Raw genomic sequence first — 71,658 nt, 5'->3', positions numbered from 1 at the left:
CTCCGTTCCCTGCGTCAGCCCTAGCGAGTCCTCCTCCGTCGCATCCAAGAAGGTGAAGACCAGGATGACCGGTGAGTCGACAAGTGGGGGTGAGGAGGTGGGTTGGAAGGATAAGCCCTCGGATGTCGAGCCTGTGGGAATGTGCAATTGTAAGATCTCTTAAACATTAATTAAGGGATTTAATTAAAAATAAAATCAATAGAGGTCACACGAACAACTACGAAATATATTAGCAAATTTTCTATGAATTATACAAAATTTTTAGGATTTGATCAGAATGAATATGACACCTTTTAAGGGCGTAGAATAATTAAATAGATGAACACATCAGATGGGAGTTTAATTGACCTCAATTAGCCTAAACTGATATTGAAGTAACCTAGGTATAGGTATAAGTTACACGGGGCATCGCGCCGCCACCTCACAGCCCCGAAATAGCCGAAACCATCGCTCCTCTCATGAAATCGCCGACCTCGCGCCTCGCGTCTTCTCCGCCACACAGACGGAGCATCTCACCGCAGCTCAAGCGTGGGCTGAGCTTGGTAACCCGTAGCCAACTTCCGTGGAGGACACTGATCGGGCAAGCTCACCGTCTGCACGGTAGCACAGAGCGAGGATTGCGGCCGCAGGCACAAGAAGCGAAAGGCAAGTACATCCTATATATTGATATGAATTCCATGAAGTAGAGGATAGATGCTCGGATTTATAGTGATGGTCTGGTATGATGGTTTCCTGGTTGAATGAGCTGTGAATCGAAGTTCCGTGTTGTTCTTGCTCCGCCCTAGGTTTCTTCTCGAGTTTTGGCAATGGATTTTGGGTACTGTGAGGTAGAGGATAGGAGCTAGGGAGGATTTGATAGGCATTCCAAAGATGTTCTTGATGTTCATGTTTGTTCTTGTCGTATCGTGCGGCTCCTTGCATATTTCCTTAACTTCTCGTTTCCTCTTGCGATCCTTTTTGTTTCCAGCCATGATTTGGGGGCTTTTGAACGAATTTGATGTGTCGCGTTGTTCTCATTGGTTGGGTTTCGGTTAATTCCTGTTGTGGAAGTTTTAAGCCTCGATCGATGAGGTACTTGTTGACCCATTGCTTCGGAAATGTTGAACAGATTTTGGGACCTTGATCAATGATGTTCTTGTGATCTATTGCTTCGGTAACTTTGAACGATTTGGGAATGCGTGGTTTCAATTTGATGAAGTGTTGTTTCTCTGGTTAACTGTGGTTTTTGTGTGGATTTAATTGAAAGTGTACTGCTTTATTTCATAACTTGGGATGATGAGGATTTCATTGCTAGGTTGTACAGTTTTGCAGATTGCTGTGGTTTTGGTGGGGATGCAATTTGATGCTATTTTGTTCCTGAGAATGGCCTCAGTTTCGTTGTGTTGTTTTTTGATTAGTTGTGTATGTTGAGAACTGAATTAGAAGACGCTATCATGATCTTTGGTTTTGTGGATAGTTTTAGTGGGTTATGAATTGATTTCAATGTAGTTCTTTCTCCTTGTGAAGGCTTTGGATTGTTCTCGTAGGGCTGGTTTTGGATTTCATTGCAAATATTTATTTAGGTGCATAATTCGGTTGTTTCCTTTCAAATATTGATACATGTTAGGTGCTGAATTTCCATTTCTTATCACTCTCTTTCATGGATGAATGTTTCTATGGTTTGCACCTTGTGATGGGAATTCGAAGGGGATTCTTCTAGTTTGATAATTGCTATAGGTGCTGAATTATTTTCCTTTAGCTCTCATTTATGTATTGCAAGCTTTTAGTTGTTATCATCTTTGTTATTGAGGATTTGATTATAGCATTGCTTTGCACTTACTTCTGTTATGTATGCATGGCTAGCTTGAATGTTGGGCCAGTTTGTTGATGTAGCTTTGTTAAGTAAATTTGAAAGATGATGACTGATATTGGAAGCTAAGTTAGTTCATGCTACTGGCAAGGGAATGTTTGAACAGAACTTGGTAGAATGGAATTGAAAGATGCTGAGTAATTGGAAGCTAAGTTAGGTGCTTCCTCTGTTCTTGTAGGTTGGAAATTGAAGGCATAGACCCGCATGCATTGATTGGGTTGGAATGCAAGGCAAGTAATTCCCATGACTGTCTGAGTATCCGACTAAATGATTTCTGTGGATATCAGCTTTTAACTGAGCCTTTTCAGGTTCTCTGGCCAATAGATGATGATTGGTACAAGGGTTCCATCACGGAGTACAATTCAGACACCAAGCAGCATAGAGTATGTATTGAATTTTGTCTGGTCAATCGTTCATTAATCTCCTAACACCTCCCAAAAACCATCAGTCTGGAAGCTTCACCTTTTGCTTGCTGTACATCATTTCTCTTGTTTAGTTCTTCTTTGGTATTCCGTTAAATGAAATAAGGAGCCTGTGATATGTTCGAGTTCGCTTATGAAAGTTTGAAAGCTCATTTGCTTATGTTCTTTCGTTCTTCTGATTTTCTTTTTATCATGATTAATTGCTGATATGTTAACAGTTAATATGTATTTTCCTACGTATCCCTAAATCGTTACTCAATACACATTATGCTTTATCTTTTAACTCAAACGAACTCAACTTAGTGCAGGTTAAATATGTGGATGATGATGTCGAGCATTTGATTCTCTCAAATGAAAAGATAAAATTTCATTTCATGTAAGCAAGTTCACTGTATGAAAGTGCATATATACATCTGGCTAATAGCATGTAGTACACATATATAATCTTTGCTCTTTATTACTTGTTTGAAGTTGAAAATGACAAGATGCCATAAACAAAATATCTTTTAATGTCATCAGAGCTGCAACTGCTCTATTTGGTTATTGTTTCAAATCCACGAAGGTATGACCATCACAAATAACTACATAGTGGTATCTGGAAGTACTTTGCTAAAGATGTGCAACAATTGTTCCATGTACAGGCTAACATATGGTGCAATGCATTATTTTCTGATGCATTTTCGATAGCCAGGACCTTTGTTTAGTGTTTTCTTTGTCTATACAATGAAGAAAAATGTAAGGTGTTTTTTTATAAAGCATCAACTTGCAATGGGGGGACTAAACTGATGTGCCATTAATGCATTATCAAACAAGATTATCGCATCTGTGGAAGTTGTGGGCTGGTGTTGCAGGTGGGGAGGAGCACCGTTTTAATTCAACCTTTTTAATTTGATACAAGCTTTTTTTAAATATTTTTTTCATTATATATTGAAATATGTTGATAGAATATAATTTGGTGGTTCTATTGAAGGTTGCTATTGAAGGTTGGAGCAAATGTCTTTTGTCGCTTGAAGCAAATGTCTTTTGTCGTTTGGAGCACATGTCTTTTGTCGTTTGGAGCACATGCCTTGTGATGTTTTTTTGTTGGAGAAAATTTGTATTGAAGGTTGTATATATTTTGGAGATCGAAGAAAATATTATGTTTGTGTTATAGTGTGGAGTTAAATGTTATATGTTATGAATATTTTGAAATGAAATACAAATTGTATGTGTTGATTTGGTAATCCAATTTATATTAATGTGTTATGAAAATAAATTAGGTTTGTGAATTGAAATATGAATATTGTCAATTGATTTAATTTGATCATTTGATTTGGAATTCTACATGTACAGTAGAAAATAAGATTTTTTTTTTATAAAATGGGTAATTCAATAATAGTAGTTGTTTTAACCGTTTCTATAACTAGATCTCTAGAATCGGTTATAACTGCTTCTAAAGGGCAATTTTCTAGATTGGAAAATTTTATAAAGGCGGTCATTAACCACTTCTATAGGTATGCATCAGGATCGGTCATTAACCGCTTCTATAGGTATTTATCAGGATCGGTCATTAACCATTTATATAGGTATGCATCAGGATCGGTCATTAACCGCTTCTATAGGTATCCATCAGGATTGGTCATTAACCGCTTCTATAGGTACCCATCAGAACTGGTTCTTAGTCATGAACCACCAGTCAGTTTTATCGCATCTGTTGGCTTTAGCGTCGCCAACATTTGCAACGGTTTTGAACCAGTGCAATAGATTTAGCAGCGGGTGAAAATCGTTGCTATAGGTGTCTTAAAACCGCTTCTAAAGGTTTATTTTTTTGTAGTGCATGCACGCTTCCCAAGGTATTTTTTGAAAAGGCGTGTCAGTAAAGTGTCCCTGACACAATACCTTAACGAGCCGAGCATATCTCTGAAGTGACAGTAGAAGCTTCCGTCGTACGATTTTCTATCTGACCCAGCCGTCGACCATGCCGCCTGTCAGCGGCACTTGCTCCCAAAAGGATATCTCTAGCTAGCATTGTGTCTTTTACTGGGCCGGGCGAGTTAGTCGCATGGATCGAGTTTTCACTATTTGCTTGGATGAGTGTACTATCTGGCCGGGCGGGAAGGTCGTTCGGCTGTTACTCCCACTGTCCTGGCTGATGAGTTCATTGTCTGGCTGAGCAGACTAACCGCTCGGCTGCCCTTCTGTTTTCGAGCGGTATGCTTGGTCATAGATCCGCTCCGCTGTTCTTGTAAATAGATATAAGGCCAAGAGGGTTAGCCGCTCGACATGCTTCTGCATATACTTGGTGTTTATTCCTTTATTGAGCGTCGGGTGCTCGGTGTATGGCCGAGCCATGAGTGACACTGGGTCGGGCCTTCTTTATCTCAGTAGGGTGGCCCACTCGCCCGACCGGCCGCTAGCATAAGAACATTGACCGCCTTGACTTTGACCTCCACCGTGGCGACGACCCCCCGCAAGGTGGGTCCCTCCTTATCACCACATCATCACCAATTTCTTGAAACAAAATAGAAAAACATAAAAAAAAATCCCAAGGGTCGATGAGGCAGCCTATGAGAGGGTGAATAGTTCTAAAAATAAATTAGAAAAATCTCTTACTTTCTAACTTAGCAAGGATATTATATTAATTTAGCATAAATAATTAATATAAAAGTAATAACTGAAAGTAAGTTAAGGAATTTAGTTTGTTATAATTTAGGTAGTTGTTAATCTAAAATAGTTAAAAGCTTACTAACGATCGCCTTCGTGAAGGCAGAGTGACCTCTTATCGTCTTTGAAAATAGCTAAGAAATTGAATATAATAATTGTTAATTAATTTCTAGTTTCATGAGACTTTTTATAGCCTTTTGGAAAAAGTTACAATTTTTTGAAGGCACCTCTAAGTGGATAAAAGATTATCCTCTTCTCAATGGTAGTCGACTACTTTTCATTAGAGGCGCCTCTATGGAAGCTCTAAGGTACCTCCAAGAGGCGCAAGGGAGCCTCCAAGCCCCATGAAGGCACCTCTATTAAGAGGTGTGAGGGTGCCTCCAAGCTTCTTTAGGGCGCCTCCAAGCTTTTTTAGGGTATCCAGTTAACCTCCAATCGGGTAACTCTTCCTCGCGCATATTTGGATGATTCTCCAGTCATCTGAAGTTGAGCTCACCTAAATTCAACTATGACCTTCTCCGCGATCAGGCCCCCTCCCCTGTTTCTCGTCCCTTGAATGCTTTGTGCGTCCTTCTCGTCCACCGATATACTCTTTCACATCTTTTCAAATCTTGAATGCACCGAACCTGTCAACTCATTTCCCATGCCATCTTTCTCACTCGTTGTGCCTTCCACTCGACTTCTTGTGTTCCTAAGTCTCTGCACACTTAGACACAAGGTATCAAAACAACACATGATCAAACTTAACTCGGTTGATCATATCAAAATTAACATGGGGTACTTACTGTTAGTCTCGTGCAGCCAGAAAAGGAGGGTGAATTGCCTGAAATTACAAATATATCTTTCTCGTAACTTTTGACTTTGACTAAGAAACACTTGTTAGAAAAATAGTAATGAATTGCATAAAATTAAACGACGCTACCAGATTTACGTGGTCTGTAATCGGGAAGACTGCTAATCCAAGACGAATGTAGTGCACTATCAAAACTCCTTATTCAAGCAATTTCTCAGAGGCGGAGAAGCCTCGTACAATGATTGACAACTCAGAAAATGGAAACAGAAAGTAGATATTCAAATACAAGTGTAGTTCACAATTAAGAAGGTTGGGGCTCTATTTATAGCCCACTAGTCGAAAATAGATGTTTGATGACGTGGCAACTTTAGGCGCCTGGACCTGGTCCGGCCGCCCCTAGCGTTGCATCTCATCTGCTCACAATGGCTACCAACGGTCTAAAGATAAGACTTTATCCTTGTCTGGGCGCCTAGAGTGTTGTTGACGTGGTCCCAACCGTCATCCACAACGACGAGGCGTCTGTTGCAAATTAAGGTGGTTAAGGTGCTCGGAGTCCTGGCGCCTGTACAAGGTCAACGCAGAGTTGACTTTTTCCCACTACGGCTTTGATCGCTTGGGTGATTCACCGGTCATTCAGAGTTAATCTCACCCGAACCCAACTCCGGCCTTCTCGAGTAGACTTCCGCTTCGGCTCCTCATCCCTTAGAACATCGCACGTCCTTCTCATCTGTCGATGTACTCTTTTGTAGCTTCGCGTCCCTCAAATGCACCGAGTCCGTCGACTCACTTCTCGTGTCATCATTCTCTTCCGTTACGTCTTCTGCTCAATTTCTTGTGTTCATAAGTTTCTGTACACTTAGATACAATAATCAAATACCACACAACCTAACTTAACTCGGTTAATCACTTTAAAACTTATCTAAGGTATTTATAATCTCCCTCTTTTTGATATGCATCAACCACGTTAAAGTTAGAATAAAATAAAATTTATTTGAAAAATAAATTGACGAGAATAATGCAATTAAGTACAACTAACCTATTGTAAATAAGTCTTAAATTTAAACTTCCAATTTCTCTCCTTTGACCACAATAAAAAATAAGGGTTAATTTTAAAAGAATTTTGCAAAAATTTACTGATGGTGATTTGAAAAATGCCCAAATATGAGAAAATTTCTATATCTGAATTTATAAGAATTAAAGATGTTAAAAAAATAATTTAAAAAATATTTTAAATTTTTAAAAATACTAAAAAAAATTTGGTGGTAAAAAAAAAATAAAGATCAAAAAAATAATTTGACGAAAAATACATATTTATTTTGAGCCGTATAAATTTTCTAATTAGAAATAATGATTTTTAAAGTTAAACTTATATTTTCTAGTTAGAAATAATAATTTTCAAAGTTAAATTTTTAAAAATGTAATCTGATATATATCGTGATAAGTTTTTTTTGAATATATAAAATTTAATGTTTATCTAAAAATTTAAAATTTTGAAAATAATGTTTTAATAACTTTTAATTATAGAAATATTGGTTTCGGTAAATAATTTAGAATAAATCAGATAAAGGTATAAAAAATTGAAAAAAAAATATTTTAACCAAAAATATAATATTTTATCTTAAAAATAAATATTTACAAAAATAACTCGCGAACCTTTTTTAAATATTAAATTATAATTTTTTTAAAAGATTTATGAAAAAATATTTATTGGTTAAAAAATTCTCAACGAAAAATTAAAATCTAAGTAATTTTGAATCGATAAGATATGAAATAATTTATTTGAAATATTAGATAGTTTTAAAGATGTAATGAAACAAATTAAAATTAAAATATGCATAAAGATTTATGCTAAACATTATTTAAGAACCTAATATAGATTCTTACTTACTAAATTAATTAGAAATGTTCAGCAGATGGAATTCTACTTTGTCATTTACCACTAAGTCGGCTTGCTCCTTCTAGCTCCAAAGGTGTACTTTTTCGTCGTCGTACTGATCTTTAGGTGCAGCAAATCCATATTTGATAGTTAACAAATTTTTAAAATTAGTCTTAAAAATACTTCCATCCTTTTCTTCCACGTGACGAAATTTCTCTCGAACTTTGGTAGGTGAATACTCGCTCCAACCATCTCTGAGTTGCTTCAGTCGACGGTTAGTCCTTCTGAGGCGGTTGAGCTTTGTATCAATTATTGGTCTCGTACGACCGGTAAGAGGAGGATGAATTGCCTGAAATTATAAATATACCTTTCTCGCAACTTTCGGCTTTTACTAAAAAACATTGGTTAGAAAAATAGAAATGAATTGCATAAAATTAAATGACGCTACTGGATTTACATGGTCTGCAATCGAGGAGGTTGCTAATTCAAGATGAATATAGTGCACTCTCAAAACTCCTTCTTTGAGGAAATTCTCAGAGGCGAAGAAGCCTCATACAATGATTGACAGCTCTGAAGATGATAACAAAAAGTAGAGATTCGAATACAAGTGTTGTTCATAATGAAAAAGATCGGGGCTATATTTATAGGCCATTGGTCAAAAATAGTCATTTACTGACGTGTGATTCCGGGAGCCTGGACTCGATCCGGGGTGCCCCGAGCGTCGCATCTCATCTGCTCGCAACGGGTACGCAATGATTTGAGGATAAGACTTTATCCTCGCCCGAGTGCCTAGAGTGATGTTGTCGTGGTCCCAAACGTCATTCGTAGAATTAAGGCACTTGTTGCGAATCAAGGAGGTTCGAGCGTCCAGACCCTCTCCAGGCACCCAGAGTCCAAGCGCACGAACCCTCTCCAGGCACCCAGAGTTTGTTTGCCTAGACTTGGTCTAGGTGCCTAGATCTAGGCTCCTAGACAAGATCAACTCAGAGTTGATGTTGTCCGACTTCAGCTCCAATCGCTTGGGTGATTTACTGACCATCCAGAGTTGAGCTCACCTGAACCCAACTCCGGCCTTCTCCTCGTGTAGACTTCCACTCTGGTTTCTCGTCCCTCTAACATCGTGCGTCCTTCTCGTTCATCAATGCACTCTTCTACAGCGTCTCGTCTCTCAGATGCACTGAGTCCGTCAACACGCTTCTCGTGCCATTCTTCTCATCCACTACATCTTCTGCTTGACTTCTTGTGTTCCTAAGTTCCTACACGTTTAGACAAAAAAAATCAAAACACAATATGACCTAACTTAATCCGATTAATCATATTAAAACTTACTTGTGGTATTTACAATTACTATCTTTCCTTTTATATATATATATATACATCAACCCAAATTAAAATTAGAGTTAACCAAACTAATAAAATGCAATTAAGATTTAAATATAATATTTAAACTGATTAAATTAAATTACATAAGAAAATAAATATAACAATAAAAAATAAAACCTCTCTCTAAACTTAATATCTTCTCCCTTCATTAAAAAAAAAAAGGAAAAAATAAGCAGAATTAAAAAAAAAAAAAACTATATATAGGGGTTGTACATAAACATTCCAAAGCTATGGATTTTTACCAAAATTAGTTCGTAAAGAAATTAATCTTTAAGAATTAAGTCTTATATTTTTTAAAAATAATTTTAAAATAATTTAAAATTTTATGAAAAACATTAAAAAAATTTATCAAAGTCAAAGATAATTTTTCGGATCAATAAAGAAATTTTCATTAGCGAACTATTTTCTTCTATTAACAAAATAAATATTTTAAGACGGAAATATATTTTTTAAAAGTTTTAATATTAAAAATATTTTAGACTTCAAAAAATTATGCCAATTTTTAAGAGCATTTGAAATATAATGTTTGTCAAAAAAAACAAAATTTTGAAAATATTTAATTATAAAAACTATTTTAGGTTAAACATTCATAAAAATTAATTTACGATAAAAAAAAATTAAAATAATTTCTGTCAACTGACAATAAAACGTTTTATCATAAAAATGTAATTTTTTCAAGAATCAATTTTTTAAATAATTTTAATTTTTAAAATCTGATTTCCTTAAAAAAAAATCAACTATATAATATAATGGTCAAAAAAATTATAAGTACATAATATTTTTATTTTTCACAAAAAATAGATAAAAATAAAAAAGACAATCTACTAAACGATTAATTTTGCTAAAAATGTTAATAAATCAACATTATTCAAATTTATAACAATTTTTTAAAAAAAAATCCAACATTTCAAGAGGGATTTTGGAACTCAAAATAAGTTTCTACCTACTAGATTAACAAGATAATTTTTTAAAATATTTTTTTTATATTATTTTTCTAATTTATCCCTTATAAAATCTAAAATACCAATTAAGCCCTTAAAAATTTCTAAAATTCTGAATATGTATATTCTTTTCTAAGGTTTTTATTTGATCATTTAATTTATCATTTTTAATTTTCAATCTATCATAATCTTCTAATAAATATGTTTTTACTAACGTAACCTTTAATTCGATATTTTCTCTTTTTTAATAGTGCAATCTTTGTTTTAAATTTGTATGAACTTTTAAAAAGTATTTTTATAAACTCGTACAATTTTTCGAGAGGTAAGGAACGCACCTCACTTATCATATTATTCTCATAGTCTTGCGCTTTCCTTTTATTACTGCTTTCTTTTGACCAATCTTTTCCTTTATCGATACTCATTTCGAACGAGCTTTCGTTGTCTTCTTAGTGATCCGCCATCAGTGCTAACCCAGCGTATTCTTCTTGCTCGGACTCAAATGAGGATTCGTCTCACGTTGTTTTTAAGTTTTTTGCTTAGATCTGCTTGGCCCTTTGTGCTTTTTTTTACTTTTTAACTTCGGACAGTTATTTTTGACATGCTCTTCTTCTTGGTAGTTGTAGCATAGAACCTTTCTTTTTCTCTTTTTCTCTGAAAAAATTTTATTGCTTGTCTCTTGTCAAAATTATTATATTTTAAAATTTTTGAAAACTTTCTTACTAGAAAGGTTCTTCATTTTTGTGGAGAGAAGCTTCAGAGTCGAGTCTGGTACATCAATTTTTTTTCTTTTAGGGTGATGTTGTAAAATATCAAATATATATATAATTTCAATATATATGTATATTTAATATTCAGGGAGGAAAAGGATTTAAAACCATTAAAAATTGGAACTAATTAAATTTATATAGGAAAATAATTGAACAATAATTGATAATTAATAAGGAAATAAATTTATGAGATTTTCCAAAAATTTTAAGAATTTTTCTGTATTTTAATCAACATTTTTAGATTTTATGGGAATAAAAGGGGTAATAAAAAAGAGTTGGAGTATGCTATTTAAGTTGGGAGTCAGTGAATATATTAACATAAGTTTTGATTTCTAATCCTAAGTTTTTATCTCTTCCACTGTTCGACATCTTTACACGTGGCGTTGTCATAGGGTCTGACTTGTCGTCGTCGTTCATGAGTAATCGGCGCTGCATCACTGTGCAGCAGCCACCACCGACGCCGTCGATGCGAGCGACTGATTTCGACATCACGTCTCTTCATCACCCACGGGCATGCGACGTTTCCGCTAGGGGTGGGCATCGGCCGGTTTGGTCCGGTTTTACCCTACTACGGTTTTATTTTTTCGGTTTCGGTTTTAAAGATTTTTGATCCAAAACCAAACCATTTTATTACGGTTCGGTTCGGTTTTTATGTAATACGGTCCGGTTTATACGGTCGGTTATATACCGTTTATACAATGAATTAAATTGATTTTGTGCTACTACAAATATTAGTTTAGAGACAAAGAAAAAGTATCAATTTATTAAAATAATTATGAATTTAAAGTAATATTAAAATTTTGTTATCTAGTAACAATAAGTAAATATAAATATATAATTTGATTATGTTATTATATTATAAATAATTAGAAATTAATCCACTTGTATGATCAAATATCTATAAAAATAATGTTTTAAGTATAATACGGCCGGTTCGATTTTTTCGGTTTTTTGGGAGTCAAAACCGGAAACCGAACCGAATAACCGAATTTTAAAAAACTTAAACCGAAACCGGCCGAAACACCGAAAAAACCGAACAAAAAAACCGAAATTTTTCAGTTCGGTCGATTTTTCCGGTTTGAACCGAATTATGTCCACCCCTAGTTTCCGCTGCATTTAGGACCAGTGCCAACCAACCACCGGCGTTGCTCCTCCGTCAACCTGAGCAAGCCAACGCCAGCACTGCACTCCTTCCCTCGTTGATCGCTGGTTGTTCCTCTCCACCCGTGCCATGAAAGACTATTGCCATTGCCTTTTATTCCTGCGCACTACAAGTAGTCAGGCGTCGCCTCCTTCGCCCTCTGCTCCACATTAGCCGACTGCTACAGGAACCCACAATCGAAGCTGGCTGACGCTGCCATCGCTCGAAAACCACGGACTTGAGCTCGAGGTAGACTTTGGACTTAAAGAGAGTCAGACCACTTTATATTAGAGATGAGTAATTTCTGCTTGTCTTTTTTAAATCCTTGATTTTAGTTTAATATGATAAATTTAAAAGAAATTATACTTAATTTTTAGACTTTAATGTCTAAAAAAAATACAGAAATAATTTGATAAATTAGTATATATTATGTTTAACTAGGAAGTATATATATATATATATAACAATAGATACTGTATACAAAGTTTAAATTTTAATTGAAAAGTACATGCAAATTCCCTTTAACAATTAGAATCTATCAAGCTGGATAGCACTAGCGTCATGGCTAGCGTCATGGCAACACAATATACAATTTTCAGACAAGCAGGAACTGAATCAGAAATTTTATATCAGGGGAGTGTGGAAGGCAAAAAATGTGTTGTTTTGTTGAGGTGGGACGTTCTCCAACACGTTATGACATCATCGAAGGAGCTAGGTTCGATTAGTCCATTCCTATGAGATTCAAACCCACGTTTTACCAAGTCAAAATTATTCTTGAAATAAAGATAGGTTGGATAAATTTTCATTAGTTAAAGTGATTGAATTTATAGAGGCGATCCCTTATTATAAAAAAATAAAAACTTCTAAAAAATTAAAATTTTATAAATAATAAATAAATAACACTTATCATTTAAGACCAATTAAAGATAAAAAATGCAAAATAAAAACTAATTAATAGATTTTAAGACCAATTATCACCTATATATATATATATATAATTTTGCATTAATATATTTATGACATGAAAAAATATTAATTAAATTTTATTAATTTTCAAAAACTACTTTGAAAAATTATATATAAATTTTACTAAGATTTATGAATTTAATTTATTAAAAATTATGTTAAGTCATTTATTTTTATAATTATTTTTAAAAATTAATGTTATCCTTTTAATTGGTAAGAATTAATTTTTTTCTTAGTAATATTTAATTGAAAATGATAATTGATAAAAATTAAATAAAAAGAAATGAAATAGTCAGCTACAACAAAATATTTATTTAATAATATTTCTATGATTTCTTTTTCTTGAACAAACTGTTTACAAAAACTATTTTAAAAAAGTTACAAATTCCGTTCCTTATTAATTAAATTAAATTTATTTAAGAAAATACTAATAATATAATTAATAAAAAAATAAATTTATATGATTATATAAAATTTATTAGATTTAAAAAATAATAAATTTATATTATATTTTAATATAATAAGTCAATCTGGTTTTGAGAAGGCGTGTCTAACTATCTATTTAAATCTACTTTTCTTTATCAAAACCTAAGTTTTGTTTAAACCATTCAACCTTAAACCGCCGCCTGCCGCGTCCCGCCAGCCGCCCGCCGCCCGCTGCGTCTTATCCCCTCTGTTCGTGCTCGCGCCCGTGAGCATCTCGATCAAAGCCACGCCGGGGAGCGCCCTACAGCAATCAGTATTTCGATCCGATTCGTCAACCATTCAGGTCATGAAGCGTTCCCGTGCCCGACGAACCATGACCATGAAGGCCGAGTTAATTCCAGGGCTGCCGGACTGCCTCGCTCTCGAGTGCCTCCTCCGCCTTCCCTTCCATGCCATCCTCGACGCTCGAGCCGTCTGCAAGCGGTGGAAGCACGAGCTCGACTCGCCGTCCTTCTACCGCATCCGCAGGACCGCCGGCCTCGCCCACCGCATCGTCTCGTTGCTCCTCCAGGGCAAGCTCCCGCACACCGTCGGCAACTTGCACCTAGCCCTATACGAGCCTGACACGGGCGTCTGTACGATGCGGCAGCTGGCCCCCAACCGTCCCAACAGCCATGCTGCGCTCGCGGGACGAGGGTTGGCGATGGGTAGGGATGCCGCGGTCGTTGGGCGAGAGCTGGTGGTGTTCGGCGGATGGGACGTGTTGGAAAACCGCCGTAGTGGCGAGGTCCATATCTATGACCTACACACCGGGGCCTGGCGCCCAGGCACGCCAAACCCGGCCCCAGAGCGGCTTTTCTGCTGGTTCGTATTGAACAGACAGAAGGTGTTGGTGATCGGCGGGAGGGACGCCGAAGGCAAAAAGCTGCAATCGGCGCTCGTCTACAACGTGGCTGCTGACACGTGGATTGAGATGCTTGATTTCGAGGAGCAAAAGTGTCAGGACGATGATAGCTTCTGCGATGAGTTTTGGCAAAGCAAGGAGGAATATAACAGTGCAATTCTTTGCTGCAGGAAATGGTTGTTAGTAGAAGACGAGGACGATGTGAGAATCTGCCCGACTGGTAAAGAGATATATATGTCCGTTCCCGAAGAGAAGAAATCAGATTCTGAAGACAAATCAAAGGAGAAAGTGATGGTTACGAAGTCCATATTAAATCGTAACGTTTTAAGAAACCTGAGGCAGCGGTTAGGATTACGGCCAAATGAGGTCGCCCTGTATCTTGAATCCTATTACAGCGGCCGGTTGTAAAGATAAGATTAAATTAAGGGAGTTTGATAAGGTATTAGATTAGATATTAGAATCACATTATAATGGGAGAGTTCTTTATGGTATACATTTTCTTTTTCCTTTTTTTTTTACCTGTACTAGTTTTTTTATTCAAAATGATTTTAGATTATCAAATTCGACTATATATATATATATATATATATGATTTATTGTTCTTATGTTTGTATGTGAAGAAATGCATATCAGGGTTTTTTATGTTATATCATTGACTAACTATGCATTTTGAAGGTAACTTCATCAATAAACAGAACAGGAAATCATATTCGAAGATTTCTTCTACTTAAAAATTAAGATGAAATATTCAATTGTATTATAAATTGCGGCAAATGCTGAAAGAATATATCATCTAGCTGCCTGTTATTTTCTTTTTTTTACTACTGAAATAAATAAACATGGTACTCGTGACTTTCATGTAGTTTCATAAGTATTAGTGTTTATCGTATCTTTCAGTGGTGGGAAAAAAACAGTGGATGGTGCAAATACCGGTAGCACAAGGGCAGCTTCAGTTTCATCCGGTAAACATAAAAAAGTTTGTTCTTTAAACTGTTTTATCTTGTTATGGTGTCAATGAGTGGCAAGCTTCTCTCATTCTCCAATTCACTGATAAGGAAATACGGAAGTAGTTCAATGATATAAAAAATGATCTCACCATCGCTGCATTGTTTTGGTGTCGGATCAAGATCCAGATGTATTAGTATCATAATTTATTTTTTTAAATTCAAAACCTTGGCTCTATATTTTTTTCTGAAATAGTGTAGACTATCTTATAGAAAGAAGATAAAGAGGTGTTCATTATCTTTTTTTTTATTTGTATTTTGTATGTCATCCTTTGTTTTATGAAACGTTTCCAACAATTTATACAACACAATGTTTAAATTAAACTAGTTTTAGAAAATTTAGCTTCTTTTTTCCTTCTCACTGTGCCTCCCTCCCTCCAAAATTCTCCTGCTCAAAGCAAATCTTAGCAGCATACATTTATATTCATCTCCAATTGATCTTTTTGTTTATCCAAAAAAGAAGTATCTTTTTTCCTGTTTTCATGATGGGTAATTATTTTTCATAGGTAGCTTGATGTCAATTATTAATTTAGGTTGCAGTCCATCTTCCGGTTTTGAAAATCATGCATTACCTCATCCTTTAACACAAGCAGCGATATGAGGAGGGACCTGACGCTGAATTTCTTGAGAAGCAGAAGGCCTACTTCATGGAGGTCGATGCTTTTGAACTCCCTGTAGAGTTCGTTAAAGAAAAATATCTTGAATAAGAAAAACAAAATCAGCATACCAGTTTAATTAACCTTGAAACTTTGTATAGTTACCGTACCCATCTCTTTTTTTGGCATGCTAATATTTTCACCTCCCATGCAGCTAGCGAATGTAAGTTTGACAAAGCTAATGTTACAATGATACTCCTTTAAACCATGAGCATCTTCCCTAATAAAATGATTAAGCTTTTTCTGAATTAGGAAAACATATAGGCAAGATCTGGATGGATGTAATTGCAATTGCTCTACATGCCACTCCAAATGGGAAACATTCAAGTCTGATGCATGTTTATTTCTCGAAGAATACTGTTGAGGGAGTTCAGAACCATGTTTGTTTCTCTGATAGCCGTTAGGTATAACACAATTGTAGACCTTTTTCGTCAAACATAGGATTGACAGTTGCAATAATAACAGTGGAGATAACACAAATTGTTCACAGCTTGGAACTGAAAGATCTTGTCTAAGGAAATGTACATCAGTAGAGTTTTGGAACCTAATTGTTGTTGTTGATATGGTCCCTATCCTTTGGGGGCGGTTGTAGGGAGCACTTGGCTCATATCTGGTGGATATTCCGAATAGCTACATTTATGGTTTTACAGTCGAAATCCATGATCTTCGTCCAGTTCTCATAGTCACCAATTTCCTGAAAAAAAAAAAAAAAAAAAAAACACAAGAATATCTAAAGGTCCGATGAGGTTGCCTATAAGTGAGGGTGAATAGCCTAAAAAATAAATTAGATTTTAACTTAGTAGGGATTAATATTAATTAAGCACAAATAATTAATATAAAAATAATAACTAAAAGTAAGAAAGTTAAGGAATTTACTTGGTTATAATTTAAGTGGTTATTAATCTAAAACAGTTAAAAGTTTACTAAAGATCTCCTTCGTACGTGAACGCGGAGTGACCTCATATAGTCTTTGAAAGCTCAGAAATAGATAAAAAATTGAATACGATGATTGTTACTTAATTCCTAGCTCCATGAGACTTTTTATAGCCTTCTGAAAAAAATTACAGTTGCTTGGAGGCGCCTCCAAGTGGATAGAAGATTATCCTCTTCTCAATGGTAGCCTGCCGATCTTCTCCTCGATCAGGCTTCCTCCCTGGTTTCTCGTCCCTCGAATGCTTTGCGCGTCCTTCTCGTCCACTGATGTAGTCTTCTGCTGTAACGCCCGAAAATTCTCAAAACTATATTAGAAATATTCTATAATTATTCTGAAATTTTTAGATATTTTTCCGAAATTTTTAGAGTAGCGGAAGTAGCAAAAATAATTAGAAAACGAAAACGGCCTAAGCGGGAATTGAACCCGAGACCTATGGTTTACGGATAATACTAGTAACCAAGTGAACCCAACAGGGCCGTGCTGAAAGGAAGGGGAAACATTTATATTTAAGTTTAAGTTGGGCCGAAATACCCACTTAATATAAATAGGGAATTAATGGGTGAAGAGTTATTTTCCCTTAGCGTGATTTTTTTCCTCACCCTCACCCTAGCCACGCCGACTCCCTCTCCTCCTCCTTCTCTCGGCGCACCAAGCCAAGGGCCCTAGGAGCACCTCCCGGCAACATCAAAGGCACGAGGACGCTCCCCTCCGCGAGAGGAACGCATAGACGCGAGAAGATTGTTGAAGAGATCTCTCCTCCGTGAAACCTAGCGATTATAATCGTAAGAAATTACGAACAGGAGGTAAGAAACCCCTCACCTGCAGTATAAGTAGCTTTCGTTTGATTGCATGCCTTTAGTTTAGCTATATGCAGATTTTTCGGCACCCAGGGTGTGTTTAAACCCTCCTCACAGATTAGGGATCTAGATGAGCACCTCTAGATGGGCCAGACACGTTGTTCTCCTTCAGTTGGAGGCTCTAGACGTTGTCGGGTACCTAGAGGTGGTCTCCCTATTAGAGGGGAGAGTTGGAGCACACCAGGTGTTCGACAAAATGATTAGTGTAGCTAAATACCACCTCAGATATTTTTAACAGCTCAGTTAAATGCATTAGTAGCATTTAAATCAGTATATTAGTCTAGTTGCAGCTTACATGGGACTACGGTCCAATGGGTGGGCTCCCACAGTCGCCTCTAGGTTTAGATAACCTAGCTCTAGGTTCAGATAACCTAGAAACAGCAAAATAAGCAATTAGTAGCTATATTCAGTATTTTATTTTCAGTGACACTGTACTGGACCAGATGTCCATTTGGGTTGGGCTCCCACAGTCGTCCCTAGGTTCAGATAACCTAGTAAACCTTACTAAATGTGGGACTTGCAAACCCGGGTCTAGTTAGGGATGCGCGCACAGCAAGTACAGTTGCCGGGCCCAAGTCCTCTCAGAAGCTAAAGGCCAAGGAGGCTCAGGCACTCAGAAACAGCAGGGCCACAGCTCTCATGGCTCTAACTGGAAAGGGAACTCTAACAACAAGCGCAAACTAGGGAGTTACCCAAAAGGAGGGTCAGCCAGCAAACAACCCAATTATCCAAAGTGTGCTACTTGTGGGAAATTCCATCCTGGAGTTTGTCGTAATGGCACACGAGGATGCTTTGAATGCGGACAGTTAGGGCATATGGCCAAGCAGTGTCCAAACAAGACCAGTCTTCCTCAGCCACAGCCGATTCAGTATGGAGGCCAGCCAGCTCAGTTACATCAGATGCAGACCGCTTTAGATGGTCCACATATCAGCCAGGGCAGATTAGAAGCCCCTCCAGCTATGACCAATGCGAGGATTTACTCACTCACCAGAGAGAACGTAGCAAATGCCTCGACAGTTGTCACAGGTCAGATTAGTATTTTACAGCAAAGTACAACTGTCTTATTCGATACTGGGGAAACCCATTCATACATATCCAGGGCATTTGCTGAGAAGTTAGCAGTACCTCCAGAGGTACTCAGTAGCCAGTTTCTTACGACGTTACCTTCAAGAGAAATTATGGCATCTACGCACTGGCTCAGAGCAGTGCCGGTCACTATAGCAGACAGAGAGCTCTTTTGCGATCTGATAGTGATTAATATGACCGACTACGACATCATCTTCGGGATGGACTTCTTGATCAAATACGGTGCCTCCATCGAGTGCCGTAAACAGAAAGTCATATTCCAACCTGAAGCGGAAGTACAGTTCGAATTCGTCGGAGAACCCAGGAGAAAGGCCAAGAAGTTTCTCTCAACTATGAAGGCACAGAGGTTGATGGATTCAGGATGTATAGGGTTCTTAGCACACGTAGTCAATACCAGTCAGGATAAGGACCAACAGCTAGCAGAGGTCCGAGTCGTATGTGACTACCCAGCAGTCTTCCCTGAAGAGTTACCAGGATTAGCACCAGACAGGGAGATTGAATTTGAGATAGAGCTCATTCCCGGTACCAATCCGATTTCCAAAGCGCCTTATCACATGGCTCCAGCAGAACTAAAAGAACTTCATGAGCAATTACAGGAGCTGCTTGACAAGGGCTTCATCCGTCCTAGTCACTCACCATGGGGAGCACCTGTATTGTTCGTGAAGAAGAAAGACGGGAGCATGCGCTTGTGTATAGACTACCGGGCACTGAACCAAGTCACAATCAAGAGCAGGTATCCTCTTCCCAGAATAGACGACCTGTTCGATCAGGTAAAGGGAGCAGCAGTGTTCTCGAAGATAGACCTCAGATCAGGTTATCATCAGGTGAAAGTTAAAAAAGGGGATATACCCAAGACAGCATTCAGGACTAGATACGGACACTACGAGTTCGTAGTCATGCCCTTCGGCGTGACAAATGCTCCAGCTACTTTCATGGACCTCATGAACAGAGTATTCAGGGAATATTTAGATAAGTTTGTTATCGTGTTCATCGACGATATCCTTATCTATTCCAGAACTCAGGAAGAACACGCAGAGCACCTGAGGACAGTATTGCAGACCCTTCAGCAGAATCAGCTGTACGCCAAGTTCACAAAATGTGAATTTTGGTTAGATCAGGTGTCCTTCCTGGGTCACATCATCTCGAAGGATGGTATCATGGTAGATCCCAATAAGATAGAAGCTGTGAGCAACTGGAAAAGACCCAAGAACGCCAGCGAGATCAGAAGCTTTCTGGGATTAGCAGGTTACTACAGGAAATTCATAGAGGACTTCTCCAGGATAGCCTCCCCACTGACAGCTCTTACCAGAAAGAACAGAAAATTTCAGTGGACAGAGGACTGTGAGAATAGTTTCAGCGAGCTGAAAAGAAGATTGACCAGTGCACCTATTCTGACTCTACCAGAAAATACAGATAGCTTTGACATATATAGTGATGCCTCGAAGTTGGGACTAGGAGCAGTGCTGATGCAAGATGGCAAGGTGATCGCCTATGCCTCCAGACAACTCAAGGATTATGAGAAGAACTATCCTACTCATGACCTTGAGCTTGCAGCAGTAGTGTTCGCTCGCAAGATTTGGAGACATTACTTGTATGGAGCTCAGTGCAGGGTGTATACAAATCATCAGAGTCTGAAGTACTTCTTCACTCAGAAGGATCTGAATATGCGACAGCGCAGATGGCTAGAACTGGTCAAAGACTACGACATAGATATCCTCTACCATCCAGGAAAAGTGAATAGGGTAGCAGACGCCCTCAGCAGAAAGTCCAGCGCTACCCTATTATCTCTAGCAACCATGTCACCGCCCCTACAGAAGGAGATCTCAGATTTCGGTCCCGAACTCATAGTCGGACAACTCTCTACTATGACATTAGAGTCTACCTTGCTTGGTGACATCCAGACAGCTCAGGAGCAGGATCCTGAAATTCAGAGGATCAAGCAAGGTTTAGCAGAATCAGAAAGTGGAGAATTCAAAGTGTCCGCTAGCGGGGTGTTGTACTTTGGCGACAGATTATGTGTTCCAGATCAGGAGGAACTTAGAAGGAGGATTTTAGATGAGGCTCACAAGACTCCCTACGCGATACATCCTGGCTCCACCAAAATGTATCAGGACTTGAAGAAACGTTTTTGGTGGCCCGGGATGAAGAGAGACGTCGCTCGATATGTCAGCACCTGCCTAACCTGTCAGAGGGTTAAGGCAGAACATCAGAGACTAGGGGGAGTTTTGCAGCCCATACAGATACCAGAATGGAAGTGGGAAGACATTTCTATGGATTTCATAGTAGGATTACCCAGAACCACGAATGGTTTTGATACCATCTGGGTAATAGTCAACAGGTTGACTAAATCAGCCCACTTCTTAGCTATCAGGATATCCTACTCCATGGAACAGTTAGCTCAGTTGTATCTCAAGGAGATCGTTAGACTACATGGAGTCCCACGAACCATTATTTCAGACAGAGACAGTAGGTTCACATCACACTTCTGGGAGTGTGTACAGTCAGCTTTGGGCACGAAATTAAAATTTAGCACAGCTTTCCATCCTCAGACAGATGGATAGACGGAGCGAGTAAATCAGGTACTCGAGGATATGCTCCGAGCATGTGCCCTAAACTTCAAGGGAAGTTGGTGCAAATATCTGAGTCTAGCAGAATTTGCATACAACAACAGCTATCAGGCCACTATCGGCATGGCACCTTACGAGGCTCTCTATGGGCGGAGGTGTAGATCTCCAATCTGCTGGTATGAGAGTGGTGAACAGAAAGAACTAGAACTTTAGACAGATCTAGTGGCAAATACCACAGCAGCTATACAGCAGATCCGCCAGAGGATAGAGACAGCTCAGAGCCGCCAGAAAAGCTATGCTGATACACGGCGCAGACCTTTAGAGTTTTCAGTTGGGGATTCAGTGTTCCTCAGAGTAGCTTCCATGAAGGGGGTAATGCGTTTTGGGAAGAAGGGCAAGCTAAGTCCCAGATATGTGAGACCATACCTTATCAGCAGAAGAGTTGGCAAGGTAGCATATGAGTTAGAGCTACCCCAGGAGATGTCAGCTGTCCACAATGTATTTCATGTATCTATGCTGAAGAAACATACCCCAGATGCCACCCAGGTGATTGAGCCCCAGTCGGTACAGATCCGCGAAGACCTCAGCTATGACAGTCGGCCTATTCAGATAATAGACCGAGTAGTTAAGAAATTACGGAACAAGGAAGTACCATTAGTCAAGGTTATTTGGCACAGTCACACAGCAGAAGAGGCAACTTGGGAGACAGAAGCCAGCATGAGACAGAAGTACCCAGAATTATTCTAAGTTCGAGGACGAACTTTTTATAAGGTATAGGGGATTGTAATGCCCAAAAATTCTCAAAACTATATTAGAAATATTCTATAATTATTCTGGAATTTTTAGATATTTTTCCGAAATTTTTAGAGTAGCGGAAGTAGCAAAAATAATTAGAAAACGAAAACGGCCTAAGCGGGAATTGAACCCGAGACCTATGGTTTACGGATAATACTAGTAACCAAGTGAACCCAGCAGGGCCGTGCTGAAAGGAAGGGGAAACATTTATATTTAAGTTTAAGTTGGGCTGAAATACCCACTTAATATAAATAGGGAATTAATGGGTGAAGAGTTATTTTCCCTTAGCGTGATTTTTTTCCTCACCCTCACCCTAGCCAAGCTGACTCCCTCTCCTCCTCCTTCTCTCAGCGCACCAAGCCAAGGGCCCTAGGAGCACCTCCCGGCAACATCAAAGGCACGAGGACGCTCCCCTCCGCGAGAGGAACGCATAGACGCGAGAAGATCGTTGAAGAGATCTCTCCTCCGTGAAACCTAGCGATTATAATCGTAAGAAATTACGAACAGGAGGTAAGAAACCCCTCACCTGCAGTACAAGTAGCTTTCGTTTGATTGCATGCCTTTAGTTTAGCTATATGCAGATTTTTCGGCACCCAGGGTGTGTTTAAACCCTCCTCACAGATTAGGGATCTAGATGAGCACCTCTAGATGGGCCAGACACGTTGTTCTCCTTCAGTTGGAGGCTCTAGACGTTGTCGGGTACCTAGAGGTGGTCTCCCTATTAGAGGGGAGAGTTGGAGCACACCAGGTGTTCGACAAAATGATTAGTGTAGCTAAATACCACCTCAAATATTTTTAACAGCTCAGTTAAATGCATTAGTAGCATTTAAATCAGTATATTAGTCTAGTTGCAGCTTACATGGGACTACGGTCCAATGGGTGGGCTCCCACAGTCGCCTCTAGGTTTAGATAACCTAGCTCTAGGTTCAGATAACCTAGAAACAGCAAAATAAGCAATTAGTAGCTATATTCAGTATTTTATTTTCAGTGACACTGTACTGGACCAGATGTCCATTTGGGTTGGGCTCCCACAGTCGTCCCTAGGTTCAGATAACCTAGTAAACCTTACTAAATGCGGGACTTGCAAACCCGGGTCTAGTTAGGGATGCGCACACAGCAAGTACCCAAACAGCAGATGATTATTATTTTCACTTATTATGATAATAGCTTTCAAACTCATAATCTAGTTATGTGATTATAGTTTAAGATCGACACTAGTTTCAGTTTCAGCTTATTTTCTCCTAGTTGATACCATGAGATAGCTCCATGCTTAGATTTTATTATGCATGCCATGTTTCAGTATTTATGCCATGTAACTTCAGTATGTCATGCTTTAACAAATTCAGTGCATGTTTGTAAATAGCATTCTTTAAAAACATGATTGCATCGTTACATGTTTTTGTGAGGTAGATGGTTTCTTACTAAGCTTAAAGCTTACAGATACTTTTTCCTTATACTGCAGATAAAGGTAAAGGGAAAATGGATTAGCAGAGGAGGCTGAAGGTCAATGCAGTGATGGTGTGTGTGGCAGGAACCTGGAATGAAGATCCTTAGGGAGTTTAGCAAATTAAGAACTTAGTTTCTTTTCTCAAGTACCTTTATGCACTTTTAGACCTTAGAATGTTTAAACCATGGAAGATTTGTTTAAGTTGTTAGTAATTATGTTGGAATACTAGTTAATAGATGTTAGAACTTAGTTCAATTGATTTTAGAACTCTTATATGAGATTTTGGCACGAACTAGTGCTGAAATCAGGGGTTCTGATTCGAAATCAGAAACCAGATCGATCTATAGATCGATCAAAATTGGGTTGTGCCACTGAATCGGTCAGCTGACCGATCCAGTCGCTAACAAAGAGTTAGCGTCTGCGAACAGAGAGTACCGAAGCTCACTGATCGGTCAGCCGACCGATCAGTGAGCCACTGGATCGGTCTACCGACCGATCAGTGTACTCCTGGATCGGTCGGTAGACCGATCCAACCACATACAGAAGCCATATAGCTTATGGATCGGTCAGTCGACCGATCCAGAGTTTTTCTCCATGCCAGTATCAAGCTGGATCGATCACTGGATCGATCCGACAGCCCAATCGATTCATGGATCGATTGAAATGCCTGATTACAGTTAGCAGGACATCCGAGAGGCATAGATTATCTTCCTTAGCATGTGTACAACTCCTAGGTACACCTAGAATATTAAGTTCAGATTTTCCAGTAATCAGTTTAGTAAAATTTTAATCAATCCAGATTTCTGCAATAGTAATTTAGCACAGCATAATGTAGCGATCGGCCTCACAGCCTAGTCAGTAGGAGGCGGGTCGTTACATCCGCAGTTTTTCATCCCTTGAATGCACCAAACTCGTCGACTCATTTCCCGTGCCATCTTTCACACTCGCCGTGTCTTCCACTCGACTTCTTGTGTTCCTAAGCCTTTACACACTTAGACACAAGACATCAGAACAACACATGACCTAACTTAATTCGGTTGATCACATCAAAACTAACCTGAGGTATTTACTTTTGGTCCCGTGCGGCCGGCAAGAGGGGGTGAATTGCTTGAAATTACAAATACACCCTTCTCACAACTTTATACTTTGACTAAGAAACACTTGTTAGAAAATTAGAAATGAATTGCATAAAATTAAACGACACTACCGGATTTACTTGGTTTGCAACTGGGGAGATTGTTAATCCAAGACTAGGGATGTAATCGAGCCGAGCCGAACTCTTGAATGTTTGAGTTTGACTCGTTTATAATTGAGCCGAATTCGAGCTTTATTTAGAGAATATATTCATGGCTCACGAGCTTATTTGAACTTTTATTAAGCATAAACGAGCTTAATAAATATAAATTATAAATTTAAATATTCATTAAAAACTAAATTAAATATTTAGAGAAAATTATAAATTTTATTCTTATTAAAAATTTATAATTTTATTTTAATTAATAAATTTAATATATTTATTTATATGTTTCATAAGTAGAGTGTAAAATTTATAAATTTAATATCAAAACTATTATTTTTTTATTTAAAAGTTTATTCATGAGATTAACGATCATGTTCACAAGCTAACGAGTCGAATATTGTAAAGCTTGAGCTTGATTTGTTTATCTTAACAAGCCTCATTAAATGAGCTCAAACAAGCTTTTATCGAATCGAGAGTTTCGAATAGTTCATGAGCAGTTTGGCTCATTCACACCCCTATCCAAGACGAATGTATTGCACTATCAAAACTCCTTCTTCAAGCAAATTCTTGAAGGTGGAGAGACTCATACAATGATTGACAGCTCGAAAAATGAAAACAGAAAGCAGAGATTCAAATACAAGTGTAGTTCACAATGAAGAAGGTTTGGACTCTATTTATAACTCACTAGTCAAAAATAGTTATTTGCTGACGTGGCGACTCCGAGCGCCTTGACTTGTTCCGAGCACCACAGTGATGCATCTCATCTGCTCACAACGGCTCAGCAATGGTCTAAGGATAAGACTTTATCCTCGCCCAAGTGTCTGGACAAAATCCGAGCGCCTAGAGTGTTGCTGACGTGGTCTCAAATGTCATCCGCTGCGATGAGGCGCCTGCTGCAAATCAAGGCAGTTCGAGCGCTTGAAGTCACGACATCTGGGCAAAGTCAACTCAGAGTTGACTTTGTCCGATTTCCGCTCTGATCGCTTGGGTGATTCACCGACCATCAAGAGTTGAGTTCACCTGAACCCAACTCCAGCCTTCTCCTCGAGTAGACTTTCGCTCTGGTTTCTCGTCCCTCGGAAAGTCGCGTGTCCTTCTCATCCGTTGGTGCACTCTTCTATAGCTTCTCATCCCTCAAATGCTCCGAGTCGTCGACTCGCTTCTCGTGTCATCCTTCTCTTCCGTTGTATCTTCTGCTTGACTTATTGTGTTCCTTAATTCTGCACACTTAGACACAAGGATCAAAATACCACAGGACCTAACTTAACCCGGTTGATTATATCAAAACTTACCCAAGGCACTTACAATCTTCTCTTTTTTTTATATACATCAACCCAGTTAAAGTTAGGGGAAAATAAAATTTATTTGAAAAATATATTGACATGAATAATGTAATTAAGTAAAACTAACATATTGCAAATAAGTCCTAAATTTAACCCTCCAATTTCTCCCCATTTAATCGCCCTAAAATATAGGGTTAATTTTCAAAAGAAATTTGAGAAAAATTACTGAGAGTGATTTAAACAATACCCAATTTTGTGAAAATTTTTCAATAATTATTTTTGTATATCTGAATTTATAAGAATTAAAGACTAGATTTGTCAAAAATAATTTAAAATTATTTTTAAATTTTTAAAAATACTAAAAATTTTCTTAGTGGTCAAACAAAAACATAAAGATAAAAAAAAAATTTTGACAAAAAATACATATTTGTTTTGACAGTATAAATTTTCTAATTAGAAGTAATGATTTTCAAAGTTAAATTCTTAAAAATATAATCTAATATCTAAAAGTCAAGATAATTTTTTTTTAATATATAAAATTTAATGTTTATCCATAAAAATATTAAAATTTTGAAAATAGTGTCTAAATAATTTTTAATTAGAGAAATATTGGTTTCAGTCAATAATTTAGAGTAAATCAGATAATGGTAAAAATAATATTGAAAAAAAATTATTTTAACCAAAAATATAATATTTTATCATAGAAAAATAAATATTTACAAAAATAACCCGCGAAACCTTTTTAAATATTAAAATATGATTTTTGTTAAAATATTTACAAAAAATTATTTAATGGTCAAAAATTCTCAATTGTTTTCTAATGATAAGTAATCAATTCCTTTTTTAAGAAAAAAAATTAAAATCTAATTAATTTTGAATAAAAAAGATACAAAATAATTTATTTAAAAAATTAGACAAATTTAAGCATTCAAAGAAAAGCAAATATTAAAATAAACTAAAATTAAAACATGCATACAGATTTAACCTAAGTATAATTTAGGAACCCAATATAGATTCCTACCTACTAGATTAATAAGGAATTTTCTTAGAATATATTTTCTTATTACTTTTCTAATTTGACGCTTGTAATATTTAAAATACCAATTTAGTCCTTTATAGTTCCTAGGATTTTGAACATGTGTGCATAAATGATCCTTTTCTAGTTTTTCTATTTGATCCTTTAATTTTTTCATTTTCAATTTTTAATTTGTCAAAATCTTCTAATCGATATGATTTTGCTAAGGTTACTCTTAATTCTAAATTTTTCTTTTTAATTTTTCATTTTCTGTTTATAATTGACAAGAACTTTTAGAAATCATTTTAACAAATTTATATAATTTATTAGGAGGTAGAGAATGTACATCACTTACCTCGATTTCAACGGTAGAAGCTTCCTCTTTATCGCTGCTTTCTTCTGAAGTGTCTTCCCTTTCGTCGATGCCATCTCTGATGAAGTCTCGTCGTCTTCTTGGTGACTTGCCAAAAGTGCGAGTCTGGAGTAGGCTTCAACCTCTAATTCGGATGACGACGATTAATCTCATATCGCCTTTAGGTTCTTATGCTTTGTTCGGGTTGGTCTTTTGTTCTTGTCCTTCTCTTTTAGTTTTGGGCAATTATCCTTAATGTGCCCTTCTTCTTGGCAGTTATGCACCGCACCTTTCGTTTGCTTCGTGGAAGTTTCTTAACCTGCGACTTGTTAAACTTGTTAGACTTAAGGAATTTACTAAACTTTCTTACTATAAATGCAGCTTCGTTTTCGTCGAGTGATGTGCTTGAATTTGGTTCACCTTAATTTCTGGTTAGTTTTCAGTGTTAGGCTTTTAGCTATCTTTTCTTCTTTATTTCTTAAGCCCGCACATCTCAATTCATGAAGTTCAAAAGTAGAAAATAAATTTTTTTTATTGTTCTCACTTGTCCTTAGAGATGTAAAAGAAGTCAACTATGGATGCCCACTCAGGTGTTCTCGGAAATGTATTTAAAGCGTACCTTAATGAATCTCAGTTTATTATCATTTCTCTGAAATTCGTGAGTTCAGTGATTAGCTCTTTGATCATTGAGTATAGATGAGCAACTGTTTCACCGTCTTCCATTCGGGTTGTTGAGATGATTTCGGAGCAGATCTCATCTTGCAAGTTTGGCCTTTGACGTTCCTTCGTGTAGCTCCAGGAACTTCTCCCAAAACTCTTTGGCTGACTTATAGGCTCTGATTCGGTTGACTTCTTGTGGTGGTAAAATGCTCATCAAATGAAATTTTGCTTAGCCGTTTGCCACTAAGTCAGCTTGCTCCTTCTTGTTCCAAAGGTGTTCTTATTTTTAGTTGGCGTGCTGATCTTTGAGTGCAACAAATCCATATTTGATAGTTAACAAAATTTTAAAATCAGTCCTAAAAATGTCTCCATTTTTTTCTTCTATGTGGTGAAATCTCCCTCGAACATTGGCAGGTGAATACTCACTCCAACCATCTCTGGGTTGTTTTAGTTGGCGGTTAATTTTTTTGAGGAGATTGAGTTATGATACCAATTGTTGGTCTCATGCGACCGACAAGAGGGGAAGAATTTCCTAAAATTACAAATATACCCTTCTTGTAACTTTCGACTTTGACTAAGAAACACTTGTTTGAAAAATAGAAATGAATTGCATAAAATTAAATGTGCTACCAGATTTACTTGGCTTGTAACCAGGAAGGTTGTTAATTCAAGACGAATGTAGTACACTATCAAAACTCCTTCTTCGAGCAAATTCTTAGAGACTGAGAAACCCCGTACAATGATTGACAGCTTAGAAAATGAAAACAGAAAACAAAGATTCGAATATAAGTGTTGTTTACAATGAAGAAGATCGAAGCTCTATTTATAGCCCACTAGTTAAAAATAGTCATTTGCTGGCGTGGCGACTTCGGACGCTTGGACCGGGTCCAGGTACCCCCAGATGTGCATCTCATCTGCTCGCAATGGTTACGCAACAGTCTAAAGATAAAACTTTATCTTGGTCTAAGGCCTGGAGCATTGCTGACGTGATCCCAAATGTCATTCGTAGAGATAAGGCACCTATTGTGAATCAAGGAGGTTCGAGCACCCCTCACTAGGCCTTCGAAGTCTAGGTGCCCGGACCCTCTCCGAGTACTTGGAGTCAAGGCGCCCGAACCCTCTCTAGGCACCCGGAGTTTGTGCGCCTAGATCCAGGCTCCTAGACAAGGTCAACTCAAAGTTGACGTTGTCCAGCTTTGGCTCCGATCGCTTGGGTGATTCATCGGTCATCCAAAGCTGAGCTCACCCGAACCTAACTCTAACCTTCTCCTCGAGCAGACTTCTGCTATGGCTTCTCATCCCTCCTAACGTCGCGCATCCTTCTCGTTCACCAATGTACTCTTTCACAGTTTCTCGTCCCTCGGATGCACCGAGTCCATCAATACACTTCCCGTGTCATCCTTCTCGTCTACCGCGTCTTTTGCTCAACTTCTTGTGTTTCAAAGTTTATACATACTTAGACACAAAAATTAAAATACCACAGGACCTAACTTCATCCGATTGATCACATTAAAACTTAATAGGGGAACTTACACTTACAATATCTACCTTTTTGATATAGATCAACCCAAGTTAAAATTAAGGTTAAATAAACCAATAAAATGAAATTAAGATTTAAATATGGTATTTAAACTGATTTAATTAAATTACATAAAAAATAAATATAACAATAAAAAATAAAACCTCTTCCTAAACTTAATATCTTCTCCCCCTTATCACAAAAACAAATAGAAAAAAAAAAAGCAGAGCTAGAAAAAAAATTAGAAAATATTTCCAGGGATCATACACAAACATTCCAAAGCTATGGATTTTTACAGAAATTAGTTCGCAAAGAAATTAAATTTTAAGAATTAAGAATTAGAATTTTCAAAAATAAATTAAAAATTATTTTAAGTTTTTTGAAAAGCATTGAAAATTTTTGTCAGAGTCAAAGATATGTTTTCGGATCATTATAAAAATTTTCATGAACAAACTATTTTCTTCTATTATTAAAATAAATATTTTGAGACAAAAATATATATTTTTAAAAATTTAATATTAAAAATATTTTTAGACTTTAAAAAATCATGCCAATTTTTATGAGCATTTGAAATATAATGTTTATCCAAAAAAATAATTTTTTGAAAATTTCTAATTATAAAAAATATTTTTATGTAAAATATTCTTAAAACTTAATTTAACGTTCAAAAACTTTGAAATAACTTATATCAACCGAAAATAAAAGGTTTTATCATAAAAAAAAATTAGTTCTTTCTAGAATCAATTTTTGAAATAATTAAATTTAAAAATATGATTTTTATTAAAAAATCAAATACATAATATAATGGTTAAAAAAATAAAAATTTTCTGTTATAGATAATATTTTTATTTTTCACATAAAAAATTGGATAGAAAATAAAAATACAATTTACTAAATGATTAATTTTGCTAAAAAAAAGTTAAGAAATCAACATTATTCAAATTTATAACAAACTTACAAAAAATCTAACGTGTCAAGAGGGATTTTGGAATCCAAAATAATTTCCTATCCGCTGGATTAACAAGATAAATTTTTAAAATATATTTTTATATTAATTTTCTAATTTAGCCCTTATAAAATTTAAAATATCAATTAAGCCCTTGAACATTTCTAAAATTCTAAATAGTTGAATATGCATATTCTTTTCTAAGGTTTTTATTTGATTATTTAATTTGTCATTTTTAATTTTCAGTCTATCATAATTTTCTAATAAACATACTTTTGCTACAATAACCTTTAATTCGATATTTTCTCTTTTTAATAGTGCAAGCTTTGTTTTAAATTTGTATGAACTTTTAGAAAGTATTTTTATGAACTCATACAATTTTTGGGGAGGTAAGGAACACACCTCACTTACTATGTTATTCTCATAGTTTGACGCTTCTTTTTCATCGCTGCTTTCTTCTATCGTATCTTCCCTTTCATCGATGCTCCTTTCGAACGAGTTTTCGTTATCTTCTTGGTGATCCGTCATCAGTGCTAACCCAACATATTCTTCTTGCTCATACTCAGATGACTAGATGAGGACTCGTCTCACATTGCTTTTAGGTTATTGTGCTTGTATTTGCTTGGACCTTTGTCCCTTTTTTTACTTTTGAACTTCAGGCAGTTGTCTTTGACATGTTCTTCTTCTTAGTAGTTGTAGTACAGAACCTTCCTTAAAAACTCTGAAAAGATGTTGTTGCTTATTTCTTGTCAAAATTGTTAGATTTTAAAAATTTTCTTAATAGAAAACCTTCTTCCATTTTGTGAGGAAAGCTTTGGAGTCTGGGTCGTTTATTTTTACTTTTAAGGCGATGTGATATATATATATATATATATATATATATATATATATATATATATATATATATATAATAAATGAATAATAATTGATAATTAATAAGAAAATAAATTTATAGAATTTATTTATTTTATATGATTTTTTTTTTATTTTATGGGAATAAAAAAGTAATAGAGAAACTTATTTTAAGTACTCCATTTAATATGGGAGTTGGTTGAATAAATTAAGTTAAGTTTATATTTCTAATCCAAAGTTTTTATCTCTCTCCTACTGTTCAACATCTTCACACACGGCGCGGTCGCGGGGTCCCACCGTCGTCGCCGTTTGCGAGCATCCAACGCTATGTCGCTGTCGTGTCATTGTCGCCATAGCTACCACCAGTGCCGTCGACGCGAGCGACATATCTCGACATCACGCCCCTCTCCTCTCCACGTCTCTTCATCACCCACGGGCACACGATGTTTCTGCCGCATTCAGGACCGGTGCCAACCAACCACCAGCATTGCTCCTCCGTCAACCCGATCAAGCCAATGCCGACACTACACACCTTCCCTCATTAACCGCCGGTTGTTCCTCTCCACCCACGCCATGAACGACTGTTGCCATTGCCTTCTATTCCTGCGCACTGCAAGCAGCCAACCATCGCCTCCTCCGCCAGTCAACGCCGCAGCCGACTCCTCCACCCTTTGCTCCACACTGGCCGACGACGGCTGGAACCCACAATTAAAGCTAGCCAACCTTCCCATCACCTAAAAACCACGGTTTTTTCTTGAGCTCGAGGCAAACTCTACATACTTGTCTTCCTTAAATGATCAAGTGCATGCTACTATTATTTGCATTGATTATATAGTAATTGCGTCTTGAGCTTGACCTTTTATTGCTTGATCTTAATTTGATCCATGTTATATCTATGCAGTCTCATTATTCTTCATGCTTGATATTTTTATATATGTATGGTATTACCATATCATAGTGTAAAATGTTCAGTATCTTGCTAGACCCCTAGTTTATGATTTGATCTTGTACTTATTGTTAGAACGATTATACCATAATATAGGAAATCGAGTATCCTACTAGACCCTTATTAGTTATTTAGGCTCATGCCTATATGCTAGTGAATTTAGATCGATGTATGGTTATAGAGGATTCTATTGGATGTGATTGTTCATTTTCTGTCTATTGTTATGTTGTTATATTATGACGATCATTGTCTCTCATTCGCAGTTGAGAGAGTCGTTAGTGACCATAAGTATTGTTGGACCCCGTGGTTGTTTTGATGTGATTAACCAAGTTAGGTTAGGTCATGTTTGGTTTTGATCCCTGTGTCTAAGTGTGCAGGAGCTTAGGAGCACAGGAAGTCGAGTAGAAGACGTGGCTAGTGAGGAGGATGGCACAAGAAGAGAGCCGACATGCTCGATGCATCCGAGGGATGAAAGGGCTGTGGAAGAGTACATCGGTGGATGAGAAGAACGTGCGTGACATTCGAGGGACGAGAAGCCAGAGTGAAAGTCTGCTCGAGGAGAAGGTCAGAAACTGGGTTTGGCTGAGCCCTATTTCGGATGGCCGAAATCATCCAAGAGAGCGGAGCCGGAGCAGAAGACTCGGACCGAGACGAGCAGAGTCGGATCGGAAGGCCCGGTCTGAAAAAGTCAACGGGGTTGACTTTGAGGGTCCGGACGCCCGAAATTGAAAACTTATCACCATCGACATGGACGTTGACCGTTGCGTCGGAGATAGATTTCTATCCCCCTCCAGGCGCTGGAACTCTTCCAGGCACCCCGACCAAGGCTATAAATACAGCCTTGGTCCAGAAGCTTCATATCAACAAGAAATTTAAGTTACAATACTTGTACGCTTCCATTGTTTGTTTAGCTTGTTTCTTTCTATGCTTTCATTGCTGTAAGAGGGTTCTACGCCTAAAGGAGATTGTTAGTATGATCAATTTTCTTGGATTAACAACCTCCCTAGTTGTAACCAAGTAAACTCTTGTGCCTCTTCCTTTTAGTTTATTGTCTATTTTTATGCAAGTGTTTCTTTAAGATATAAGTCGAGGAAGGTTTTTTTTGTTTGTTTGTAATTTTTACAGGGACTATTCATCCCCACTCTAGCCGGTCAAGGGACCCAACAAGTATTTCCAGTCGACCATCATCTCCCATTCATGGTTGAGAGAGTTGTTAACTATCATGATATATACAACTGCGCACAGGACCATCTGTGATAGCGTGTATTATCTCTCGTAGTCCATGGCTAGATAGTTACATATATACCTTGTTTGCCCATAGAACCATCCATGGTAGAGTATTCTCCCACAGATATTAGTCACTTATACATCCTGTTTGCTCACATGATTATCCGTGGTAGAGTGTTCTCCCTCAGACAATGATTGTTTACATACCCTAATTGCCTACGAGACCATCCTTGGTAAATCGTTCTTCCATAGTCAGTGGCTGGAGAGCTTGATAGCTACCTCATCCTATCCGCTCATGGGACCATCCATAGTAGAGCGTTCTCCTATGGCAGTGACTAATTATATACCTTTAGTGTCCACGAGACCCATTCGTGGTAGTATGTTGTTACACTAGTCAGGACTTATTATATGTTTTTTGCAAATGATTTCTAGATATACTGTATGTACTCATGATTTATTAGCTATACCTAGTGGAGCAGGTCAGTGAAGGGTTACATTGTTGGTTATGGTATGTTTAGTAGATTGTTTTATGTTGGTACTCTTACTTTTGTAGTAAGTATTATTGTCTAAGACTGTATCCTTTGATCCTCTTACATATTATATCATGCACTATCTTCTTATACCCACTGAGTTATTATACTCACTATCCTTGTTTTTCCTTTGACTTTCAGGTCAGTAGATAGAGGATGTGTTGTGTCACTCAAAGGTTCTGACTACCGGTCCTACTCGAGTTTAGATTTCTTTTCGAGTTGTTTGGTCTATGTTTCCCTTGTTTGTATTTATGATGTTCATTTAGTATCGAATGTTTGAATGTTGGTTTTATCTTGTCTGGTTTGGTGTGATTACATGTACATGCATATATACATGCATTATCATTGTATCTAGTCAATTTTATATCACATGGGTGTTGTATTGACTTGAAATGGTCTGATATCGATTATTTCCCATATTGTCTCTAGGGGGTACCATCCTATTTGATCGACAAGTATACCCTCGGGACGTGACAGATGTTCTGACTCGACTCCTTTCTTAGTCCTGCACATCTTCATTCGTGAAGTTCTAATATAGAAAATAAGCTTTCTAATGTACTTATCTATAGATCCTTAGAGATGTAGTAGGAGCTGATTATCAATTTCCAATCAGAGGTCCTCAAGAAAGCATTAAGAGCATACCTTGTGGAGTCTTTGTTCGTTACCATTTCTCCAAGATTTGTGAGTCTGATGATCAACTTCTTCAGTTTGGCGTGCAATTGAGCGACTGACTCTGCTTTTTTCAACAGGAGGTTCGTCAGTTGATTCTGGAGTAGGTCTCATTATGCGAGTTTGTCCTCCGAGGTTCTTTCGTGCAGTTCTAGAAGCTTCTCTCAGAGTTCTTTCACTGAGTCATAGACTGCCAATCCGATTGACTTATTGGAGTGGAAGAATGCTCAACATGTGGAATTCAGCTCTCCCATTTGACACGAAGTCATTCTGCTCCTTTTTCCATAGATGCTCTTCCTTTTCTTCTCCATGTTGATTTTTGGGTACTACAAAATCATTTTTGTTTATTAAAAGAATATTAAAATCAGTTTTAAAAAATACCTTCATCTAGTGTTTCTAGAGTGTGAACTCCCCCTTAAACTTTAGTGAGTAGATATTTGGTCTTACCATCATCTCCTTACTTTAGTAGACATTTAGTCTTTCTAGAGCGGTCTGGCTATGATACCATTTGAAGGTCCGATGAGGCCGACTAGAGGAGGGATGAAAAACTCTAAAAATAAATTAGAAGAATCTCTTATTTTCTATCTTAGCAAGGATCTAATATTAATTAAGCACAAATAATTAATATAAAAGCAATAACCGAAAGTAAGAAAGTTAAGGAATTTACTTTGTTACAACCTTGGTGGTTGTTAATCTAAAGCAGTTGAAAACTCACTAAAGATCTCTTTTGTGAAGGCGGAGTAGCCTCTTACAGTCTTTAAAAGCTTAGAAATAGGTAGGAAATTAATACAATGATTATTACTTAATTCCTAATTCCATGAGACTTTTTATAGCTTTCTGGAAAAAGTTACAGTTACTTGGAGGTGCCTTCAAAGGGATCCAGGGCGCCTCCAAGTAGATAAAAGATTATCCTCTTCTCAACAGTAACTTAATGGCTACTGTTCATCGGAGGCGCCTCTATGGAAGCTCCAGGGTGCTTCCAAGGGAGGCACGAGGGTGCCTCCATCAAGAGGTGTGAGGGCGCCTCCAAGCTCCTTCAAGGTGCCTCCAAGTTTTTTTAGGGCATCTAGTTAACCTTCAATTGGTTAACTCTTCCTCGCGCTTATTTGGGTGATGCTCCAGTCATCCAGATTTGAGCTCACCCAAACGTAACTTTGATCTTTTCCTCGATCAGGCTTCCTCCCCGGTTTCTCGTCTCTCGAATGCTCCACGCACGTTCTTCTCGTCCACCAGTGTACTCTTCCGTAACTTTTCGTCCCTTGGATGCATCGAGTCAATCGAGACATTTCTCGTGTCATTTTTCTCGCTCGCTGCATCTTCTGCTTGACATATTGTGTTCTTACGTCTCTACACATTTAGATACAAAGTATCAAAATAACATATGACCTAACTTAACTCGATTGATCATATCAAAACTAACACGTGATACTTATAATATGAAGAGAGTTTAGCCTTCACTAGTTACTATCAGACCGACCCAAAATAACTGACAAAATACCTGATCAAGTTAGCATCAGAGGTGATTGATCAACATGTGATTATAGAATAAATCAGCCTAGGATGCCAACGAACTTGCTCAAGGTTATGGTAGAAAACATTTTGGGTGCGTTTGGTTCAAGTTATCATATATAACCTTAGTTATGTGATTACCAAGTAATCACATAACCAAGGTTATGGAGAATAAAACATAATCTAATGTTGTTTGGTTCAATTCTAAGTAATATAATAAAAACTTGTTTGGTTGGAGGTTTTAGTATATAATCTAGTTTAACATTTACTTTATTACCCCTATTAGACATTTTTACAACTAAATTAATTTGATATTTGATTAATTTTTTAAAAATAAAATAAAATAAAATATTAATATTAAATTATTATTATTATTATTATTAATTATTATTTATTATTTATTATCTATTATTTTTTTACTTTTTATTTTAGACTTAGCTTTAATTCCATATTTACCATAGTTTGTCAAATGGTAGACAATTCTCTTTCTCATATTATTCCTCGTCTTTTTTTTTTCAACTCGTTCAAACCGAAACAAAGGACATGAAATGTTGTCTTGCAAAAGTACCATTCTTCTTCGTTTGAAGCTTTAGTTGAAACAAATGCTTAAAAATAGCACACTTGTAAAACTCAGCCGACCAATCCATAGATGACAAACTATGGGACGAAAAATTGACCAAATCAAAGTTGATCAGTTCTAGCACCTAACAATTAAAGAATTTGGATTGAAACAACTCGAGTATAATTATACAGGATGCAAGATTACATCTTTTAAACTACAAAATCTAACACAACAAATTAAAAAACAGAGTTCAACGTAGTCCGAACTCCAGTTGCATGCAACCCCGTCGCACAAATGACACTTCATGAATTAGAAATTGTAAATTCATCATGGCACACTTTTCATTCCATAAAATTAGTTAAGTCCTCAGTGGCCGTCTCCGATCCTCAAGTTAACTCCGATCCTCGTGTCAAATAACTCTGACAAATCCTTAATTCAGATGCTAGCCAACTCACCAACCTCGGTGGAGTAGTCCATCTTAGATCTAAACAAGTGGATGCGGCTTTAAACTGGTCTGTCAAACAACTAGTGCTCATCAAAGAATGGATGAACTAGTGCTTCCAACTGTACTAAAGTAAAGAACTCAGCAGATGCACGAGTCGTAGTATCTAGTGCAAATTTAAGGAATGGCTAAACTCATCACAGCAGTGCATCTCAGGTTTGGAGAGTATTGTAGAAGTCTAGATACAAGATCGACAGCTTCAGGAGGCATTCGGAGAATCTGCAATACAATTATAGCCACAAAACAATTATCAAGACTTTTGCGCTACCGAAATCAAATAGTTTCAGCTAAAATAAAAAGAAAAGAAGAGAAGCCTGGTTCTGTTTTCATGTATTTATGTGGTTAAAGTGGTTATGAATCACAACAAAAAGGCATAGAACACAACATGGATTACAGGATTAGTACACACCAGGAGATTTTGGGGTTTAATATCTCTGTGGTCAAGCTCAAAGAAGGTAATAATAGCAGAGAAATTAGAAAAACTCACAGAAACTGATATAAGAAGAGGGCAACAATCAATTTAAGAGACCACGATCATGTTTATGGAAATATAGTAATTTTTCTTTCATCCATCGCAATCAAATTTTAGCTTACCATTTTATTCAAAACAGATCATTACGAAATAGAACAAAATTGAAATCGTGTGAGCAATTTCAAACAAAATTAACTAATGAAGGTGACAGTACATGGACATGTTTGTGAAAGAAAGAACAAATATATAGTATATTATATTAAAACCAGTTAAATGACAAATCTTGAGAACCTAATGTTCGATTAACTTGCCTTGTAAAGCAAGTACTTCAGTTTTCCAAATTAACAGGGAAAAAGAGAAGTGGATATCACATAAATGATGAGTATATTGTATCCAGTGATGCAGCTTCTAGTTTATAAACAGAGTTGTATTGCAAAACTGGTGATGGATTAATTAAAGAACACACTAACCCATGGTGATGTCCATGACCGCCTTTTCGCTAAACCCTCAAAACACCATTGGGCAAACTCATTTCGTCATACATCTACAGAAGAAGAACTTGGACATAATATAACATCTCAAAATCAATGCAAAAAGCTACTGCTCATTAACTTACAAGTAAAATATGCCGTAATGGCACTTGATAATATGCAGCAAGTGGCCCTACCTACATGTAAAGGTTATCATATACGTATTGATATTGAGAATAGTTTTGAAAGAAATTGAGAGAAAGTAGAAAACCGATTCTCCGCTGTAGTTCATGTAGGATTGTGGCTTCACCAAGAGAATTGGCACTTCCCCAATGGAACCTGCCATTCCAGACATCTGTTAATGTTCATATTATGCTATATTGTTTAGAATTGTATGTTATCTAGTGCACAGTATCTGAACACAATGCATAACTCTTCAAGTAATTTCAATCTCTTAAACCCTATTATTTTCACAACCCTCGGTTTCACAGAACTAAGAAGCTCAAGCAAAAATAATCCATTCGATAAGTTCTTATCCTGCATCGGTAAAAAAAACACAAAAGGGATATAAATTTGAGATGAATACTGATAATGAATATTAGATGGGTCGAGCAATGACTCAAGAAACCTTAAAACTATCCATCTGAGGAGTTCTGTTTGATCCTTTAACTTATAGTTGAAACACAAAGAAATATAAGGGATAAGATATTTATAGTGATCTTATCATGAATAAATTTCAATAGAGGAATAAGAACCATATAGTCAAGGTCTAACATGACTTAATGATGTTAACTTTGGAGGAACTAAATAACTAATTTCCCTATTTCCTCTTATTTTGTAATTTTCTATTTAACTTTCTTTCCCTGATTAAGTACCTAGAATTTGGTACAATCAATATTAAGATTTTCATCTTATAGATTTATTGATTTCAAAAACCATGGCTCTAATTTCCAACTTCAATATTCAATATAAGCCTCCTGAAAGGATTCTGTTTTCCAACAACATATCCAAAATAATCTACAGCACCTGAGAAAATTTAAACTTCCAAAGTTGCACTTAAGATTAGTTTCCTGAAATGACTAGCTTAAGAAAACATGCAAAGCAATTTTGAATGTGGACTTTCCTTAAAATGACTAATATAATTAGTTAAGGGGAAAAGGATATATGCAAATACACTCAAATTAAACTGAAATGAACTTACCCAGAATAAGCTTCTTATTTCCTTGGACAATGTCATTACCAGCAACATTTACAAGCGAAAAGTTCAACTGTGTGCCAGTCCTAACCCATTTATGCACCACTAAAGATGAAAAAATTGGAAAAGTCAAAACTTTTACAAGAGAAAATGATTCACACCTTCTTCTTCTGCTTGCCTCCCCTAAATTTGGCTGACTTCGAAGACGAAGGCGAGGCTTTCTCCTTCTTTGATGCCTGTTTAGTGCATGAAAATGGCTAGAAAGAGGTCGGGCTTGCCTCCCCCAGATTTGGCCGGCTTTGAAGATGGAGGTGGAGCTTTCTCCTTCTTCAGCAGTTGTTTAGTGCATGAAAAATGGTTAGACAGGCGGGGCTTGCCTCCCCTAAATTTGGTCGGCTACAAAGACAGAGGCAGGACTTTTTCCTTCTTCAGCGCTTGCTAGCGGAGGAGGTCGTAAGTGTGTGGCTCGGTAGCAGCGAATGGTAAAAGGTGAGCATTAGGGTTTCAACTGCCTAAGCCAAAAATCATTTTCCTTCTTCCTCCGCTCCTGCTATCATCGTAGGCTAGGTTGCGTCGCTGCCACTGCTCGCTTCGTCTCAGCCGTTGCTCATTGCTCGCCCCTGTTGCTTGCCATTGCTCGCAGCCGCCTCCGCTTGTCGCTGCTCGCAGATGCCTCCGCTCGCCGCTGCTCGCAGCCGCCTCCGCTCGCCGCTGCTCGCAGCCGCCTCCTCTCGCCGCTTCTCGCAGCCGCCTCCGCTCGCCGCTGCTCGCAGCTGCCTCCGCTCGCCGCTGCTCTTGCCTCACGAGCCATTGGAGAACAACTTGCGAGTCGTCGTTGTGAAAAAAAATGAAAGGATAATTTTGACAGAAAAATTGGTTAACCCCCGGAATGACAGAAAACATAAGATTGTGGAGGTAATCAGATTCCGGTGTTATAACCTATTTGATGACGTTTTGCTGATATGGCAGTAAAGTTGTATTACTTGGGAATTGATTATAACCTAAACCAAACAAGATTATCAATGATAACCTTGGACAGATAACCAAAGTAATTAACGATCATCCTGAACCAAACACACCCTTTAGGTTAGGAAGTTGCCCCCACAACAGTTGTAGGAGTGCACCACCCTTCCATCTTTAAATCTTTGTATACTTTTGTAACAAAGTTGATTAAAAAATTCTTAAGGCATGTGCATATCAAAAATAGAAATTAACCTTATCCTATTGTAACAAATCCGCCCCCCTTCTAATGGGCAACCCCGTGAGAGACTAGCAATTGTGCTATCATGCTAACAATATACTAAAATGGATACTGAATTAAACAAGGAGGGCACCCCCGTGGATACTGAAACAGGATCGAACCGTCGTTGGTCATTCCACACGATAGCGAGAGAAGCGAGAAGGTCGCTAAGAGGAGCACATCGAACGCGTGCTTCCTTGTGGAAGTAATCGAAGAGAAAGAAGCACAGCACGGCAGTTGCTTCTTCTTCCTTCCGGGAAATGGCGTCGTGGAAGCCCCTCCTCCTAAAATCCTTGGACTCCAATGCCCATCTCAAGCATTCCGCCTTCTTTCAACTGGTAAGGGACCTTTCTCGCTCGCGCTCTCTCTCTCTCTCCGTGATCTTGATCCTTGTTCAACAATTGTTGACAGGCGACAATCGGTCCCAATGGAAGACCTTCCAATCGAACTGTGGTCTTCCGGTATGACCCGTACTATTCTTGCGCGTCCTTCCTGTCTCAATTTCATTAGCCAATAGTTTGGGCGGAAGTTGTTGATTGATTTTTCTGTCTCTAGAGGATTTCAGGAGGGTACGGATATGATTCAGATAAATACCGATCGCCGCAGCGCCAAGGTAACTTACACGTATTAGGAGTTTTTGCAAGAATTGTATGTACTCATTCTTTGTGCTTGCTTTCGTTGATTGAACAGATTGAGGAGATTCAGCATTGCCGTTTCGGAGAGGTAAATCGTTTGGGGCATAATTTGATTGGCGCATTTTATCGACTTATAACTTTGTTGCTGCCCATAATGAACGCACGCTAGCATTCAAATATATGTTCTATACTTCTATCATCTGTATATCACGAAAACTTGTTACTTCTGTAGTTTCATTCTTTTCTTCCTAATCACTAAGCTAGAATGATGAGCAATCAATATCTATTTTAACTTTAAAAAAAAAAAAATCTTTAATAGACAAACGATGATGATGGATGTTGAATTAACCAATATTTAATGTTCTTGCACACGATAAAGTTGTAAAACATACAAATGCCACTTTATCATAAGTGTTTGCCTTCAAATATTTTTCATTGGTTGAAATTCTTCATATATTTGCAACAAGTCAAATTTCAGTGTTGCAGTAATGAACTGAAATTGCTTTGTTATGGTTTATTAAACTCTTCTAGGTATGTTGGTACTTCACTGAGTCATGGGAACAGTTCAGATTTAAGGGAACTATAGACATCATTGATGCTACAAATTCAGATGTTTTGAAGCTTCAGGTTAGCAAATAGTTTAGCTTTTCCTATTATCCTGTGATCATTATTCGTTGCTATTAGATTCACCTATGATTATTATTACATTTTGGGTAAGGGTAATTGCAGATTGACAAACTGCTATAAATTCAATTTTATTGGCCAATTCCCATAATATGGTTAGCGTCACTTTAACAAACAGTACTCGGTGACAAATGATTTGAACCACTAATTCCCTAATCTAGATTGTGGCATTTGTCAGATTTTAGCATGTCCATACACATGGTATTGACAAATGATCTTTTACACATGAATATATAACCAAGAATTGTTGATAAGATGGTGGTGATGCGATAGAGGTATGCTGTGTAAGATTCAAACTGTTATTGGAGCACTAATCTATGATATAATAGTTCTCAAAATTGGTCCACGAATGTGGAAAATTTATCTATCTTCATGATAGTAAAACAAGTTGTAAAGAGCATGATTTCACTTTTGTTGTTGATGTGCATCATTGAAGCTACAAATTTTAATGCTTCCGACGATCCTCATTCATTGTTGTCACATGATTCAAATATATGATCTTTGTTACATATAAGGTATGGCCAACTCTAAATTTCCTCAATGTTGTAAGTTCAATATTTATGATCTTTGTTACATCTGAGGTATAGCAAATTATGGATCGCCTATAGCAAATTAGCATGTGATTGTATCAGGTCTTTCTATGGTTAGTCACTTAAGAAAAGGTACATAAATGATTTATCAATAAAGTTTGCTTTGGATGGCTACTAGCATAATTTCCGCTCTTCTATTATTGTTGTTTCAGACTTTTTGGTATCTGTAAAATGCTTGAGAAGGTGAGATGTGCCATCATTCCAAGCATTGTATTGATGGTATTTGGGAGTTTGGGGAGGGTATAATTGTTAGTTGGTGTCATGTTAAAGGAGAGGAATAAACAAGCTCATATTATTGTTAGGTGTTCCTAGAGGAGAGGGGAGGGGATGATGATTCTAGATGAAATCCAATGTCCTACATTTTTAGATGGTTTAATGAATTAGTTTGTTCTTTCTTTTTTTATAAAAAGAAAGTAATGTTGAAACTAAGTTACTCATTTCCTTACCTTCACAGTCCTGATTGTCTGAATCTTCAGAATTTGAACAGTTATAATTGCTCGTGTAGCATGCACATGAATTTCGATTCCAACTTGTCTATTGAAAAATCATGCTCTAACTTTTTTTTTGGGGGTAATATCTCATTGATTGGACATAATAATTTGCTAATTGTTTATACATGACCATTTTAAAAAGAAAAATAAGTGTCAAGGGTATAGAAATTAAGTTATTGAGGTTATGCATTTCTAGATTTTTCTGCAATATGCTAATTCTGGCCTGATTTGCTGTTGGATACCTCCATTACATTGACTAATTATACTTGTTGATAAGTTTTCTACTTTTGGGGCTTGTTTGTTTCAAGAATCTGATGTGGTTGCCTCAGCCTTGGCATCGACATAAAGCAGAATGCATTTTGATAATTTATCTCGCCAACTGACCGCAATCAATAATATTTTTCTAGCATCTATTAGTCTAGCTGATCTTTTGCTATGGCTTTAACTATAATTTTTTTTATGCAGAAAAGGGAGAAAGCATGGTTTGCAAGTTCTCTGAAATCACGATTACAGTACTTAGCCCCTACTCCTAGTCTTCCAGCTATTGCTATCCACGACCCTGGTGAAGAGATAAAACTTGATCCATCTGAAGGCCCAGTTGACGCATTTTGCCTTTTGATTTTTGATCCAGATCAGGTCAGTAACTTAAATATCAATAACTTCTCTTCTCAATCTGTGTAAATTTATTTTATGATACTGGAGTTGCATGGAAGCATGTCATCACTATGCTACTCTACTACATATCACATTTCTCAAGGCTTTCCTCGTCGTTGACACTTTGCATCATATTCATTGCTATTTTATCTGTGTTGGTGAATCTTGAATCAGGTTGACTACTTGAATTTGAGAAGCAATGAGCGACTTATCTTTACATCCAAACCAAATGGGCCTAGCTGCAAATTATGGATGTCTCAGAAAATCAACCCATAATGTTTATCATGTATGAATCTTCCAATTAGGCTAGATTTTTTTTTTAAATAGCATGTAAATCACAGTTATGTTTTTATCTCTTCTTTCATATTCCACGACATTTTTCCTATGCTTCTCTATTGACAATTCTCCATTTTATCTCCCCATAGCTTTCTCCTTCCAGGTTCTTCCTGCCAAAAGCAAAAAATGGAGGTGCTTTGGATGATAGTGTACCCATTTGACGACTATCTTTCAGGTTTGACCATTTAAAGCATTGGAAGGAGTTGTAGTAATGGCTTCAGAACTAAGAAATAGTACTGTATCCTAATTGTGTCGACTTTCATTTTATAGAGTATGCTAATATGTTTCTTATAAATGCATATATATTATAATGAAATCTTCGTGAATGCAATGCTTCTACTGCTAGGGGATAAAAATAACTAAAGAGTCTTCATGCCTTGATTTTGGTGTTGTTCCCTTGATAGCCATACCTCTAATGATCAAGTCGATGCACTTCTGCATGAGCACTCAAGCTTGCCGCTGTTCTTGCTATATATTTCTCAATTTTGTCTCGTTGATAAATTTTCACAAATATTCGCTGTTGATCAACGTCTTGTTGACAGTCTCTGAAAATAATAGTGTTTGCTTCAATCTCTCTTGCGAATTCATATTCCATGTCAAAACCATCAAATATACCAGGTTTCTTTATCCCCGTGGAATCAGTCTTTCCATTAACCCTACCTAAACTTGACCTATGAGTTCATGTGTTCCCAGGTTTCCTTATAGACAGCCGCCTTTAGGAGTAACTTTGTTGCAGCGAAGTAGGTCTACTTCTTTCTTGGTAGAGGGGATATGTGGTTCGACTCTCCTCGGTGCTCAGGGGACCACCCCAGGGGCTTTCTTCGTCGGCGAAACTGGGGCTCTAGAGCTCCACCTCCCTCCTCTCCTCTCCTATGCAAGCTTTCATACTTTACCTGTTTTGCCACCTGATGCACCAATCTGTAATGGTCAAACTATAATAGATGAGGATATGGTGGCAAACACAGACTCGATGCAGGGTTTGACTATGGCAAGGCTTTGCGTTGAGCTGAATTGTCACACCATCTGATTGAGTCGAATGGAGAAATGCTTTGTCCGAGGTGATGGAGTCCGGTCTGAGCAGTGTCGAGACGATCCGAGGTTGAGGTTGCAGTGATGGTGGCTACTCTGAGGATCTGAAATGACAATAATGGAAAGAAAAGCAACACTTAACTTAGTTATCCTTCTTTTTCTTCTCTATCTGGAACAGCCAATTTGCCACACCCAATATCAGTCGTATTGGGCAGTCCACTCAAGTCTAATCTTGAATATACCAGCTTTAAGGTTGAAGCGAAATCCCTTCCTCCACTAGGTCAAACATAACCGAGATATGAGCCCAACCACTAGCCAAGAGATGAGACCACTAAGGCAGAGACGTGCCTCATGGCTCATAGTGCCTACCTAATGGTATTCAAAAAGGACGATGATACACAGCGAGGACGAAGAAGAAGATGATGAAGAAGTTGGCAAATATTATTGTTTGCAAATTGTGATTTGGCAGCGTGCTCCATTTGCAATCTGCTTGTCATTTTCATGGGTCACAGCTGAAAGTGTCAGTGAGGGGAGACCACATTGACATTGGCATGCTCCAAGTTGTAGAGTGTAGGTATAGTGATGACCAAAAGGGTTCAATGCACCGTCACAAAGTGATAAGCTTACTTCTAAAGGTAGGCAATGAAAGGGATATCTAGAACTTTTCAAGTCACAATGTGGAAAACTAGTTTAATTACAGTAGGGATCTAAATCAAAGTTAGATCAAGCAGAGGAAAAGGATCTAGAAGATTCAAAGCGATAATTTGTTGAAGTGCTATGGTCACAAAACTAAAGGCACAGATGTTTGGCTGTTGCTGCAGCATAGAAACTACAGTCATATGACTTAAGAAATGCACTGATAAGATGACAATGATCATGGCTACCACTGAAAAACTACAGCAGTAAAAAATAACAATAACTGCTGGAAGAAAATAATAATTGAAAATATTTATATTTGATTAGAGGCTGTTGAAATTTAGTGGCTGTATTTGTATTTTGGCACTCCAATTGATTAGAGGTAAATGTGTTGATTGGAAACCTTTGATTATAACCTCATAGAGAGCTTTTTAGTATAGAACATTTAATCATTTCAAATAGATTTTAACAAAATCTATCAGTCTTATTTGAACTTAGGCCATTGAATCATAGCAGGTTAATGTATGGTCAGGTTATTTGAAGGTTCGTAAAACTAGGAGAAACAGAGGTGCAATTGCTTTCAAGATCATTGTTTGATAATTTCTATATGGGCAAGATTCCAACCAACAAATTAAAACCCTGATTTACTCATAATCATTGGTCACAGATCTGTTAACTGAATCACAAAGCTTGCTCTAAGAATGATTTTGCTCGACGTGAAAATATAAACCGAGACCTCAAAATCTGCACAACTCGTCCAGGAAGACATGGATCATGTCACATAGCCATGTCTTTGTGCAGCGCTCCACAACAGCCTATGAAGAAATGTGCCTTGTACTTCTCTACTCTTGATGGATACAAATACAAGAACTCGTTCTCTCTTCGTGCTATAGTGAATGCAACAAGAAAAATGGAGTAAGTATAGATGTTTATACAGCATCTCAAAGGATTCGTTTTAGTATATGTGATTTATTATATGCACATGCATTTGTGGAGTCTGAAAGCGTTTTCATGAAATGATTTGAAACACAAGATTTGGTCAAATCATCCTCATCAGACATTCCACTATGTCCCTGCAGGATCAACGTTGACCAACAATGTGTTAGATTGTCTAGCATGGGGGCTAAATAAAGTGAACAAATCATGAATAAGGATGACTTCCATGGACAGAAGTTAGCCAACCTCACTTTTTCAACAATGTGTTGCTCTGCTCTGATGATGATCACCCAGGAAGAAGAAGAAGAAAAAAAAAGAAACACTTTTATTTGTGTCAAGCATGAACAAAAAGTTAATCAATTTCCTTTATCCCAACGAAGAGATTCTTGTTCTAAACCGTACGTTGACTTCGTCTGTCCCAATTCCTTGTTCTTTCTCGCAGCACTGGAGAGATGGAAAGCACGACGATTCTGACATCAACCTGTACCATAAAGATATCTCTCGCAATCTTATCAGATCGGTTTCACATTGGCGGCTGGTTCACCATGGAAGTTCTCTCATTTTAGTTGCATCTCTGCAAGCATGAACTCACCGAGCAACCGAGCGGTAAATGGAATACAGCTCGGATGTCACATTCAAGCACCCAATTTCTACACTAGAACTAGCAAATCAGGAGCTTATGATTCTGCAAAAAAATAATAAATATATGGCTGTCTGACCTTACCTAAATTGAATGCCATTGGTAGATATATATCATCTTTCTTCCTCTAAGAAAAGTGAAAAATAAAATAAGAAAAAGATGCAAAATTGAACGGCAGACAGCAAGTAATGTAAGAAGATTATAATGTTTATTGTTGTTATCAACTCATGTAGTCTTGTTATCGAGTAAATAATGCATTATCAAAGTAAATGAGTTGGAGGGTTCAAATCGAATGGGAGTGGAGATTGATGAATACTTAGAGCATTTGCATTCACGTTCAACAGTGAATGTTATAACTGCATATTAATGTTAATACCAATGTGATGTTGTGTTAATGCTGTCGTGGCATCGATCGCGTTCAATGCTGCATGTCATTGGATTAAAAAAAATAAAAAACCAAAATGTGATGTTGCTGCGGTGTATTTTTTTATTTTATTTTTTTTAAATATATTTAAAATATATTTATTTAATATAATATAATTTTAAGATGATTGAGATTTATGTGAGATCCATAAATAATGAGTATTAATATCAGGACCGGCTCAAGATATAGGCTGTTAAAGTCTGCCTAGGACCCTTATTATATTGGGACCCATAAATTTTACATATATATATCTATATAAATTAAATATGAATATTAATTTAAAAACATATGAGTATAGATATTAAATATTTAAAATTATAGTTAAAATAAATTTTTGTGGAGATTTACTTTTATCAGTAATTTTAATTTTTTACTGGCTGAATTATATTTGATCAAAAATTTAAAAATTTTTATAGATTAAATTTGGATCATTTTTATTTTTTTACTCGTATTAGATTTAATTGATAATTTTAATTTTTTACTATTAAAATTAGATTTAGTTGGTAATTTATTTTTATATTAAAATTTAATTAGTAATTTTAAAATTTTTAATGATAAAATTTTAATTTATTAATCAAAATTAAATTTTGTTAATAAATTAAAAATATTTATCAGTTACTTAATTGATATATATATATTTTTGATAAAAATATTTTTTAAAGTAAAAAATATATTCAATAATGTAGTATTCTTTCATTTTTTTAATAATTCACCATCAATATTTTCTGGCTAAATATTTTTGGATAAATAAATTTTATTAATAATTTATCAAAGTTAAAATTGATAAAACAATAGTTTAGTTCACGAAACTCAGAGGGATTTCGAGGAAAAGTCTATTATACATAGTGACTATATTTAGTACTCGAATTTATTTACTCCAGGTCACATAATAATTTTACTATTATGTCGAGACTTTCCTTCTTCGAAGTTAAAAATGATTGATATTTTTTTAAAAATATATATTAATAGTATTACAATAATTTATTATTGTTTAGAAACATTAGATAACAAAAAATATTTTTTATTTTTTAAATTTCACTAATGATAAAAAAGTGAGATTTGACATAGGATAAAGTTATTGTTACTTGATCTAGTTGGTCATTTCTAATTGTATAAATAATTATTGACAATATATGAAAATCCTCTTTTAAATCTTACTAACAGAATTAAATGTCACCCCCGGAATATGATTAAATTGATTAATACGAGGTAGATATTGTTACAATGGGCAAGGTGTCCAATTTCGGTAAAGTCAAGAAAAATGCTCTCCCTGTAATGACCAACTGCAGCTTCCCGATTTACCTCCTCATAGATGGTTGTAGGATCGATCACGTTGGGATGCTAGAGTGGCAAATTCCACCTTTTACTATAACTAATAAAATTAAATATTTCTAATAATATTTATTTAAAAAATATTAATTTTTTTCCCACCTAGAGTCTCGAGAATGGTTGAGACGAATTTAGTTAATATTAAAAGGAATGTGGATGAAAGAGATATATTATTATAATGAGTATGTGGTAACGGATCCCATGATGAGATGGTGGATATTATAATGGATTAGTGTTGTAGATGCCCTTAATAGCAAGTTTAAATATTCAACTTTTTTTTAGATGAATTCAATTTTTTTAAAAAAAAAAAAAAAGTAAATATGTTCATATTTGATGAATATGGATGACTTAACTTTCACATTTGTCAATCGTGTACTGACGTTCATTGTGCCCAAATTAGGTTGTGCCTACGCGAAAGCAACTGAGTCAGTGGAAGTGGAGCTCACATATCTTGAAATAAAATATTAAAAAGTTCTAGTACCTTGCCGTACATTCATTCTCCATGATTGCCATGTACATGCAAATGCAATGCTGCACCTTCCATGCACCAACCTAATCGCTCACTGCTGTCTCAGCAAAGTGCCATGCCTCTAGCCAGTGTCCTCTCGCCATTGGGCGGCACCCACTGCGCGTGAGGTTGTATAACACTATCCTTCCGTACGTACACCAGCTTTCCCATCTTCCACCCTTATATAAATGTTCGACCAAGGAAGTTGACCTCACAGCATCCCAATTAGCTGCTTAACTTGCATAGAGTGGAATTATGAGCAGCCAAAAGGAAGTGCCTGTCAGTTTGGGATGGCGAGTGACCGTCCCCGAAGGCTCATCCACGACGGCAGAACCCGTCTCCGGTTGGAACTGTAGGATTCGGCGCCGACTGGTTGAGTTCGGAGTAGGAACCATGGCGAAGGTGTCGACGTTCGGGAAGAAAGTCTGGAAGATGGGCGCAGACGATCCGAGGAAGGTCATACACGGCATTAAAGTAGGCGTCGCCCTCACTCTGGTGTCTCTCTTCTACTACGCTCGGCCCCTGTACAATGGCTTCGGGAGCTCGGCCATGTGGGCTGTGATGACCGTCGTCGTCGTCTTCGAATATACAGTCGGTGAGTCCAGAGTTAAATAAAATTTCTTCCTCTTCTTCTTTTTTGTCATAGTCCACTTGTTGCTAATGGCACGGATACAGGTGGGTGCTTGTACAAAGCAATAAACAGAGCCATAGCGACACTTAGCGCCGGCGCCCTTGCAGTGGGAATCGACTGGGTGGCAACCAAGTCGGGCCAAAAGGTGGAGCCACTGATTCTTAGCGCGTCAGTCTTCCTTTTAGGTACGTGAGCAACAACAACAGCTCTCAACGTTCACCCAATAACGCACAGCGCTTCATGTTTTTTTTCCTTCCCTTCTTTCTGGTGCAACAGCTTCAGCAGCAACTTTTTCTCGGTTCATACCGACTGTGAAAGCTCGTTTCGACTACGGCGTCACCATATTCATCCTCACCTTCAGCTTGGTAGCTGTCTCGGGCTACCGCGTCGATGAACTGATGGACTTAGCCATACAACGCGTCTCGACGATCGCCATTGGCATCGGAATAACCATCTCCGTCTGCGTGCTCTTTTCCCCTGTTTGGTCCGGCCAGGAGCTCCACCTCCTCATCTCTAGCAACATGGCAAAGCTCGCGGACTCCTTGGAGGGTATGTGCCTTAGCTTCTTCCATCTCTTCAGTCATAAAAACAGTTTGAGTTTTGCCAAAGACTAAGAATGAGCGTCCAGGTTGCGTGGAAGATTACTTCGTTACTGCTGATCACAACAACACGAATGGAGAAGAGTGTTCTTCGTCTCCCCGCTCCAAGGCCTACGAGTCTGTAATTAACTCCAAAGCGTCGGAGGATTCACATGCCAATTTGGCGAGATGGGAACCGGCGCATGGTCGTTTCGGATTTAGGCATCCATGGAAGCAGTACCTCAAGGTTGGATCTTCCACGAGGCACTGCGCTTACTGCGTGGAATCCCTCCATGCTAGTCTCAATTCAAAAACGAAGGTAATTAATAATAAAATTAAACTAATTAACGATTCAGATCATACATACCAGAGGACAAATCTGAATAATTAATCTGATATCAGGCACCTGAAAGCTTGAAGAAACATCTCAGAGATGCTTGCGTCAAACTAAGCTCCGACTCGTCCAAGGTGCTGAGGGAGCTATCGAGCTCGATCAGCATGATGAAAAGGTCTCCGAGCATTAACTTATTTGTCGAGGAGATGAAGCTCGCGGTGCAGGAGCTCCAGATCGCTTTGTCATCGCTCCCCGACCGACTGTTACTGACCCAAGCCACGACGCAATCGAAAGACGAAGAGAACAAGAGCAGTGGAGCTGCGGCGCTGAGCCTGCTCGACATTGTGCCGCTTATGACAATGGCGTCGCTGTTGATAGAAACATCGTCGAGGATCGAGGGGGTCGTCGATGCCGTGGGAACTCTTGCGAACATCACTTGCTTCAGATCGATCGGGATCGATAAGTCGTCCTCAAAAGTACAGGACGAAGGGCAAGAGATGAAAGCCCTTCAAGAAGTTTGAACTCTTATGCCAACAAATTCAATAAACCGGTGCATGCATGAACAATGAGCGCTGCTCCCTTTGATTGGTACCAGTTGGGCCCCGAGCTAGTCGACACTTGCTATAGACTATTGTTTTTGTAATTAAAGGATATTAATTAATGATATACAAGTTTAGTATTCTATGAATTCCATTTTTTTTTATTTCAAAACACAGGATTTTTGTTTTTTCAACTTGAATTTCCTTCTTCTATAGTGCCTCCGCTCCCAGTGTTTTTATTTTCTCTAATTATTGTACCGCTCCGTTGCTCATTCGAAACAGGCACAAAAGCGCCTCTTCTTCCTTTTTCCTGCCTAGGGTTTCCACATTCCGCTCGTCATGCGCCCCGACGACTAATCTCGCGGCGATTGCTCGCCCCGCATCAGCGATCTCTTAGGGTTTCCTCCCATTACGATTTCCCATTAGATCCATGGAGTTCACGGATCCGTATAAGCAATCGGGTCCCTGCTGTTTCTCGCCCAACTCCCGGTTCCTTGCCGTCGCTGTGGATTATCGCCTCGTTATCCGTGAAGTCGTCTCCCTCAAGGTAACAAGTGTTTCGCAGTTATTTATAGATTCCGCGCTTCTTGCTTTCAGAGTTTCAGGGAATTTGGTGGAAGGAAATGCGTGTTGAAATCTTGGTTCTTTTACAATTGATTCATTCGTTAGAAGAATTAACTCTGCATCTATGGATGAATTTTGTATCTTTTAGATTCAATTCTATGCCCTCTGTTTTTATGAATTTTGCGTATGAAGACGGAATAATTTTGTTAATAAATTCTCAGCTGACTGTAATTATCATAAAGCATACTTGCTCCGTGAGTTACTTCAAAAAGGAAAAAATATATATTTCTGCTCATTAACTATTCTGAAAAATGCTTTTGTGATATTATAGTTGATTTGCTCCGTCTCCATAGGTCATTCAACTCTTTTCATGTGTGGACAAGATAAGATATATTGAATGGGCCTTGGATTCTGAATACATACTTTGCGGTCTTCACAAGAAACCGGTAGTACAGGCATGGTCACTAACCCAACCAGAATGGACATGCAGAATAGACGAAGGCCCTGCTGGAGTTTTATATGCAAGGTGGAGCCCTGACAGTCGTCACATACTGACTACATCAGAGTTTCAGCTGAGATTGACTGTTTGGTCACTGCTAAACACTGCCTGTGTTCATGTGCAGTGGCCAAAACTTGCTTCAAGAGGTGTTTCTTTCACTAAAGATGGCAAGTTTGCTGCAGTATGCACAAGGCGTGATTGTAAAGACTTTATAAATTTGCTTTCCTGTCAGACATGGGAAATTATGGGCGCTTATGCTGTTGACACAATAGATTTATCAGGCGCTGAGTGGTCTCCGGATGATAGTACCATCGTTATCTGGGACTCTCTTCTCGAATACAAGGTGATAATGATTTGATCTTCTAAAGATTAGTTTTCTTCTTTTTTTTTTTAATGGAAGGATACTTGTTATTGTATTTGTACCTTTAAATCAAGTATTTCGATATAACCATATTCCTAAAAAATTGTTCCATGATTAATAATGCTAAAATTTATTAACTTGTTAATGCTGGTCTAAAAATTTACTCTGTTTGTTTGTCAGTATGCTTTTTTTTTAATATTCTCTTCCGATGGAAAATGAAATCATTATTTTAACAGCATATGCTTTAGATCTACTATTCTGGAACAGAAATTCATCATTAACTTTTCAGATATTACTTAAGATTTGCTAATGTTAAAACCTTTTTTTTTACGGGGAAACACACACACTGTACATGGACAGAAAGAATAGAAGGCGAGTGAAATACTTTAAGGGAAGAGAAAAAAGTAAAGAAAGAATTGTTCTATCCCATATCTGTTCTATTTCATTTACGTTGTTTACTTAGACATAATTAAAGAGAGAGACAGAGAGTTACTCTCAGTTATTTGGAGATATGTAAACTTCATCCAACAACATTGTGGAACTTCATGCTTTCCCAGGTAGAGCTTTTAATAGGGCCATTTCTATGAGGGTGAAGAGGTGTTGGAAAAATTTTTTTTGCTCAAAGCTCTCTAGGAACTCTGCCAAAACCTCAACATGAAATAGGCCTTTCAAATGAAAATGATACTAGGACATTCAAGGGGTTTGGTAATTTCCATGGAATTTGATCCAACTAGGCTTTCTAATGCATCCATTTTGCAAATGGGTAGAAAATTACCAACCTAGATTAACAGTTGATTATCATCCAAATATAATTTCATCCCTTGAAATCTTAGAAGACCAACAATAAAATACATAGTAAAATGTTTTCATTACAACTTTTAAACTGAATCTTTCTGCAACAATCCTGCTGGTATTTAGCGTTCTTCCTTAACCTACAAACCCAATAAACACTGAGCCACAAAAATCAATATTCATCTCTTTACATGTCATGCCATAAAAAATTAGCAGTGAGCCCCCTGCTTCAATCTATGACTGTTGGTGAACAATTGGTAACACATGCAATGGTGAATCACTGAGGTGCATATGCACTTTGGGAGTGTATCCGATAAGACTGAGTTGAAATACTTGAAAAAGTCTTGTGTGTGCATGAAACATGGTACATCTCCTTCATTGCGTGAGTGAGGGTCATCTGGACTTTGTCAATCTATCTGCCTTTGACTAAGTCTGATTGGTAGGGGTTAATGAGATTGGTCATCAAGGGTTGTATCCAGTTTGCTAGGACTGCCTCAATAAACTAAAAGGTTGCTTGCTATTACATCTGCTTCAACCTAAACTTTCTGTCATGCCCTCGGCTGTTTGCATTAAGTGCTACATTAATACTTATGATACACAGGTTCTGATTTATTCTCCAGATGGTAGATGCTTATTCAAGTATCAACCATGTGATAGTGGATTAGGTGTAAAGACTGTTGCCTGGTCTCCATGTGGCCAATTCCTGGCTGTTGGTAGCTATGATCAGATGTTACGGGCCCTCAACCACCTGACATGGAAAACTTTTGCTGAATTCTCACATGTAACTACCATTCGCAGTCCGTGTAATGCAGTTCTCTTCAAGGTGAGCATATATGCACTATTCACACTCATTTTGCCTCACATGTTTCAGTTGTCCCACTAACTGTTAATTCCAAGATATGAATATCTGTGGTAGGAAGTTGATGAACCTTTGCAACTTGATATGACTGAACTATATCTAAGCGACAACTTCCCACATGGAATACAAGGTACCTGTGCTGGTAAGAATAATGATGATTCTTTTTCTTGTAGTAAGTTTATGGACTATTTTTATCAAAAGTCTCTTGACCTGAATACTTGAGCATCATGATTTGCAAAGCAAAATAACTGAAGATGTAGAAAATGCACCATTCACATCTAATTTATGATTATTGAAACATGATGTTTTTGATGCTTTCCTGATAATTATATTACATGGTTTTACATATGTGATGCTTTATTAGTCACATGAACTCCCTTTTTGCTTTTGATTTACTTGAATTTTTCCATCTAAAGAAACAAGAAGAAAGAATTTTTCATGTCACTCATCTTCTTTTGGAGCAATCCTTGCATAGTATACAACTTTTGGTCTTCAGGATTGTGTTGTTCAATTTCATTTGTAGTAACATTTGATTGTTGGAGCTGTTATTCACAAGATTTCAAATTTCAGTATCAATACTGATTACCAAAGTGATACAATATCAAATATCAATATCTGTCAAGAAGATACTGACCAGACTATGTCAAGCTAGTTTGTGTTGTCTCACTTCTATAATCTCCTGCATATCAATTTGTATTCAATGCAATACCTATATATCTGTTATACTTCACATCTATATGAGATGAGCGAGTGAGAGAGAGCAATGCTCCTTTTAAATTCCTAATTATTCTTCCTCTTCCTCTTTTTCTGGCTTACCATTTCTACATAAGGATATTGTATAAATCCTGATAAATTTGAGGCAATTAAGGACTAACCTGAACCAAACATTAATTAGGAAGTTCAAGGTCTCCACGACATCATTATCCTTCTTAAAACACTTCAATTGTGGATTTCATCAAACATTTCCTAATAGAGTTATATTTGACTAAATTAGATTTTATAATCTTCTAAGAGATTAAGGAAATGATGCTTGAGTCCTCCTCAGACATTCTTATCTCTCTGAATCAGTTGAGGTTCCCTGCAATGCATCTAGAATAAGAATTGGAGGTACATTAATGAGATTTGAGAAATCCTATTTAATTATGATAAGGAGTTTTTTTACTTTCATTTAGTCCCTGAGACAGTGGCAGTATTTCATACTGACAAACAAGTTTGCCTTATGCTCTAACCAAATGACTCAAAGTTTTATCTAGCCAAAATAAGTTAAATGTTAAATGAGTTAAGACCATGAGACACAGTTTTGTACTCATTATCTCATTTAGGCCCTGAGACAATGAGTTTTATACTTTTAAGTCCTTTTTCAGAAAAGGAGCTTTTTATAACAACTAATGGTTCAACACATGCAATGTCTATTGAACCTTCATCTTTCTAGAAAATGCTGCTGAAGGCAACTTGAGAGTCAAGTACAAAGTTATAGATTGTCCATTCAGTGTACCGTTCCAAAAGCCAGCAGCAGATAAACCTAATCCAAAGCAAGGAATTGGTAAGTGCCTTTCTAGTTCTTATTTTTCTCTGCTCATCAACTTGTCTTTTTTATCCAGTACTACTATTATATTTTTATCATGTGGAATAAAGATATTCTTCATACCATTGCTTTATATCGTCAATGATGCTCTCATAATTTACCACATATCCTGCAAATCTTATGGGCTTTGCTGAATAGATTAGATTTGAAAAAGATATCTGAAATTAAACATACACGTCTTTGGAAATTAAGTAATGCTTCAATTTTCCATCTAAACTATGATAAAAAAATTGTCATGGTGATTGCACCAGCTATGCTGAGATTGCATCTAGTTGTTGGAGTATCTACATTCAAGAACAAAACGGCCTTGGCATATTTCATCATTCAATCGAGTTGTAATTGGAATAATAAAGACTTGAAAAATGGTATATAATATATATAATGCTCAATTGTGATTCTCCTTTGAGAATATGACATGTGCAATCTCTTTATCGCAACAACTCATTACATTGTGGAACTTTTTCCTTTTTCATCAAATAACAATTTGAAATTCATTTACTATTACAATGTGTGCAGGTTTACTAGCATGGAGCAATGACAGTCAATACGTTTGCACTCGCAATGATAATATGCCAACTGTTCTGTGGATATGGGATATTCGACGCCTTGAGTTGGTCTCAGTATTGGTGCAGAAAGATCCAATTCGGGCGGTAGCCTGGGATCCTACTTGCCCTCGGCTTGTCCTGTGTACTGGGACCCCTCAGTTATACATGTGGACATCCACTGGAGCTTGCTGTGTCAATATTCCATTGCCAGACTTTGTTGTATGCGATATCAAATGGAACTCAGACGGAAGTTGCCTTCTCTTGAAGGACAGAGAATGGTTCTGCTGCTCTGCAGTTGTTTCTGTGCTGCCGCACTCCAGTGAAGATAGTTCCGAGGGTGAAGATGATGACGCCTATTAGATACTATGATTATTGTGTCAATCGGATTTGCCATGATGAGCCTAATATTTTACAAACGTAGATTTGTTATTTTAATCGCCGAATGAAATTGATACTTATTAATGTGCTGTTGATCAGTATGGACACTCATTTGGGTATTATCCTCTAAGTTAGCAATAGGGTAACTTTATGAGGTAAAATGGGTCTAGATTAGAAGTTTGTTTCCACCCTTTCCAAAGTTGCCATCACGCATGGTCTACCATATTTAGATATTATTAGACTTTCATGGATCGACAAGCAATTTCCATGTCTGTGTGTTTGTTTACGCCCAGTCAACTGACTTTGCAAGCTTAGAGTCTCAGTTATTCAGTTGAAAGTGAAGGGCATTCAAGAAATCGTCCAAGTCGAGATCTCACATCGAAAGGAGTGGCAGGGAAGTCAAGGAAGCATGTGACTGACTCCAATTTATGCTGCAAATTCAAGTAAAGTCAACTCTCGTATTAAGTAAGGCCCAAATAATTATAATGACTGTTTTTATATATTCGAAAGGCCAAAATCCAAAGCGAACTGAAGCCGAAAGAGGACGATAAACGAACACAGAAGGAAAAACAAGGACGAAGGTAAGACGCGAGGAGCAATCTATTACATGCCTAATTCTTCTTCCCTTTATGGTGGTGACCTAATACCGTGATACGTTATTCCAGGAATCAAAGGAAGCGTGGCGTTCCGAACGCCTCTGTGTCATATGGCATTCCGCCCCAAGAAGCCTAACTCCGCCTCCCCCACCACCCTTCTCCTCCTCCTCACCCTCTCCGCCGTAGCCATCCTGCTCCTCCGCTCCCCTTCCATCTCCACCCCATCCTACCGCAACGCCGCCACATCTTCCAAGGCTACAACCTTCTCCGGGGACCTCCGCCACGCTCACTTCTCCTGGAACAGCCTCCGCCTCACCCCTGACGGTCCCCCGCCCGCCAGCCTGCGCATCGCCGTCTTCACCCGCAAGTGGCCGGTGTCCTCCGCCCCCGGTGGCATGGAGCGCCACGCCCTCACCCTTCACTCCGCCCTGTCTGGCCGCGGCCACGCCATCCACGTCTTCACCTCGGCGCCCTCCTCGGGCGAGCTGCCGGCCGAGGGCGGCGCCGCAGGCGGCGGCCCTCATCTCCACTTTCTCTCCGGGACGAACTGGCGGTGCGACGAGGCCTGGGCGCTGTACGAGGCGGAGGTGGAGCATGGCGGTGCCTTCGACGTCGTGCATTCGGAGAGCGTGGCGGTGTTCCACCGGTGGGCGCGCCGCATTCCTAACCTCGCCGTGTCGTGGCACGGCATCTCGCTGGAGGCGCTCCATTCGGGCATCTACCAGGATTTGACCCGCCGCCCCGACGAGCCCCTCTCTCCAGCATTCAACCGCTCCCTTGGCGGGTCCATCTACAAGGTCCTCGACGAGATCCGCTTTTTCCACCACTACGCCCACCACGTCGCCATCAGCGACAGCACGGGGGAGATGCTGCGCGACGTGTACCAGATCCCCTCCGGCCGCGTCCACGTCATCCTCAACGGTGTCGAGGAGGACAAATTCGCCCCGGACGCCAGCCTCGGCGACGCCTTCCGTGCGGAGATGAAGATACCCCTCGGCTCTCTGGTGATGGGCGTGGCGGGGCGGCTGGTGAAGGACAAGGGGCACCCGCTACTGTACGAGGCGTTCGCCAAGTTGTCCCTGCGCCATCCGAACGTGTACTTGGTGGTGGCGGGTTCGGGGCCGTGGGCGCAACGGTACGCGGAGCTGGGCCGTAACGTGGTGGCGCTGGGACCGGTGCCACCGGAGAAACTGAGAGCCTTCTACAACTCGCTGGACGTGTTCCTGAACCCGACGCTGCGGCCGCAGGGGCTGGACCTGACGCTGATGGAGGCGATGCAGTGCGGCAAGCCGGTGGCGGCGACGCGGTTTCCCAGCATCAAGGGGACCATCGTGGTGGACGACGAGTTCGGGTACACGTTCGCTCCCAACGTGGAGGCGCTGCTGGAGGTACTGGAGAAAGTGGTGGGCGAGGGACCGGCGCGGCTGGCGGAGCGCGGCCGGGCATGCAAGAACTACGCCCAGTCCATGTTCACGGCAACCAAGATGTCCTTGGCGTACGAAAGACTCTTCCTCTGCATCAAGAACAACACCTATTGTTCCTATCCTCTGCCCTTCGATTGACCAAACTCATCGCCATTTTTTATTCCATTGCTTTTATTACATTTAATTACATCTGGTCATTCGATTACAGCTTACTTCAATATCAGACCAACAATATACGTTTATTTCTACTTCTCTTCTTTTGGGTTTTCTCCACTGATTTGTTTCATCTCTCCCTCTCGTTCTAGAAAAGCGTTCAGATTCAACAACGGACGGCCAAGACTGACTTTTGGTGAAGAAATTGAAGGAAAATTGATTAAGCAAATGAGAAAATTGGTTAGGCTGAAGGGGAAAGGAAAAGTTAGAAATAGTGTATCTTAATTGTATCGACGGAAAGATTCAACGTATCGTTTACATTTATTGCACAAAAAAAAGAATAAAGTAACTTTTATGTATACATATTAGACGAATGCATTAAAGAATATAGTAATTTTTCTGGATTTATTGCACAGAAACTGCCCTTAGTTAGTTGCTAAAAATAAATTACTCGAGGAAAAAATATTAGAAAATGTCTTTTAAAAGAAAATAAATTGTTTTAATATTATTTGAATGTGTTTTGGAAAAAAAAATCTTTTTAAATTGGATTTATCATGCAATTTGGACAAAGTCAATTTATCCCGAGTAGGCCACGCGACTTGATTGATCCAACTATTTTGTCTTGATTTATCATTACAATTTGCAATCAGCCCATGAGGACAAATAGACCCAGCTAGCCCAACAAATCAGCTTGAATCAATCAGGCAGCAAACCAAGCTTGGATGTACAAACCGGTCCAGTCAGACTGACTTCAACGTAACCTGCTCAAAAAGACCGATCCATTTAGCCCTCACGTAGGGATGGTAATTTTCTCTGCGGGTTTGGGACCCCGTAAGAAAAACCCGAAATGGAGATGGGGATCCCCGATTTTTCGAGAATGGGGCGGGTTTGGGGCGGGTATGGGAATACTATTCCCATCTCCGAACCCGGCCCGAATATTATTATTATTAATATTAATAAATAATAATATGATTTTTTTTAAAAGTATTAATAATAGTATTAATATTAATATTAAAATTTTAAAAAAATATTATTAATAATAATATTATTAATATTGATATTAATATTAATATTATCAATTGACTCAAACAAACCACAGACACTAGAATAGTTCATGCCAGGTCAGATTACATGTATTAATATTAATATTGATGATAATATTGGTATTAATACATGGCAGTTAAACTTTCACCTCTATGGATTGCAATTGATGATACAGTAGCTACCATTTTGGTGTTTCTGTGCCTGTGATTTGCTTGGGTTAATATTCTACTGTTTCTGGTGTCTGTGATTTGTTTGGGTCAATTTGGAAATGGGACGGGAATGGGGAATCCTTGAACCCGTGGGTTCGGGTTCGGGGAATCTCCGAACCCGAAAAAATAAGAATGGAGCGGGGATAGGAATGACAAACCCGTCCCTGCCCCGCTTCATTGCCATCCCTAACAGTTGCTGATCAACTGATTGTTGCAACCCAATAGCATTACTCGTTTAATCCAACCGACTGATCCAAATTGGGCAAGTTACTCAAACCAAATGGCCTGATGAAATTGTCCAATCTGACAAGGCGGTTCAAATCAAGCAAGCCGCTTGGACCAAATGGCCTGATCAGATTATCTGATCTGACCCATTCAATCCGACCAGCCGATGTGGCTTTCTTGTCTTGGTCGTCCCATGTGGATCAACTTGCCTGACTTGTCCAAGATGCTCGACGAATTGATTAGATTGGTCTAATTTGTTTGGCGTGTTAGGCTATTTTGGGTGTGTTTGGCCCATCTGGCTAGATCAATTAGTTTGTCCGGATCACGCAGCGGGATCGGATTGACCGCCTCAACTTGCGAATCTAAATCAGTTGACTTTCTTGGCTCAATTGATTGTATTTGATACCGATAATAATATTCTATTATAGGAGATGGGCCGACCTGGTTAGACCCATAAGGAAAGAAAATGGGCGTAGTAGTTGGGAGAAGTTGAGCTCGGGGGCACGACTTAATTTGCTCAGACTCAGCTTGAGCTTGGGAATCAGACTCGGGATCGAGAAGTGTTCGGGAATTCGGTTCGGAGACTTTGACCGGGTGTCGACTTTGAATAGGAAAGTTACTCGAGGATGGTACAAGAAGAAGCAACCAAATGTGAACGTCAACTTGCTCAGCAATATCTACCAATCGATAGTTCATGTTATACCTCTGTAATTTCATGTTGACTTTGAGATGGATTGACAGAGACGCTAGGGACGAACGTATTCATTTTTTTTTACTATAATATTATACCTCCATAGTGATCCTACAGATCATTCGAGATGATAAATGATGATATATATGTCATATGAGATCGTGGGGTCAAATCATAGGATTATTAGGGCATAAATCCCCGAACCCTGTTCAACTCACCCTATCGCCACACTTGCCCTCTCGACTATCATAATTTATCTTCTTCATGATGACCTGAGGTCGGATGCGACAGAAACACTAGGAACAAATGATTTTACTTTTTGCCACATGCTATACCACCGTAGAGCTTATTGATGTGCTCTTCGTCCCACCATGATGTGAGAATGGTTGAATAGACTGAACTTGAATAACATAGTTCAAGAAAAACTATTTAAATAGTCAAAACAATATTACATAAAATAAATTTAAATTATAAGATAAAATTTCCATTTCATTTTCTAACGAAACTTAGGGTGCGTTTGGTACGCTCGTTTCCTGTTTTTATTTTTTGAAAAACGTGTATTTTCTAAAAAATAGAAAAATAACTTTTTATCATTTCCTGTTTTTATAGAAAACGCTAACTAGTTTTATAGAAAACAAATACGAAAAACGTAAACCAAACATCATTTTTCAGAAAATGCACATTTTTCAAGAAATGAAAATGAAAAACGCGCGTATCAAACACGCCCTTATTTTTTCCCACTAAATTTTAAAGTATTAATTAATTAATTTCAACCATTTAAAAAGGACGTGACTATCGGTTTAATTCAGTAAGCAATTTTTCTTTTGAAATATAAAATAAATCAGTTTTAAGTTTTTTTTTAAAATTGCCTTAAATAATTTAAAACGCAAAGAAATATAAAAAAAAATAATACCTACGGAAATTAATTATTATATTTGTTTTTCAAAAAAAAAACAATCGTAGTCCATCAAATTGTTTCACTAGACAACACCTTCGTAAAGTAAAAAAGAATTGAAAAAAAAAAAAACTTAACACAATTAACTTTTATATTTTAAAATTACTCTATTCTATAGATGTCATAAAAATGCACGATAGAATACTTATTATTTGTCCGAACTAAAACTTACATTAATTGAGCGAATTTCAATCGTTCAACTTTTTTCGATTTAACTAATATTTATTTTTGTTAGACAATCGACATATATATATATATATATATATATATATTTTTTATGTTGCGCGTCTGTACAATACACGACTGTGCGCGCGCAGCATACCAATCAGCGTTTTTTATTTTTTTTTATTAGTTTTTAAATTAAAAAATAATTAAAAAATTTAACATTTCCTTATATAAATTTCTAATACATTAATATATCCCCTTAACACATTACAATACTCAATAAATACTTAAATTAATTTTATTTTAATTTTTTTTAAACCAAACACTATAACCTAATTGAAAAGTCTAAATCCTATAGGTAAAATCTAAAAAAAAAATAACTTTAATACTACAACCAAAGCCTGAACCCTAGAAATAAAATCATAAAAAAAAATTTATTTTTATTTTTTTTCAATTATTTTTTAATTCATAAATTAAAAAAAAAATAAAAGCAGTTGTTATCCTGCGCGGCGCGCACAATCGCGCACTGTGACATCGCACAGGATAACAAATATATATATATATATATATATATATATATATATAGTATTCATCTCCTGCACAATCACGCACGCGACTGTGCACATCGTGCAGGAGATCAATTAATATTTGTTTTTTTTAATTTTTTTAATATTTTAAATTAAAAAATCAATTAAAAAAATTCACATTTCTTTATATAAATTTCTAATACATTAATATATCTCCTCAACATATTACAATACTCAATAAATACTTAAATTAATTTTATTTTAATTTGTTTTTAAAACCAAACACTATAATTTAATTGGAAAGTCTGAACCCTAGAGGTAAAATCTAAAAAAAAATAGCTTTGATACTATAACCCAAAGCATGAACCCTAGAGGTAAAATCTTAAAAAAAAAAAAACTTTGATACTATAACCCAAAGCCTGAACCCTAGAGGTAAAATCTAAAAAAAAATAGCTTTGATATTATAACACAAAGCCTTAAACCTAAATAGCTTTGATACTATAACCCAAAGTCTGAACCCTAGAGGTAAAATCTAAAAAAAAAATAGCTTTGATACTATAACCCAAAGCCTTAACCCTAAATAACTTTGATACTATAACCCAAAGCCTGAACCCTAGAGGTAAAATCTAAAAAAAAAAATAACTTTGATATTATAACCCAAAGTCTGAACCCTAGAAACTTGTTTTAATTAAAAAATATTTTAATTATTTTTAATTAAAAATAAAATAAAATAAACAACTGATATCTCTATATATATATATATCTATATATATATATATATATATATATATATATATATATATATATATATATATATATATATATATATATATATATATGTGTGTGTGTGAGAGAGAGAGAGAGAGAGAGAGAGAGAGAAAGAGAGGAGAGATAGGGCCTGAATTTGCACTAAATCAAGTTGACACGCACACAAAGTTGTTTTACTTAACACAAGCGTCGAATGTCGGACTAATCGAGACAAAATTTGTCCAAAAGAATGAACCAACATTTTATCATCTGAATATCTTTTTACTACCTGTTAAAAGTGTAACAGAAGCATTAATATGAAATTAATGATGATTTTGTAATGTCTCGATATTAATAGCGGCATTAAATTCATTAATGGTGATTTCGTAATGTTTCGACATTAATGACGATATTAAACCTATTAATAATGATTCTGTAATGTCTCACTATTAATAAAGACATTAAACTCATTAATGGCGACATTAAATCTAACATTAAATTATCATAATTTGGTCATTCATTGCAGGTAAAGTGAGAGCTCGCGACTTAGACCATCTAAAGCTTGGTAGAACTAGCCCCGCTGACAGCCTGAGATTATTCACTCAGGTCATCTCAATAGACAAATTAGAATTGATTTTGTGTGTAATTTCAATTCAATTAATTCCCTAAAATCTCCGGCAGATTGTCCAACAATCTTAAAACATATTTCGTTTTGTTGAGATGACCACAAAACAAAGTGTTAAGGTACAACAGACTTAAGCAAAGTATACATATATTCCACCTTGATCCAAAACACAAGTATGACATTTTTGTTGAAGCAAAAATAATAAGGTCATCCTTTCAACATTTTCAGAGAAGCAATGAACCACTCGGGCTAATTCACACCGATGTGTGTGACCTCAAAGGTACGCCAACACATGGTGGGAATAAATACTTCATTACTTTTATATATGATAATATAAAATATTGTTATATGTATTTTCTTAAAAGTGGGGATAAAGCTATAGAGAAATTTGCTTTCTATAAGAATGAGGTTGAAAACCAACTTAATAAAAATATTAACGTGACTCGAAGTGACCAAGATGGTGAATGTGTATCACCGTTCGCTGAGTTATATGTTGAATATAGGATTAGACAAAATAACAACTCCTTATATTCTTCAGCAAAATAGAGTTGTTGAGCGAAAGAATTGAATTATAAAGGAGATGATGAACACTCTTATATTAAACTCTGGACTGCCAGAGTTCATGTGGGGGGAAGCTATGCTAACAGCTAATTACCTTTTAAATAAGGCGCCCCAGAAGAAAATAGATAAGAGCTTTATGAGTTGTGGAATGGAAGACAATCATCCTATAAATATTTATGAATATGGGGGTGTCTTACTAATGTTTTGGTGTCTGATCAAAAAAGGATTAAGATATGACTAAAGACTGTTGATTGCATATTTATTGGATATGTACATAAGAGTAGTGCGTATCAATTTTTTGTGTATGAGTTACAAATACCGGATATACACAAGAACTCGATAATAGAATAGAAAAATGCCTCATTCTTCGAACATGTGTTTTCGTATAAGACCCGAGAGGAAGCTAGCTCCTCAAAATAGGCATATGAAATACAAGGTAAAGATGATGATGAGGAACCAATCAAGGTTGAGCTTAGACGGAGTAAAAGAGCTCGGGTGGAAAAATCTTATGAAATGGATTTTAACACTTTTATATTGGAAAGTGAACCCCGCAGTTATTTAGAAGCAGTAAGCTCTTATAATGGACCTCATTGGAGAGAAGCAATTACATCTGAGATAGAATCTACCTTACAAAATCATACTTAGAAACTTGTGGATCTTTCTTCGGTAAGTAAACTACTAGGCTACAAGTGAATCTTTAAGAAAAAATGAAGTCAGATGACATAATTGATAAGTATAAGATCATATTGATAATCAAAGGATACTGATAACGAGGAAGCCTTGATTACTTTGATACGTATTATTTAGTGTCGAGAATAACTTCCATTAGAGTATTATTGGTTATAGTCGCTCTATAAAATCTATAAATACATCAAATGAATGTAAAAATAGTCTTTCTAAACGAGGATTTAGAGGAAGAAATCTACCCAGAGCAATATGAGGGGTTTTCTGTACCAAGATAGAAAAAAGGTTTGTAAATTGGTGAAGTCATTATATACCTTAAAACAAGAACCAAAGCATTGACATAAGAAATTTGATAATGTCATGAAGGAATGTGGATTTAAGATTAATGAATGTGATAGATGTATCTACATGAAAATCATAGAGAATGACTACGTCATTTTATACCTATATGTAGATGATATACTTATCATTGAGAGTAATGATAGTATAATCAAATCCACTAAAAATAAGTTGAACCCAAGATTTGACATGAAAGACATGAGCCTACCTGATGTGATTCTAGGAATCAAAATTCATAGGACAACAAAATGACTTGTTCTTAGACAATCTTATTACGTGAACAAGATTCTTGAGAAATTCACTAAGGGTGATACTGTGTTGGCACAAGGGCTGATAGATACGAGTCAATATCTATCAAAAAATCAAGGTGAAAGTATTTATCAGATAGAGTACTTTCGAGTAATTGGAAGTTTGATGTACCTGATGAGTTACACACGACCAGACTTGGACTACGCAATAAGTAAACTAAGTAGATATACGAGTAATCCTGATGTTGAGCACTAAAAAGGGACAACAAGAGTACTGAGGTACTTGAGGTATACTAGTAAATATGGACTGCACTATACGAGATATTCTACTGTGATCGAAGGATATAGCAATGCAAGTTGGATATCCGATATAAAAGACTTTAAGACTACGAGTGGATATATATTCACTCTATAAGGTGTAGTCATTTCCTAGAAATCTTTTAAGCAAATGGTAATAACCAGATTCACGATAGAATCTGAGTTTGTAGCTTTTGACAAATGTGATAAAGAGGCTAAATGACTACGACAATTCTTAGAAGATATTCCGAGATAGCTGAAACTGGTGCCGACAATTTACATACATTATGATAGTCCATCAGCAATTGGCTAGACATATAGTTATCTGTATAATGGTAAGTCTAGGCATTTACGTTGTAGACATAATACCATTAGACAACTACTCTCAACAGGAGTTATCACTGTTGATCATGTGAAGTCGAAGCATAACCTGGCAAACCCGCTAACTAAAGGCTTAAATCGAGAGTTAGTTGTAAGTTCATTACAAGAAATAGGTTGATGTCGTTGTCAGCGATTAGTGCAAAGGACACCCAACCTATGCTGACTAGAGATCTTAAGAACTAGGTTCAAAGAGACAACCAATTTACACTGACTAGACATATTATGGGGGGAATAACCCAATAAAATAGTGATTGGACTAGGGTAAGGCGATAGACTTTTAATGATCAAGAAGAGTAGATGACTACTTTCGAGGGATCACCTATGTGAGAAAGAAGTAGGGTCGCTTCGAAGAGAATTGGAGGCACAATTTTTAGAGGTTCTCATAGAATCAGGAGTGTTCATGGTCAAGAACGAACACAATCATGAGAACTGAGTTGTATCAAGGAGAGTCATAGGTGAGATATATCAATACTTACACAGATAGCAGAACAGTTCAAGAACATCATGTCTATTGGTTCCTTTGGCGACCGGCTAGAGAGGGGTGAATAGCCTACACAATAAAAACACAAAAAATACCTTTATCAAATTTATATAGCTTTAATAAATTTAACACTTGTATAAAAAAAATAAGAGGCTAATTAAAGAAAGGAAGAGGCACAACGGGATTTACTTGATTACAACCGAGGAGATTGTTAATCCAATGAAGTTGAAAGCACACTAAACTCTCCTTCAGGTGGAGAAGCTTCTTTACAGCAAATAACGCACTAGATCAGAAAGCTAAACAAAAGAGAAATGATTACAAGTATTCTATTTAAGCTTCTAGGATTAGAGCTGTATTTATAGCCCTGGTCGGGACGCCTGAAAGGGTTCCAGGCGCTTGGGGGATAAATTTTTATCCCCGTCATAACAGAACGCGCCATGTCGCATTCCGTATAAAAACCTACTCTAGGCTCCAGGAACCCTTCAAGGCACCCGGACTTAGTCCAGGCACCCGGACCAAAGTTAACCTCATGTTAACTTGTTTGGTTCGGGTTCTAGCTCTGGCTCCATTCGTTTGGGTCTGGGTCTTCCGCTCCGGCTCCGCTTGGGTGATTTGGGCTATCCAGAACAGGACTCACCCGAATCCAACTTTCGGCTTTCAAGCAAACTTCCGCTCTGACTTCTCGTCCTCTGAAACGCCGCACACCTCCTTCTCGTCCGCTCGCGTACTCTTCCGCAGCATCTTGTACCTCGGACCCACCGAGCCCATCGGCTCTTTCCCATGCCTTCCTTCTCACTAGTCGCATCTTTCACTCGACTTCCTGTGCTTCTAAGTTCTTGCACACTTAGACACAGAGGTTAAATACCAATAGGACCTAACTTTACTTGGTTGATCACATCAAAACTATTACGGGGTACTTACAATCTCCTCCTTTTTTAGTGAGCAATCCTCAAGTTAAGTTAGGGTAAAATCATAAAAAAAATAGTTATAAAATAAGATTTTTGCAAGTACAAAAATTAAAAATTGTACTACTCTTCCCCTAGACTTAATCTTTACTACTCCCCCTTTTGATCACATTAAAAATGGGGTATATTAAAAAATTCTACTTAACAACAATAAAAAGTCTAAGGGACAATTAAAAAAATATTAAAGTTTAAGTTTCAAAATTTTTTTAAACATATTTAAGGTAGAAAAAAAACTTTCATATAAAGTTGAAATTAAAAAATTTTCTAACAAATTGAACTTTTAGAAAATTTTAACATTTAAAATTTTTCTTATAGTTAAGTGATAAAGTTCTCGAAAAAATTAACTTTTAAATAATTTCTAACAACATTTTTTACAAACATTTAAAACCATTGTTATAACAATTAATTGCTTAACAGTTAGACAATTAAATGCTTATTTTAATAATTAGCTTCTAGGCTGTGGTGAGGCATTAGAACTTCTTGGATATTTGAGCAACAACCATTTTCTAGACAAAACCTTTTAAGGAAATTAAATATTTAATTTTCTGTCTAAAAGCAAAAAAAATAATCTAAATATAATTTTAGAAGCCAAAATAGGTTCCTTCATACAGGATTAATAAAAAATTTCTTAGAACATATTTCTGTGATATTTTCCTAATTTGGCCCTTATGGTATTTAAAATAATAGTTTAAATTATTATATCTCTTAATATTTTGATTATTTTACAATGCACAAATTTTCAAATATTTTATTTCTATTTTTAATTTATCATTTTCTATTTTTACTTTGTCGAAGTCTTCTAATCGACAAAAACCAGCTAAGGTTGATTTTACCTCCTTATTTTCTTTTTCTAACTTACAGTAATTTTTAGATAATATTTTTACAAACTAAAATAACTTTCCAGGAGGAAGAGACCGTACCTGACTTACCTTGTCGATCCCACAATCTGAAGCGCTCCCTGAACTGCTGCTTTCTTCCGATGTCGCTCCCCCTTCATCGATGCTCACGATGCTCATTTCGGGCGAGCTTGCTTCGTCTTCGTCTTCTTGGTGACTTGCTCAAGGTTGAGCATTTAAACTTGAAATGGGGAGAAATGGGGAGTGGATATCCTCATGATTTCAAGTGGACACTCAAGTGGTTAGATAATGCTCAAGGTTGGGTATTTGTCTACATTGAGGGAGAAGTTAAGGATAAATGAAGGGTATGGGACCTTCATTATCGTGTTGATCACAACGAGTGATGTTGTGAACAATGATGAGTAACTCTTCAGGGGGAGAGTCTTGGACAAATGGATTTGTTGAAGTGTGCCCAGAATTGGAGCATAGGTTGATGTGTGTCCAACGATGGGTTGATGTGTGCCAATAGGGGGAGAATGTATGGTTAAGCTTAGGCCTTCATTACCTATGGGAAGGTCATAGGGGGAGAATGAAGAGCTTAATTTATGCTTTCATTACCTAGTGACATGAAGAAGGAGGCTATGGGATTAGCCTAACTTACATATGGGATTGTAAGTGTTATTGTGGTATTGTCAAACATCAAAAAGGGGGAGATTGTTGGTGCAATATCCCTCAGGTCAAGGTTGACCTGGGTAACCAAGCTGAGTCTTGGTTTGGGTTTAGATGTTTGACAATAAGATATTGATTGAAGAAGAGTCAAGTAGGTCAAGGTTGACCGGATACTTGACTGGGAAGTCCTAACTGGGATGTTAGGCAAAATGAAAGACCTAGTGAGTGAAGCTAGGCAGTAAGAAAAGTCCTGGTGAGTGAAGCCAGGCAGAAGGAAGTCCTAGTGAGTGAAGCTAGGCAGATGGAAAACGCTAGTGAGTGAAGCTAGGCAGATGGAAAACCCTAGTGAGTGAAGCTAGGTGAAAGTCCTGGTGAGTGAAGCCAGGCAAGGGAAAATCCAGATGGATCAAGGATGATCGGACATCTGGTGCTGGGAAGTCCAAGTAGGTCAAAGGATTGACTGGATACTTGGCATGAAAGAAAGTCCTAGTAGGTCAAGGAAGTGACCGGATACTTGGCACGACGAGAAAAGTCCAAGTGGGTCAAAGGGATTGACCGGACACTTGGTGGGAAGTCCTGGCAGGTCAAGGGAGTGACTAGATGCTAGGCATGACATACCAACAGGTCAAGGTTGACCGGATGTTGGTTTGGGAGGTTTGGGACTTGGTTTTGGACAAAAATCAAGTGCTGGATCGATCAGTGGATCGATCCAGACCTGTCCCAGCGAACAGAGAGCCTCTGGATCGATCCGTGGATCGATCCAGAGGTCCCAATCGATCAGTGGATCGATTGGGACGCGGCTGCTTCGCGCGATAAGCGCTGGATCGATCCGTGGATCGATCCAGGCGTTTTTCCAGAGCACAGAGGCGCTCTGGATCGATCCGTGGATCGATCCAAAGCCTCCCCGATCGATTGGGAACATTCGAATCGATCGGGATCCGACCGTTGGCGTCGATAAAGGCCGCAGGCGCACGATTCCTTCGGCATCTCTTCACCGATTCACTCCAGATTTCTCGCCAGCTCCTCCACAGCACTCACAAAGCTCAGATCGCCAGTTCTTGAAGGATCTTGGAAGTTTTCCAAGTCAAGAGGCGGATCAAAGCCAAGAAGAGAAGCTAGGGTTAGGGTTTATACTCATTGTAAGCTTGTAAGCTTGTATTTCTTGTATCCTTTCCCTCTCTTCTTGTATTGAGTCTTGTAGGGCTTCTCCGTCCTTGGTAGTTACCATAAAGGAGAGTTTTATTTAGTGGAGGGTGTGTGTGTTGGTGTGGATCCTTGGATTAGTCACCTCTTGTGAGGTGGATACCAAGTAAACCAACCGTGTTAGCGTTGTGTGTTTGTTTCTGTATTTTCCGCTGCACATCTTTGAAGGAACAAGCAACGTCGAGCAACGAGCGAACGCGACGAGCTATTCACCCCCCCCTCTAGCTACTTTTGGTCCTAACAAGTGGTATCAGAGCAAGGCCGCTCTTCACCGGAATCATCGTCGGAAGGGTCAAGCATATCAAGAAAAGCTAGAGGGTGAAGAAGTTGGAGCAAATTCTTCAAAGTCAAAGAAATTCAAAAGCTCAACTTCTACAATGGAATTCCGAGATGGGCTCGGATTCGACACGAGGGTGGCTCCACCATACAC

At 37.5% G+C, this 71,658-nt stretch overlaps 5 protein-coding genes across 7 annotated transcripts; 4 read left to right on the top strand and 1 right to left on the bottom strand.

Annotated features, from left to right (window-relative positions):
- Positions 1-36,903: 36,903 nt before the first annotated feature.
- On the bottom strand, positions 36,904-40,217 carry LOC121995303 (chloroplastic group IIB intron splicing facilitator CRS2, chloroplastic-like). The gene is made up of 6 exons (XM_042549078.1): positions 40,021-40,217; positions 39,413-39,642; positions 38,483-38,550; positions 38,358-38,408; positions 38,212-38,285; positions 36,904-37,488 (listed from the first exon to the last, which is right to left on the bottom strand). The coding sequence occupies exons 1-5, from the start codon at positions 40,215-40,217 to the stop codon at positions 38,241-38,243; spliced, it is 591 nt and encodes a 196-aa protein (XP_042405012.1). The 3' UTR covers positions 36,904-37,488; positions 38,212-38,240.
- Positions 40,218-40,701: 484 nt separating this feature from the next.
- Positions 40,702-44,362, top strand: LOC121997982 (pyridoxine/pyridoxamine 5'-phosphate oxidase 2-like). Of its 2 annotated transcripts, none has more exons than XM_042552689.1 (8): positions 40,702-40,984; positions 41,058-41,107; positions 41,202-41,259; positions 41,337-41,369; positions 41,813-41,908; positions 43,512-43,682; positions 43,875-43,986; positions 44,140-44,362. In XM_042552689.1, the coding sequence occupies exons 1-7, from the start codon at positions 40,907-40,909 to the stop codon at positions 43,974-43,976; spliced, it is 588 nt and encodes a 195-aa protein (XP_042408623.1). In that variant the 5' UTR covers positions 40,702-40,906; the 3' UTR covers positions 43,977-43,986; positions 44,140-44,362. The 2 variants fall into 2 exon arrangements, with proteins under 2 accessions (XP_042408623.1, XP_042408622.1); XM_042552688.1 differs by having other exon boundaries at positions 40,704-40,984; positions 44,126-44,362.
- Positions 44,363-49,793: 5,431 nt separating this feature from the next.
- Positions 49,794-51,602, top strand: LOC121995301 (aluminum-activated malate transporter 10-like). The gene is made up of 5 exons (XM_042549077.1): positions 49,794-50,133; positions 50,214-50,354; positions 50,446-50,718; positions 50,798-51,066; positions 51,150-51,602. The coding sequence occupies exons 1-5, from the start codon at positions 49,794-49,796 to the stop codon at positions 51,600-51,602; spliced, it is 1,476 nt and encodes a 491-aa protein (XP_042405011.1).
- A 429-nt stretch (positions 51,603-52,031) lies between these two features.
- Positions 52,032-57,287, top strand: LOC121997981 (WD repeat-containing protein WRAP73-like). 2 transcript variants are annotated; one of them, XM_042552687.1, is made up of 6 exons: positions 52,032-52,167; positions 52,538-53,026; positions 54,438-54,659; positions 54,753-54,825; positions 56,128-56,238; positions 56,797-57,287. In XM_042552687.1, the coding sequence occupies exons 1-6, from the start codon at positions 52,051-52,053 to the stop codon at positions 57,183-57,185; spliced, it is 1,401 nt and encodes a 466-aa protein (XP_042408621.1). In that variant the 5' UTR covers positions 52,032-52,050; the 3' UTR covers positions 57,186-57,287. The 2 variants fall into 2 exon arrangements, with proteins under 2 accessions (XP_042408621.1, XP_042408619.1); XM_042552685.1 differs by having other exon boundaries at positions 54,753-54,837.
- A 123-nt stretch (positions 57,288-57,410) lies between these two features.
- Positions 57,411-59,441, top strand: LOC121997980. Its single transcript, XM_042552684.1, has 2 exons — positions 57,411-57,784; positions 57,869-59,441. Exon 2 carries the CDS (start codon positions 57,910-57,912, stop codon positions 59,359-59,361), a length of 1,452 nt encoding a protein of 483 aa, XP_042408618.1. The 5' UTR covers positions 57,411-57,784; positions 57,869-57,909; the 3' UTR covers positions 59,362-59,441.
- The last annotated feature ends 12,217 nt before the right edge of the window (positions 59,442-71,658 follow it).

The sequence above is a fragment of the Zingiber officinale genome, chromosome 6A, assembly GCF_018446385.1.
Source record: "Zingiber officinale cultivar Zhangliang chromosome 6A, Zo_v1.1, whole genome shotgun sequence".
NCBI lineage: Eukaryota > Viridiplantae > Streptophyta > Magnoliopsida > Zingiberales > Zingiberaceae > Zingiber > Zingiber officinale.
The sequence above is the reverse complement of the archived record's forward strand: the minus strand, read 5'-3'. Positions and strand labels throughout refer to the sequence as shown.

Bases quoted from the DNA above. Each gene is read 5' to 3' on its own strand.
- LOC121997980 (XM_042552684.1), top strand. From the start codon at position 57,910: ATGGCATTCCGCCCCAAGAAGCCTAACTCCGCCTCCCCCACCACCCTT.
- LOC121997981 (XM_042552685.1), top strand. From the start codon at position 52,051: ATGGAGTTCACGGATCCGTATAAGCAATCGGGTCCCTGCTGTTTCTCG. The intron at 52,168-52,537 runs GTAACAAGTGTT...CCGTCTCCATAG, and splicing joins GTGAAGTCGTCTCCCTCAAG to GTCATTCAACTCTTTTCATG. The intron at 54,660-54,752 runs GTGAGCATATAT...TATCTGTGGTAG, and splicing joins GTAATGCAGTTCTCTTCAAG to GAAGTTGATGAACCTTTGCA.
- LOC121995303 (XM_042549078.1), bottom strand. From the start codon at position 40,217: ATGGCTCGTGAGGCAAGAGCAGCGGCGAGCGGAGGCAGCTGCGAGCAG. The intron at 39,643-40,020 runs GCAATGAGCAAC...TGCACTAAACAG, and splicing joins ATGGCAAGCAACAGGGGCGA to GCATCAAAGAAGGAGAAAGC. The intron at 38,286-38,357 runs GTAAGTTAATGA...CTTCTTCTGTAG, and splicing joins CATTACGGCATATTTTACTT to ATGTATGACGAAATGAGTTT.
- LOC121995301 (XM_042549077.1), top strand. From the start codon at position 49,794: ATGAGCAGCCAAAAGGAAGTGCCTGTCAGTTTGGGATGGCGAGTGACC. The intron at 50,134-50,213 runs GTGAGTCCAGAG...GCACGGATACAG, and splicing joins CGTCTTCGAATATACAGTCG to GTGGGTGCTTGTACAAAGCA. The intron at 50,355-50,445 runs GTACGTGAGCAA...CTGGTGCAACAG, and splicing joins CGCGTCAGTCTTCCTTTTAG to CTTCAGCAGCAACTTTTTCT.
- LOC121997982 (XM_042552689.1), top strand. From the start codon at position 40,907: ATGGCGTCGTGGAAGCCCCTCCTCCTAAAATCCTTGGACTCCAATGCC. The intron at 41,370-41,812 runs GTAAATCGTTTG...AAACTCTTCTAG, and splicing joins AGCATTGCCGTTTCGGAGAG to GTATGTTGGTACTTCACTGA. The intron at 43,683-43,874 runs GTCAGTAACTTA...ATCTTGAATCAG, and splicing joins TGATTTTTGATCCAGATCAG to GTTGACTACTTGAATTTGAG.